The 70,410-nt window shown below is 37.4% G+C and overlaps 7 protein-coding genes, 1 long non-coding RNA gene and 1 other non-coding gene across 11 annotated transcripts; 7 read left to right on the top strand and 2 right to left on the bottom strand.

The window, feature by feature from the left end:
* Positions 1–14,155: 14,155 nt before the first annotated feature.
* On the top strand, positions 14,156–15,056 carry LOC112201087. The gene is made up of 4 exons (XR_002936582.2): positions 14,156–14,221; positions 14,358–14,450; positions 14,554–14,667; positions 14,794–15,056. It is a non-coding gene; the product is annotated as an uncharacterized LOC112201087 (long non-coding RNA).
* Positions 15,057–15,982: 926 nt separating this feature from the next.
* Positions 15,983–17,068, top strand: LOC121052492. The gene is made up of 6 exons (XM_040517676.1): positions 15,983–16,016; positions 16,098–16,262; positions 16,385–16,486; positions 16,573–16,639; positions 16,712–16,810; positions 16,896–17,068. The coding sequence occupies exons 1-6, from the start codon at positions 16,012–16,014 to the stop codon at positions 16,983–16,985; spliced, it is 528 nt and encodes a 175-aa protein (XP_040373610.1). The 5' UTR covers positions 15,983–16,011; the 3' UTR covers positions 16,986–17,068.
* Positions 17,069–25,705: 8,637 nt separating this feature from the next.
* LOC112198354 (major strawberry allergen Fra a 1-3) lies at positions 25,706–26,655 on the top strand. Its single transcript, XM_024339460.2, has 2 exons — positions 25,706–25,984; positions 26,160–26,655. Exons 1-2 carry the CDS (start codon positions 25,801–25,803, stop codon positions 26,447–26,449), a joined length of 474 nt encoding a protein of 157 aa, XP_024195228.1. The 5' UTR covers positions 25,706–25,800; the 3' UTR covers positions 26,450–26,655.
* Positions 26,656–28,109: 1,454 nt separating this feature from the next.
* LOC112199475 (protein SRC2-like) lies at positions 28,110–28,421 on the top strand. Its single transcript, XM_024340492.1, has one exon. It carries the CDS (start codon positions 28,110–28,112, stop codon positions 28,419–28,421), a length of 312 nt encoding a protein of 103 aa, XP_024196260.1.
* Positions 28,422–31,323: 2,902 nt separating this feature from the next.
* LOC112198435 (major allergen Pru av 1) lies at positions 31,324–32,442 on the top strand. Its single transcript, XM_024339560.2, has 2 exons — positions 31,324–31,760; positions 31,936–32,442. The coding sequence occupies exons 1-2, from the start codon at positions 31,577–31,579 to the stop codon at positions 32,223–32,225; spliced, it is 474 nt and encodes a 157-aa protein (XP_024195328.1). The 5' UTR covers positions 31,324–31,576; the 3' UTR covers positions 32,226–32,442.
* A 680-nt stretch (positions 32,443–33,122) lies between these two features.
* LOC112200484 lies at positions 33,123–36,654 on the top strand. 2 transcript variants are annotated; one of them, XM_024341524.2, is made up of 6 exons: positions 33,123–33,600; positions 33,870–34,081; positions 35,159–35,426; positions 35,518–35,603; positions 35,704–35,795; positions 35,880–36,654. In XM_024341524.2, the coding sequence occupies exons 1-6, from the start codon at positions 33,271–33,273 to the stop codon at positions 36,131–36,133; spliced, it is 1,242 nt and encodes a 413-aa protein (XP_024197292.1). In that variant the 5' UTR covers positions 33,123–33,270; the 3' UTR covers positions 36,134–36,654. The 2 variants fall into 2 exon arrangements, with proteins under 2 accessions (XP_024197292.1, XP_024197290.1); XM_024341522.2 differs by having other exon boundaries at positions 33,132–33,600; positions 35,141–35,426.
* Positions 36,655–37,445: 791 nt separating this feature from the next.
* Positions 37,446–37,519, top strand: TRNAT-AGU. Its single transcript has one exon. It is a non-coding gene; the product is annotated as a tRNA-Thr (tRNA).
* Positions 37,520–37,756: 237 nt separating this feature from the next.
* Positions 37,757–40,189, bottom strand: LOC112200848 (protein DEHYDRATION-INDUCED 19 homolog 4). The gene is made up of 5 exons (XM_024341852.2): positions 39,916–40,189; positions 39,693–39,832; positions 38,916–38,993; positions 38,249–38,499; positions 37,757–38,047 (listed from the first exon to the last, which is right to left on the bottom strand). Exons 1-5 carry the CDS (start codon positions 39,980–39,982, stop codon positions 37,942–37,944), a joined length of 642 nt encoding a protein of 213 aa, XP_024197620.1. The 5' UTR covers positions 39,983–40,189; the 3' UTR covers positions 37,757–37,941.
* Positions 40,190–63,460: 23,271 nt separating this feature from the next.
* On the bottom strand, positions 63,461–65,409 carry LOC112199476 (exonuclease DPD1, chloroplastic/mitochondrial). 2 transcript variants are annotated; one of them, XM_040517743.1, is made up of 4 exons: positions 65,303–65,409; positions 64,203–64,660; positions 63,854–64,059; positions 63,461–63,759 (listed from the first exon to the last, which is right to left on the bottom strand). In XM_040517743.1, the coding sequence occupies exons 2-4, from the start codon at positions 64,640–64,642 to the stop codon at positions 63,539–63,541; spliced, it is 867 nt and encodes a 288-aa protein (XP_040373677.1). In that variant the 5' UTR covers positions 64,643–64,660; positions 65,303–65,409; the 3' UTR covers positions 63,461–63,538. The 2 variants fall into 2 exon arrangements, with proteins under 2 accessions (XP_040373677.1, XP_040373676.1); XM_040517742.1 differs by having other exon boundaries at positions 64,170–64,660.
* Between the last annotated feature and the right edge of the window lie 5,001 nt (positions 65,410–70,410).

Raw genomic sequence — 70,410 nt, forward strand, 5'->3', positions numbered from 1 at the left:
TAGAAAGATTGTGGCTTCACATTCAGAATGCGGTGGTTAGTGGTGAACTGGTCATTCTGGAACCTTGTTATTATGGTTAGCTTTTGTCATGTCTAAATCTTAGTTGTATGGGAACCTCAACATTTTCTTTTTGCATGAGTTTCCAAGTTCTGATTCCCAGCCATGTATGCAACAAAATGATCATATAAATAATCGGATTGGCCAAGAAAATTTCAATTTATTTGAGATGATACAATCCTCCAGACATTCCAACCAACCAAACAAGTGGAATGCTAGCAACTTTGTTATTTCAAAATTTGTTATCTCATGAGGAAGTAGCATTACAATTATTATGGTTAGCTTCTGTCATGTCTAGATCATCTTTCAACATTTGCGTTCAATTGTTTTCAATATCTCTGCGTTAATGTTTGATATCCCTCTGGTTAGAAAGGAGGTTATTAGGTGGAATTGGAGGTAGGTTAATTCATAGAAATAAGCATAAGCCATGTGAATAATAGTAATCTCATATTGTGATTTTGTTAATGGTTGCAAATAGTTATAGATGTTTACAATTATGCTTCTATTTTGAACTAATTGTGGATTTCCATGTTCTTGAGATTCTTTATGTAAACTATTTTGAATCGGTATGAAGTCTTACTGTATGATAAGGACTCGTGATAGCAAAAGGCTGATTATTTAGCATTTAGGTCTTAAAATTTTTTATGCATTTTGTGTTTGGAATGGCATGGTTGATATTGGCAGTGGGCTAACGATGAATAGTTTATTTGAAATTTCATGAGGATTTGACTTGATGTTACTTTCTTTTCTATCTTTGTTTCTGAACATATTGGTTGATCTTGTGGCAAAGTTGCAAACAGTCAGAGGAGTTAAAGACAAAGGCTAGAGCAGAGAGATGTGTATCTTTTATCAAACCAGGCAAAGGCAAAAAAAGCCTTTTGTTTGCTGGCCCTAAATGATTATGCTTGTACGTAGTAATGTGACAACTTGTTCAATTGTTTAGAATTGTAGTATTAATACTAGCAGGGAACCTTTTTTTTTTTTTTTTTTTAAATTTTTTTTTTGTTTGAGCTCTGTTGATAATGTTTATTTATGTCTTAATAGTTGTCTGTTATTCTAAATCAGCAAAGAAAGCTTCTTAAAGAGTAAATCTGATTTTTTTCATTGTACTCATAGATCAAACTTTAAACACCTTTCTTTGCCTTGCATCATCAATGTGATTCAGGTGCGGGTTTGGTCAATAAAAAAGGCATCAAAGGATTATTTGTACAAAGTAGAAGTAAGGGGCCATTCCTTGTTGATGCAACTCTAAGTCAGGTTAGTTATCATTTATCTCTCCCTACTTTCTCATTTGCTTTTGCATGGTTTTCATGAATTATGATGAATTCTTGATTTCCAGTATGTTGTTTGTTGTTTGATGTCTTGTCTTCAACAATTCTCTTTTTTTTTTTAAATTTCAGCAATGGATAAATCTTGGATTAACGAAGATGGGGATACTTTAAAGTATGAATTGGGTGTTGAAAACTTCTTGCTTTTTGCTGAAGAGAATGCTAGTAACCCTAATAAAATTCGATGTCCTTGCTCAAAATGTGTAAACTTCGAAGAGAAGTTGATTAAAGTCATAAGGGGACATTTGTATGCTTATGGCTTTAGTTTGAGCTACACAAACTGGATGTGGCATGGAGAACCTACTTTGTCCTCCTATGCTAGTGCACCTAGTCCTTTAGGTATACCTCAAAACCCTCATTTTGGTTCTGAAACCATTGATATGTGTCAAGCAGCCTTTAATGAAGGTGATTATGATGAGGAGTCCTATGAGTTCAATAAATTTGTTGAGGAAGCAGAAAGACCATTATTTGAGGATAGTGAACACACCAAGTTAGATGCATTGGTGCAACTTCACAATTTGAAAGCTAGGTTTGGTATGAGTGATACTTGTTTTTCTGAGTTACTTGACACTGTTGGGTCTTTGCTTCCAAAAGATAATGTACTACCTCAAACCTTATATGAGGCAAAAAAAAACCCTGACCAATTTGGGGCTACAATATGAGAAAATACATGCATGTTCGAACGACTGCATATTGTATAGGAAAGAGTTCTCTGATGAAACCACTTGTCCCAAGTGTGGTGTCTCTCGTTGGAAGTTAAAGAAAGATAAAACTGTTGAAGTGGGGCAAGCAGCCAAGGTGTTGTGATATTTTCCTATAATTCCCAGATTTAAGCGCTTGTTCAAATCTTCTACAATTGCTGAAATGCTTACTTGGCATGATGACAAGCGACCTAAAGATGGATACATGCGCCATCCAGCCGATTCCCCTGCTTGGAAGTTGGTTGATTATAAGTGGCCGGAATTTGCTAGTGAATCAAGAAATCTTAGGTTGGCATTGTCAGCAGATGGTATTAATCCAGATAGCTCTATGAGTAGTAGATATAGTTGTTGGCCCGTCATATTGGTGACTTATAATCTTCCTCCATGGTTATGCATGAAGAGAAAGTTTATGATGTTATCTTTATTAATTTCTGGTCCGAAACAGCCAGGAAATGACATAGATATCTACTTAGAGCCATTGATTGATGACCTAATAACTTTATGGGATGGTGTTAATGATGTGTATGATGCACATACGAAAGGGTACTTCACTCTTAGAGCAGTTTTGTTGTGGACCATTAATGACTTCCCTGAATATGGAAACTTATCAGGGTGCACCACTAAAGGATACAAAGCATGTCCAATATGTGGTGACAAAACTTCTGCCATATATTTGCCCCACAGTAGGAAGATGTCTTATGGCAGCCACCGTAAGTATTTGCCTCGCCATCATCCTTACCGTAGACAGAAGAAAGCATTTAATAATGAGCAAGAATTTGAAGTTGCATCGACACCACAATCCGGAGAGGAAGTGTTCAAAAGAGTTGAGCATATTAATTATGAGTTTGGGAAGGGAAAAAAGAAGAAAAACTTGGCTGGAGATGCTACTTGTCCTTGTTGGAAGAAAAGATCAATTTTTTTTTTGAGTTGGAGTATTGGAAATCTCTTCATGTTCGCCATTGTCTTGATGTAATGCACATTGAGAAAAATATTTGCGAGAGTTTGATTGGTACATTGTTAAACATGCCTTCTAAAACAAAAGATAGTGTTGTTGCTCGCTTAGATATGCTTCAAATGGGTGTTAGACATGATTTGGGTCCGAAAATTGGGGAGAAAAGAACATATTTACCTGCTGCCCTGTATAATTTGTCGAGGGCAGAGAAGATGAAAATGTGCAGTTCTCTATTGTTCATGAAGGTTCCTGATGGTCATTCATCAAATATAAAAAATTTGGTATCCATGGATGATTTGAAGTTATATAGTTTGAAGTCTCACAATTGCCACACGTTGATGCAGCAATTGCTTCCGGTTGGCATTCGTTCCGTGCTTCCCAAACATATTAGAATTTCTATAATGAGGCTATACTTCTTCTTTAATGCTTTGTGCACTAAAGTGGTTGATGTATCAAAGTTGGATAAGCTTCAATCTGATTTGGTGTTGACTTTGTGTGGTTAGAAAAGATATTCCCTTCCTCATTTTTCGATATAATGGTACATCTCACAGTGCACCTAGTTAGAGAAGTCCGATTATGTGGCCCCATATTTTATAGATGGATGTATCCTTTTGAGCGTTTCATGAAAGTATTGAAGGGGTATGTTCGCAATCGGTTTCATCTGAGGGTTGCATAGCTGAGAGTTATCTTGGTGAAGAATCTATTGAGTTTTGCTCAGAGTTTTTACAAGAATGTAGTGCAATTGGAGTTCCTAAGGAACCATGTAAGCTCTCTGGCCCACTTTCTGGTGCGAAATTGAAGTCTTTATCTGAAGAAGAGAGAGACCTAGCACATCTTCATGTGCTGTCCAATAACGCTGAAGTGGATTGATTACACGCATTTTTATACGCGTAATTGTACTCTAAATACTAGAATTGAGCTAATCTTTAAGTCAATTATTATGTAAGTAATCCATTTTTATTTATTTTGTAGAAAATAAGCGGAGTTGCGGAAATGAGAGAAAATTGGACGAAATTAGAGCAATTCAAGACTTTCGACAAAAGGACAAAATTGGGGATAGCTTAATTAAGCAATTATGCTTAATTAAGTTTGATTGGTTAATTAACAAATACATAAGCATGCAGCATGTGAGGAATTATGGGCTGGTTGCCTATGTTTATGTTCAGACCATTAGTTTCTTGACACGTGGCATTCATCTCCTTCTCTTACCAAAGTTATCAGCACACATGGTCTTCATCTAATTAACCACCAACTCTTGACTTTTCTTGCTCTCTCACAAACAGACCGAGACTGCTTATATATTTATACACATTCTCATGGAGAAGAGAACCCTAGAGGGAACAGTAGCAGAACCACAGCCGAACACAGGGGGCAGCCTTTGGGCTACTCTCTTTCCCTTCTTCATTTTCTTTCCTCCTCACCAAAATCCACACCACCTCACCAATTTTCTCTCCTCACCAAGATTTACATCTCCTCACCAAGATCCACCTCACTAAGATTCCATCTTCTCATCAATTCCACAAATTTCAAAGAGGAAGCCCAAGCATCAAGAATTTCATCACCATTATATTTGGGTAAAAGTGGGGAGTCATAAATCAAGGCTAGCCATAATTGCTTTAAAGCAATTTGTGGCTTGTTCTTGTTACTCCTACTTCTCTTCACTTTGTTCCTCTTTAAATTATGTATATTGATGTTTGTTTAATGATGGGCAGTTAGTAGATTTCTTGTTAGGGGTTAGGGTTGTGTCCCTAACCCAAATTTTGTGTAAATGATGTTTAATTTAATGTAATGATGCAATTTTCATATGATGGATGCTTATATCTATTTTTGTTGGGTTAAAATGCATGTCTAGGAGCTTAGTCAACTCTAGGGTGTGTATTTTGAGCATGTCTAGGACAGAGTTAGGGGCTTGACCCCCTCTAATTCCTAAGCTAGAAACCTTCAATTTCGTATTCGAGGGGTTATAAGCATGGTGATTTACACCCGTTGAGTGATTGCGCGGGCGGGTCGCTTAGTAGTCTAATTCCTCGATCTCTACGCCTCTTGATGTGAATTAGTGACCCTTGAACCGGCTCTAATTTATGTCAAGTGAGTTCCTACGACCCTTGAACCGGTGTAGGAATACCACGAAAGGGAATTTCGGTCCTTGAGCCTTGAACCGCCTTGGATACGACTATCGCCAAAATAAAAAATATGCATCTACATTAGATTAGCTTCCGACACATGAGATTTGGTGAAGGATCCTCCCTAGCACCCAACATTCCCATTTATATTGTTTACGTTTTTATTAATTTCTTTGCATTTTTATTATTGCTTTACATTTCATTATTATTTGTTAAGTTAAAATCAACCCCCAAACATTAAACTCTTCCACTCATTTGTGCATATCCACCACTAGGCTCTTAGTTTTGATTAGGCTTTGGTGAAAACCAAAGCCGAGCATTGCTAGGGCTTGGTGCCTTAAATTAGCATTTTTATTTATTTTCTTTTTCTTTTCTTTGTTTGCTAAGTGTCTTTATTTCCGATTATCCAAGGATTGTGGGTTAGCCACTAATCCCCGTGGTACGATAAACTTTGAGCATTATACTTCCCTATCTTGACAATGATACGTACGCTTGCGTAAATGTGTATCAAGTCAATGGCGCCGTTGCCGGGGATTAGGGTTTAATAGCCTTAGTCCCTTGGTGAATCGGTTGTTTAGGTCACATTAGCATATTTTTGTTTCCTTATTAAAAAAAAAAAAAAATTCGGTTGTTTATTTTATTTGCTTACTCTCTAATTTATATTTTCTAATTTTTTGGTTACTAATCTTATTTTTGGAAACTCATAGGTGCTTAATTCTTATCATATTGAGCTATGGATCAATGGAACTATGGATGGGAAGAGCCATGGGGATATGAGCAAGAAAGTCTATATGGTGGAGGCTATCAAGCTTATGAGCCTAGGAAGAAATTCGTTGAAGGACTACTAGCTCAATTGCAAGCCTCCCAATCTCTATTGCAAGCCTCCCAAGCTCGATTGCAAGCTTCTCAAGAGATGCTTATACATTCCAACGAGCAACTTAAGGCTAGTCTTGCACAAGAGCAACCCTTCACCATTTATGAGCATGAATCTTTGTTTGACCAAGTGGAGCCTAATTCAAGAGAAAAAGTATATTATGAGCATCATGAACAAGAGTTGCCTATTCAAGATCGAGATGGTGATGTTCATGAACAAGAAAGTGAGCTTGGTTATGAAAGTTTCAATGCAAGTGGGGTGACAGACTACACTTCAGCGGAATGGGTACAATATTGGAAATCTAAGCTTCCAAATGAAGGTGAGATATTTGAAGATGATTCCGAAGAGGAAGATGTCATGTCTAGTGAGGAGGATGAGGAATTTGAAGTTATACACCATAACCCCTTGTTCATTGAGGAGGATGCGGAGCTTGAAGTCATACACCATAATCCCTTATTTGTTGAGGTTGATATTCCCATGGAGGAAGAAAGTTCTTCAATACTTTGTGATGATGAAGAAATTGAAGAGCCAAGGACTTTCTTGCCTCCTACATCCAAGGAGATCCATCATGAGCTTCCCAAGGTGGAGAGTAGAACATTGAGCACTTATGTTCTTAATGCGAGGATTGGGATCAAGGTACTTTTATCTCCCAATCCACCATTTAGCGGTCAATGTTTCTACAATGAGGTGATGGATTGGAAAGGAAATGGAGCACTTGCACTCACCCTTTCCCATCACTCTCAAGAGCTTCTACCACCTATTTTTCCGATGAGCATCATTTCTACACCACTTGAGAAGGAGAAGGCAAGGTTGGCTCCTAGAAGAAAAATTGAGAAGAGGGGGAAAACTAAGAAGCTACACTTTTGCTCACCAATTGGAGTATTCTTATGTAGTTCTTGGTCTTGTCTCTATGACACATCGATGAGTCCCTTAGTCCCAAACAATTAGGTGGTCGTACTTGAGAAGTATCCACCTTGACAAAGATCATGTTCTATAGACCGGCGTGGGGTCTTTAAAAACAAGCGCTTCTAGGGAGGCAACCCTAGGTGGTTTTGAAATTTCCTGGTTTATTTTGCATCAATAAGGCTATTTGGCCATCTTTTTTGAGGATGAGAGGTGTTCGGAGTTGGAAGTGTGAAGAAAGAATGAATTTGGTAGTGAGCAGTTTCTGTCCAGAAAGTTTAGTGATTTTGGGTGACTATAGCTTCCATTATACATGTTATTTTGAGCTAAAATTTTCTGAAGCTATTCTCCTATATGTCTACTATTATGTATCAAAATTTGAGCCACTTTCAGTCACTAGAACTCAAGTTATTTAGTGGTCAATGCAAGGAGGTCAGAACAGAGACAGCTACTGTAGAGTGACTTTGAGAAGCTACATCCTCTACATATCAAGTTATTTGGAGCTAAAATTTTTCAAAGATGTGTCTTCACATGTCCTCTGTATACAGGAGAAACATTTTTTAATTTGAATATTCTTAGCTTCAGATATAGTATTCCAAGTTACAGAGATCGGAAACAGGGCAACGATATTTGACTCAGATACGAAACTTCAGTGAAATTTTACCTTCAGATAGCTTCATGAATCTACTTTCGTATCCAGTTGGTCTCACCCTCTTTGCAAATCTAGAGCTTCAGATATTACAGTTTTGGTGACTGAGGGTCAGCAGAAAACTTCATGACATATTGGAAAGTTTGACCAGCTTTAATTTTCATTTCTATTGGAGATAGGTGGCTAACTTTATATGGATAGAAAACTCTCTGAGTCTACCTTCCATTTCAAGTGGCCTCACCTGATTATTACTTTCTGAGTATGAGATATGGGCATTTGAATATAGAAAGGTCATTGCTGGAAGTTTTCTGCACTCACTAGTTTGTGTTCACTCGGGGTGGTTAGACTTCTTGCACTTCAACTCTTCAATGGAGGCCATTGTAGGGCTGTTGTGAGGTGTGTTGGATGTGTTCAAGGCTATGATCTTATTGGAGGACCTTGTCCTTATTATTGGGTGGTCTATTTGTGATGCATTGCTCTTTGGACACTATATTTCTCAAATGAGTCGATCTTTCATGAGCACCTAGAGCTAGCTTGGAGCATACGTTAAGGAAGTCAAGGCCTTGTGCCTTGAGGTTGGTGTTTCATATTAGGCTTCTCCGAAGGTAGTGAGCAATGGAGGTGTCTACAAAGGGGGTTTTCCGTAACTTTACTCCGCATTTTAATTTTTATTTTCATGTTAATTTTTGTGCTTTCGCCCGGACTTCACTCTCATGCCTAAATCCAACACGGATTTAGCTTTCGAGCTCACTTTACAACATTGAGGACAATGTTGGTTTTAAGTGTGGGGGTGAGGGCTCGGGCGCCTATGAAAGAAATTTTTTTTTTTTTTTTTTTTTTAGATTAGCTTTTTGTAATTAGAATTTAGTGGGTAATGCCTTTTCCAACCCCAATGACGAGACATGGACTTAGCTTGTTGTGATTGTGGATAGATTGAGGATGATATAGGACTTTGAATTTGTTTTGTAATTGAGTGCTTATGTGATCTATGCTTGACTATATGTGTGCACATAGCCTATGTTAGGTTCGTTCATCATCATTAGAGAAGCATATAGATTATTCGATTAACTTGCATGCCTTATTTGTGAGCTTTTGTGCCTATATCTATAGTGTATGCATCGTTCATTCACTTATTCTTTCATGTGTGTACAATTTCATGACATTGCGGATCTAGAACTTGCTTGAGACCTCTCAAGGCTACTTTTAGCTTGCGACATGATAGAAAGGATGGAGGCATTAGGACTATATACCACCATGGCCAAAGAAGCATGTGCCCAAAGATATTTATCACTAGATTGCCACTTTGAGCCTATGTATATATTTTAGCCTTTTTGTTCATTACCACCACAAATCCTTACCTAGCCTAAACACTTTTATCCTACCCTTCCATGGTAGTTGGTGAAGCGATTTGAGAGAATGACTTTATGTTTGAGTGCTTCAAAAGAAAGAAAAAGTCAAAAGTGTGAGGTTACAAAAGAATAAGTGTGGGGGTGAGTGATTTGTATAGAAAAGAAAGTTATAAAAAAAAAAAAAAATTGTGAAAATAGAAAGAAAGTTCAAGGAAAAGAAAGGTAGGAAAAAAAAAAAAGTTGTGTAAAGAAAAAAAAAAGGTATTACGTAGTTTAGCGTGGGTTGTACATTGGGATTAGAGTGAGTGAGTTAGCATTTGTAAGCAAAGTCTTAAATCTCTACAAGAGAGAGTTGCTTCACCGATTTTCATGGACTTTGTCTTTCCCTATCCTTTATTTCTTATAGCCACTTGCCCTTAACCCCATTACAACCAAATAAAAGACCTTTTAATCTTGAATGTTGTGGGTTACCTAGCGGAGATGAGATCGAAGAGCAAGCATATGGCGACGCGTGTTGTGAAATACATATAGCCCCTAAACACTTGAGCGGTAATATTTAGTGAACCTATGTGAGTTTAGTGGGTTATGTCGGGTCTTCTATGTGCCTATTGAATTATGGTGGATTGATTTGACACAAGGTCAACACATGCATATACTTGAGCATTTCTCACATGTGCATCTTAATTGCCTTACAAATTCATAATTCCTATGTTATGCTTTGTCGACGTCATGATCATTTACATAATTAGTTCTCCGAGGGTTATGGTTGGAAACGCTAATACCGCATTTTACTTATGTTTGAGTTGGTAGATTCTCAGATTATGTTTCATATAGTTTGCTTAGGGACAAGCAAAGTTCAAGTGTGGGGGTGTGATTACACGCATTTTATACGCGTAATTGTACTCTAAATACTAGAATTGAGCTAATCTTTAAGTCAATTATTATGTAAGTAATCCATTTTTATTTATTTTGTAGAAAATAAGCGGAGTTGCGGAAATGAGAGAAAATTGGACGAAATTAGAGCAATTCAAGACTTTCGACAAAAGGACAAAATTGGGGATAGCTTAATTAAGCAATTATGCTTAATTAAGTTTGATTGGTTAATTAACAAATACATAAGCATGCAGCACGTGAGGAATTATGGGCTGGTTGCCTATGTTTATGTTCAGACCATTAGTTTCTTGACACGTGGCATTCATCTCCTTCTCTTACCAAAGTTATCAGCACACGTGGTCTTCATCTAATTAACCACCAACTCTTGACTTTTCTTGCTCTCTCACAAACAGACCGAGACTGCTTATATATTTATACACATTCTCATGGAGAAGAGAACCCTAGAGGGAACAGTAGCAGAACCACAGCCGAACACAGGGGGCAGCCTTTGGGCTGCTCTCTTTCCCTTCTTCATTTTCTTTCCTCCTCACCAAAATCCACACCACCGAACCAATTTTCTCTCCTCACCAAGATTTACATCTCCTCACCAAGATCCATCTCACTAAGATTCTATCTTCTCATCAATTCCACAAATTTCAAAGAGGAAGCCCAAGCATCAAGAATTTCATCACCATTATATTTGAGTAAAAGTGGAAAGTCATAAATCAAGGCTAGCCATAATTGCTTTATAGCAATTTGTGGCTTGTTCTTGTTACTCCTACTTCTCTTCACTTTGTTCCTCTTTAAATTATGTATATTGATGTTTGTTTAATGATGGGCAGTTAGTAGATTTCTTGTTAGGGGTTAGGGTTGTGTCCCTAACCCAAATTTTGTGTAAAAGATGTTTAATTTAATGTAATGATGCAATTTTCATATGATGGATGCTTATATCTATTTTTGTTGGGTTAAAATGCATGTCTAGGAGCTTAGTCAACTCTAGGGTGTGTATTTTGAGCATGTCTAGGACAGAGTTAGGGGCTTGACCCCCTCTAATTCCTAAGCTAGAAACCTTCAATTTCGTATTCGAGGGGTTATAAGCATGGTGATTTACACCCGTTGAGTGATTGCGCGGGCGGGTCGCTTAGTAGTCTAATTCCTCGATCTCTACGCCTCTTGATGTGAATTAGTGACCCTTGAACCGGCTCTAATTCATGTCAAGTGAGTTCCTACGACCCTTGAACCGGCGTAGGAATACCACGAAAGGGAATTTCGGTCCTTGAGCCTTGAACCGCCTTGGATACGACTACCGCCAAAATAAAAAATATGCATCTACATTAGATTAGCTTCCGACACATGAGATTTGGTGAAGGATCCTCCCTAGCACCCAACATTCCCATTTATATTGTTTACATTTTTATTAATTTCTTTGCATTTTTATTATTGCTTTACATTTCATTATTATTTGTTAAGTTAAAATCAACCCCCAAACATTAAACTCTTCCACTCATTTGTGCATATCCACCACTAGGCTCTTAGTTTTGATTAGGCTTTGGTGAAAACCAAAGCCGAGCATTGCTAGGGCTTGGTGCCTTAAATTAGCATTTTTATTTATTTTCTTTTTCTTTTCTTTGTTTGCTAAGTGTCTTTATTTCCGATTATCCAAGGATTGTGGGTTAGCCACTAATCCCCGTGGTACGATAAACTTTGGGCATTATACTTCCCTATCTTGACAATGATACGTACGCTTGCGTAAATGTGTATCAAGTCATGGATCCATATAAGACGTAAGTACTTTCAGCTGTACCAATGTCTCTCACTTTAACATTGAAAATATATGGATGTTTTATGATTCTGTACTTAATTTTTGCTTGTTTGTAGCGCGCACAAGAAGATTGTCGAGCAGCTTTATGTAGGAAAAAGAAGAGTAAAAAGTGGCTATTGGATGAGCATAATCGGACCTTTGCTGAATGGTTTCAATCCAAGGTATTATAGACTTGAAAGATGCCTAATTTTATAAGCGTCGAATGAAATTTTTTGATAATGGTTACATGAAATGGCTATTGTGTATGTAGGTGTCGGCTGAAATTAAAGAAAGGCCTAAGGGTGTTTCACAAACATTGAGGTGGTTGGCTGGAAAACCAAGTTTTACAGTGTTTACTTATGAAGGGTATCGATATAATGGAGTGAAATACTTCACAAAGCAGCGGGACAATGCTAGAGTTGTCCAAAATAGTTGTGTGACTTTAGTGGCAAAGACGATGCAAGTTTCGAGTGCCAAGGATAAAAATCCGGTTGGGAGTGATATGACATTTTATGGGGTTATTGAAGAGATTTGGGAGCTCGATTATCATGACTTCAAAACTCCTTTGTTTTTATGTCGATGGACAGAGAATGAAAAAGGAATTAAACAAGATGAGTTTGGCTTTACACTAGTCAACCTTAATCGGCAGGGCCATAAGAAAGACAAGTTTGCCTCTGTTGGTCAAGTGAAACAAGTTTTTTATGTGGAAGATCCTCTTGATGCCGAGTGGTTAGTTGTACTGACGACCCCAAATAGAGATTATCGTGATTGTTTATATGAAGATGATCTAGGGGACACCTCCATGGAACATCAACCATTTTGTGCGGAAATACCTTTGCCTTGTGATGAAGATGAGAATGAGGCTGATGCAACTTATACGAGAGAGAATGTTCAGGGGTTATGGGTGAACCAGTTCACCGCTCCAAGAGAATAATAGTGACTAGTATTTGTATTGTAATTGGAGTTAAACATATTTTTATTGCTGTTTTATAAGAATTTGGATTCATATAATTAAGTGCATTTATATGTGATAGTTTTTGCTGAAATTCCTTTACTATTTACTGATATAATTAACAATTTATTGTTTTAATCTCTTTTGGTGGGTAATAACGTTCAGATTGTGCTTTGTGAACAGATTGTAGGACAGAATGGTTTCCAAGAAGAGAAAGGCTAATAGTGAGAAAAAATCAAAGAATGAAGCTGATCGAACCACTAGTGAACCTGATATTGATGAGGTGCATGATGGGAAAGGAGAATCTGCATCAGCTGACATGATTACAAGCACTGAATCAAGTAAAATAAGAGGGAAGCGAAGTGTTGTCCAAATGTATAAGGTACTGATCAAGAAAGCGTTGGGGAAAAAATTTAAAGTGGCGTACAATGACACTGGTAATCCAAGTGGATGACAACGGCCCACTCTACAATCATACATAGGAATGCTAGTGCAGAAAATGGTGCCCATTAACATAGAAAGCTGGCCCGAAGTCTACCGTGATGAGAAAGACAAACTTTGCATCGACGTTCAGGTAATGTTTTGTTTTTTGCTTTGATATATGAAAGATATAACAGATTCTGTGGTTGACAAGTGCCACAAATTAGATATAACAGAACAACGGCTCTCAGTGAGATTATGTGCCACATATTAGTTTTTGGACTGCTACATGTTCATTTAATGAAACAAAGATGAAAATTTCTTGCTTTCATATCAATTTTGGTGCTTTCTTGTTTGTATATGTGGGTTTTGACGTGGGTATCTGTTTGTTTTCTTGAATTTGATTCATATTTGTTTAAAGTTGGGGTTTGCTTTGCTTGTGACTTATTACTTGCAAGATATGGTTACTGTCTGACTATGAAAGCAGTTTCTTGACTTCTTCCTTTTCTTTAATAAGGCCCATAACATTACTTTAGATAATAGCATCTGGTTTTGTCTCTCAGTACATCTTCTGATTTGGGAAATTTGTATTTATTCTTTTCCTTTGTCTTAAAATCAGTATACGTGATATGTTTACAGAGAAATACAAGGGAAGGGAATGAAATATTCAATCAAATGGAATTTGATGCTTTAAGCACAAACCCATTTGGGGTTGCAAAATTAACTGCAATATATATGTGTGTTCTGGCTTTCACTTTTGCACGTCTATTAGATATAACAGATATAACAGCTCTCGATGTTCTTCCTTAATAGAGCTACATATTAGATTTTTAACTTGCATTTTTGGTTTCATTTTTTGTATCGCTACTTGCATGCATGCCCAGCTTTATTTCTTGAAATTAAGTATAGAGACTCAGGCAACTATTACTAGATTTGTATTAATATTTTCTTGTGCAATTACTGAACAGCTTAAGTACATTATTATTTTAATCTTTCATCCAATGAAACTCATTTGTTTATACATAGGATACATTCAAAGTGGCCCCTGAAAGTAAGAAAATGGTGCTGGCATCTGCTGGGACTAAATGGAGACAGTTTAAGACCAACTTAACAAATAAACATGTGCTGCCTCACTTGGGAAAGAGGAAGAAATTGAGAAAGCCTCCAACGGGGTATGAATTCGTTGGGTTATTGCCATGGAGAGAATTTGTAAAACAGAGGAGTACAGAACAATGGCTGGTATGATGAGTTTATATATGTATAAGGCTCTTGTTTGTACATTATATATTGGAGTTCCTTTTCTGATTTGAAGTAGTTGACTGTAATAGAAGCTTACTTTCTAGTATAATGATTAATAGACTTTGTTTTTATGTAGAAACTTCATCATGAACAAAGTCAGCGAGTGAAGAAGAGAAAATATCATCACAAATTATCAAGAAAGGGTTATATTGGACTAGAGGAGGAATTGGTAAGTTATAATCTGTTCTTGTCTCTGATTTTTTGCAAATAAAAGAAATTTGTCATGTTTCAATTGTACATTGCATTTACTACTACTTTTCTGGTATGCACAGAGAGAGACTTAGCCTGAAGGAGAGGTAATTGATCGTGCAGTGTTATGGAAGAAAACTCGTGTACCTAAAAATGGGAAGATAGATGAAGAGGTGACACCAATAGCATCAAAAATTGTAAGTAGCACAGAAATTGAAAGTTTTGAATCTATATAGTTATTTCATTCATGTTCATGGCCGGCAACTGAGCATTGCTTTTCTTATGATACTTGTGACACTTGTTATGGATATTGATCGTACTAGGATGAATTGCTAGAGAAGAAGAGTAAGGGTGAGCTAGACATCTCAGGAAGTGATGATGTATTGACTCAAGCACTAGAAACTCCTGAACACCCGGGTAGGGTGAGGGGTGTTGGAGGTTTTGTCAATCCAACCACATACTTTAATCTTCCGAAGCAGAGAAGGGTTACAATTACTAAAGCAGAATTATTGGCCCGTGATAGAGAACGAGATAGGGAGTTGCAAGAGACAAAGAAATTGCTTTATGAACAACAAGCAAAGACAGAAGAGCTATTTAATAAAAGGCTTGCTGAATTAGAAGCACGTTTCTCAGAAAAGGCACCCAATGCAACTCCTATGAATGTCGCTGGTTTTGAAAACAATTAGTTGACACCAATATCAGATAAAGGTAGTTTCCATGATGCAGCAAAAAAGAACTCATTTGATCTTAATGATAATGTGAAAGTAAATTTGGACGACTGCGAGATTGTTCCTCCCCCTACTGATATGGTAACTCTATTATTCCAATTTCCAATCCTAATAATCATGCTTCTTGTTATTGTGTATAATCTATTTATTTTTGCTACTTTGTGCATTTGGTATTTTTTTGTAGGGTGATACATGTGAGTTAGCAGTGGATACCATCAGCAACATAGTTGCTTTTGGTACCGTATTCAATGACGAGGATATGACAAAGACAATACATGGAGTTCCATTGAAGGAGGGATGTCTTAGGGTATCGGTTGATGGTGAGATTCAAGGTGACACACGACTTCCTTTTCCTGTATTAGGTGAGATGGAATTGGTTCGTGAAGCTATTGGAAGTCACATAGCTTGGCCTGAGGAGCTTGTTATTCGGAAACATCCATCAAAGGTATGGACTTATAGTTTAGTGCATAATATATGATTAATTGGAAATATCACTACTAGGATTAAGTATTATAATAGAGAATGCTAAATGATGATGTGATATAATTTATTGTCTAATAGAACAAGAAGAAGAAGAAGTGTCCTATTGTGAAATCATTGTTCGATAAAGCTGAGCTACACCCTTCTGTGCCCAAGCGCTGCAAGTTATTGTACAAACATGCCAAAACTATAATGGAAGAGACTAATGAGTCAATAAGCACAGTGTTAGATGATAAAGTCTTTGGCGTGCAAAAAGAACTCTACATCTTAACTGAGAATGTGACTAATCTCGTAGAAATGAAGTGGATTGGTCAAGGAGTGATAGCAACATACATGGCGTAAGCATCTTGTTACTTAAATCATAAATTTTATTTTTATGTGTCAAGTTTCATAAATTTAATTCAACTATTTTGACACAGGCACCTACATGAAATTATTAGTCAAAGGGATGAGTTGGATACATTCGCTTTTATTGATCCAGCAGCCACATATAAATGTGAAAGACCAGGATTTCATCCCTACTTGGTGGACCGGTTGAAAGAGGGGAAGGCTGACCGTATATTTTGTATGCCATATAATCCGGGGTAAGTAATATATTTGATCATGATGCCTTTTGGTGCTCAGTTGCATATATATATATATATATATATATATATATATATTTGTCTTTGTTGATTGCATCATGTGAGCTACATTAATCATGCAGGGAACATTGGATATTGACAATTATTTGGGAGGATGAAATCTACATTTTGGACCCTTTGCCTAAACCAGTCAATTACCAATCATGGGAGAACATAGTGATAAAGTAAGCAATATTCTGATTTTTTATTTGTATTTTTCTCTAACCAAGTAACAATATGTTGGATAATGACATAGTTTGGTGGTGTGCAGTGCGGTTAAAGCTTTCAATGCTGAAACGGGTAGGGTTAACAAAGTGCCCAAGGTGAAATTACTTCCGGTAAGTAATGATATGTGTGGTTGATTATCAAATTCAATAATGCATTTCTAATTCAATAATCCTAATATATAGGGCGTACCTAAACAACCGGGTGGAGTTAATTGTGGCTATTATGTGATGCGATATATGAAAGATATTATAAATGATGACACTCTTTCATTTTCAACCAAGGTAAATGCATATATTATAGTTTGACAAGCAGTTTGATTTAAATAGCTTCAATGATTATGACTTATGTTGTGTTATACATTTCTAGTGGGCGGCAAAGAGTCGGAACTTATATACCCAAGACCAACTTGATGAGGTGCGCATTGAAGCGGCTGACTACTTGCAGACTTTGCTATAGCTAGATCTTGACAAGCAATATGATTTTGAGTAAGGCTAGATTTTGCTGACCATTTTGTAGTAGATGTAGTAATATTAGGATGAATTGTGAACAAATTATATTGCATGGAGTTGTTGCAGTAGCGGTATCTTCTACACCAGCCTTAAGTAGGTTAGGGTTTATTGTGCAAAACTTTTGAAACTACCTAAAGCTCTAATTTTGGATAGAAATTAATACAATTCCCTAATATTTAAAGTACATTTGAATTTCATGTTATTTGTGGATCAGCTTTCTAGTACCAAATACAGCAGGAAATGGATATGAAAAAAACATCAGTTACTGATGAAGAACTGATTACACGCATTTTTATGCGCGTAATTACATTCTAAGCACTAGAATTAAGCTAATCTCCAAAGTAATTATTATGTAATTAATATATTTTTATTTATATTGTAGTAAATAAGCGGAGTTGTGAATTTCGGGAGAAAACGATGCAAAATTGGAGCAAAATGAAGTTTCCGAGAAATAGACGAAAAGTCAACATTAGTCAACGATGGTCAACGTGTGCGAGGAAGCTGAGTTCGATCATTCCATGGTGATGCATTTGGATGTGTTTTATGGTCAGAAGAAGAAGAAAAGAATAAAAAATAATAAACAAATGAACAAAAGAAAAAAAAAAGTTTGACTAATTAATCATTGGTTTGGCTAATTAATCAAACCATTTGATTAATTAATAATGACCTGATCATCATCACGTGCAGCACCTATTTGATTAGATTGAGCCAATTAATGGCTGACACGTGGCACACTTACAATCCCATTCTTTCTGCTCTTCTGCACAGCCACATATCCCTTTCTCTTCACAATATATATATATACCGAGACCTATTCTCTATTCCTCTGACCCTAGCTACATCAGTGCCGCACCAGAAAACCAAAAACAGAGGCAGCCCCTTTGGGCTGCTCTCTTTTCTCATTCTCTTCTCCTATCCTCTCCTCCTCCCTTTTCATTTTCTTTAGTTTCTTTAGTTTTATTTTGGGAATTTTGAAACACTCACTCAAGGCTTTAAGGGAATCATCATCAAGAGTACCACACCTCTATTTTGGGTAGTTGGGTGAAGAAATTGTTTGGTTCATACTAGCTCATAGCTAGAAGTGACCAAGCTAACTCTCCCCTCTCTTCCTTATTATCTATTCCATAATTTTATTTGCTATTGATGATGTATTTAACTATGGATAGTGAGTAGTTCAATTTTAGGAGTTAGGGTTGTGAACCCCTAACTCATCTTGTATAAATATTGATGCTTTAATTTTAATAAATGCAATTTCCATTGTGTATGCTTTAAATCCGAATTTATTCGTCCTTAGAAGCATGTTTCTAGGCTTTGTCAACCTTTGGAATTATGTTGTGGGCAATTACGATGAATAGATTGATAAATTGACAACTTATTAGTCTTGTGGCATCTAGGATTTAAGTGTGGTGGCCATTAGCTAGCTTAATTGTAGCTAAGCTTGCTTAGGTCTCTATTATCTTGCTCTCTAGGCCTCTAATTTTATATATTGTGGCCTTAACCGGCGTAATGCCCAAATTAGAGAGTTGATTGTGGCCTTAACCGGTATAATCAATACACCGAAAGGATAATTGGTTTAGTAACCTTAACCGGTACTAAATACGGGACTCGACACATATAGGAAATGCATGCATTTGTGAAATTGGCTTCGATATTTGCAAGGGGGTTAGTGTGAATCACCCGACACTCCCATGTTCCCATTAATTTGAAAACCCAAATTTAATTTTTTAGTTCGTTAATTAGTTGTTTAGTTTACTTTTCAGTTGCATTTAATTTAGTTAATTCACAATTCAAAACCCCCTACAAATTTCAACTCATTTGTGCATATCCACCACTAGGCTCTTAGTTTTGATTAGGCTTTGGTGAAAACCAAAGCCGAGCATTACTAAGGCTTGGTGCCTTAGATTAGCCTTTTTATTCACTTTATTTTTATTTTGTTTGCTTAGTGACTTTAGTTCCGACCACCCAAGGATTGTGGGTTAGCCACTAATCCCCGTGGTACGATAATCTTTGGGCTCAATATTTCCCTTACTTGACAACGATTCGTACGCTTACGAAAGTTTATGAGTCAAGTCAAGAACTGTTGTCAGAAAACAGAAATTACATCAGTTTGAAAACAAAAACCGATGTCAGAAAAGAGAAAATACATCAGTTTGGAAACAAAAACCGATGTCAAGAATGCGAAAATACATCAGTTATCAAACAAAAACCGATGTCTAGCATTACTATGAACATTGATATATAAACAAAACCGATGTCTAGTATAAATATAGACATCGAGATATAAACAAAAACCGATGTCTAGATTACTATGGACATCGATATATAAACAAAAACTGATGTCTGGTATAACTATGGACATCGATATATAAACAAAACCGATGTCTAGGATAAATATGGACATCGAGATATAAGCAAAAACCGATGTGTAGAATAACTATGGACATCGATATATAAACAAAACCGATGTCTAGCATAAATATGGACATCAGTTCAAATTATACTACAGAATGTAGATTGAATGTCTAGTGAAATATTATGTACCAAACACACGAAAAGCTTATGAACCACAAGCAAAAATTTATGAGAACCAATGTGTAAAATATTATCAGACATCGTTTCTAAATCAGAAACGATGTTAAAATGGATAATTGTGTTGTTAGACATATATTTCATTAAGCATCTAATGCCAAAATATGAAGGTTTGACAATAACTAAACACACCAAAATGGTGATCACATTAACGTTTTTACATCGGTTCTGGACATTAAACCGATGTCTCGTTGCAAAATGGACATCATTGTGAACCGATGTCTTAGTTTTGGCGATCATTAACATCGCCCACTAAGACATCGGATTATTTTTTTTTAACATCAGTTGTGAACTGATGTCTATTAACTTTATCCTAGTAGTGCGGGTTACCCATGTGTGCATGCTTAATGGCCACACGGGCTCCACGTCACCCAAAGTTTTCCATGTGTATGGAATTCGCCACATGTGCCGGGACGTGTTGAGAATATATACATCCCACATGGGGAAAATGGAACCTTGCCTATGGGTTTATAAGGGTTTGGGCCACTCCATCCATTGTCAATTGATTTTGGATGCGAACCCCAGATTACTTTTTCAATTAACAACTCATATATGTATTCTTCACTATTCATTCTTTATAGTCACACAAGTTGAATGGATAGTTTTTCTCTTTATTTCAATGCGACTTGAGATTTTAGAGATAATTAACTAACAAGGAAGAAAATTATGGAAGTATGCTTAACTGTCTCACCTTAAAGAAAATTAACTAATGAGTGAAACCCTAAACAAATAACTGATTACACGCATTTCTATGCATGTAATTGTATCTAAAGCACTAAAAATAAGTTAATCCTCAAGTCAATTTTTATGTAATTAATCCATTTTTATTTACTTGTAGGAAATAAGCTGAGTTATGGATTTCAGAAGAAGTTGTGCAAAAATGAAGTTAATTAGAGTTATCGACAAAAAGACAAAAAGTCAACAATGGTCAGTGCGTCAATGCAAGCAAATATGTGAAAAACATTGGTTTGAGCTTTGGGAAAGCAACAGAAGAAAAAGAAAATTTAAGCAAAGAAAAAGTTGTATTAATTAATTATTTGATTAATTAATCCTTTTATTAATTAATTAAATGATTAATTAATCAACCTCAGCCAAAATTTCACGTGTGGCAATTAAACCATAATTGCTTAATTAGCTTGAGTCAATTGAAGGCTAGCACGTGCCAGACCATCCTTTATTTCTCCTAGTCCACTCCTATGCTACCACGTGGCAGCCCATTCTATCCTTCCCTCTTCCTGCACGAACAACTAGCCAGCCATAGATATATATATATATATATATATATATATTAATTCCCTTCTCTAACCTGGTGAGAACGATAGAGAGCTACAGCGCCGCACCAAACAGAGGCAGCCCCTTCGGGCTGCTCTCTCTCCTCTCCTCCTTCTCTATTTTCCAGATTTTTGTTAGTTTTATTTTAGAGAATTAAATAATTACTCACCCAAATCTTCAAGGATTCATCAAAGGCTTCTACTTCTACAAGATTCAAGACTTGGGGTAATTGTGGGAGTTGTAATTCAAGACTAATCATGCTAGCTTTTTAGCTATTTGTGATTATTCTTGTTTTCTCCTACACTTCTCTACTCTTTTCCCTTTGAATTTTGTATCTTTGATGTTCATAATTATGGGTTGTGAGTAATTTTCTTGTTAGGGGTTAGGGTTGTGTCCCTAGCCGAAATTTTGTGTAAAAGATGTTTAATTTAATGTAATGATGCAATTTTCATATGATGGATGCTTATATCTATTTCTGTTGGGTTAAAATGCATGTCTTAGAGCCTAGTCAACTCTAGGGTATGTATTTTGAGCATACCTAGGATGGAGTTAGAGGCATGACCCCCTCTAATTCCTAAGCTAGAAACCTTCAATTTCGTATTCGACGGGTTATAAGTATGGTGATTTACACCCGTTGCGTGATTGCATGGGCGGGTCGCTTAGTAGTCTAATTCCTCGATCTCTACGCCTCTTGATGTGAATTAGTGACCCTTGTACCGGCTCTAATTCATGCCAAGTGAGTTCCTACGGCCCTTGAACCGGAGTAGGAATACCATGAAAGGGAATTTCGGTCCTTGAGTCTTGAACCGCCTTGGATACGACTACCGCCAAAATAGGAAATATGCAGCTACATTAGATTAGCTTCTGACACATGAGATTTAGTGAAGGATCCTCCCTAGCACCCGACATTTCCATTTATATTGTTTATGCTTTTATTAATTTCTTTGCATTTTTATTAGTTGATTTACATTTCATTACTTTTTGTTATGTTAAAATCAACTCTCAAACATTGAACTATTCCACTCATTTGTGCATATCCACCACTAGGTTCTTAGTTTTAATTAGGCTTTGGTGAAAATCAAAACCGAGCATTGCTAAGGCTTGGTGCCTTAGATTAGTGTTATTTTATTTTATTTGTTTTATTTCCTTTATTTGCTTAGTGACTTTAGTTCTGACCACCCAAGGATTTTGGATTAGCCACTAATCCCCGTGGTACGATAAACTTTGGATATAATATTTCCCTATCTTGACAACGATACGTACGCTTGCGTAAATGTGTATCAAGTCAATAACCAAAAGTGTATAGTTTGTAAATATGTTAAAACACACGACCAAGAAACATGCTCGATCAAGGCGACCAGGTTCTCAATATCAATCTACACAAATATCCCCACATGCATTTTGAGAAGTCACCGGATAAGAGAAACAAATATGGTCAAAAAAAAAATAACGAAATAGAGTATATACATGAATACAAAAGACATGCATGGTTTAAAATGCAAACCATCATTTTAATTTAGGGACTCATAATGTTACATAGAAAACTTGCAATAATGTTACATAGAAAACTTGCAAAGTAAAAGGGAATACTCATAATCCTTTACTATACTAATTTCGAGACGACAAAGCAATACAACTTTAAGCTTGTAAACCAAGAGTACCTGCAAATGCAAGCCAAGTTCTGTTTTGTTCACACGAGAATGAAAAATAAGCAATTATATATATATATATATATATATATATATATATCTTAATTAACATGGAGATTAGAAATTTTACGTAGGTGTCAAGGTCGGCCAAAAATTGTTCTCAATTGATGACTAAACAGTTCAGGTACGTTCTTAGTATTTCAGTACTAGTATATGAAAAGGAGGTCGAAAAAAATTTGTATAAATTTATTTCAGTCAAAGGAGGCGTTCAGAAAATCAGACATGTACACAAATTAGATCGTGAATAAATATAGTTCTCAGAAGCATGTACGCAAAGTAGATTAGAAATGAGTGTGTGTTGGATCCGAGAAATTCTAGTGTAGTGGTGGGTATCGCATACCCACATTTACAAAAGTGAGAACAAATTTTGTTGTCAAAGTTGTAATTTGAGTCCTACTTTGTGTAATCTTAGTTCTAATAATGGTAATTACACCTCTTACGACATTTTACAAGTTTTTGAACAAATTCGTTGTCAATGTTGTAATCTTAATTCTAATAATGGTAATTATATCTCTTATGACATTTTTGCAAGCTTTTGAACAAATTCGTTGTCAATATTGTAATTTTTGTTTAACTATATGTAAATAGTGTAAATGAATGTGGTAACTTTTGTTCTCAATGTTGTAATTTTGATTCAAATACTTGTAAATTTTTGTTCAAATAGTTGTAAATGAGGGTATCTCATACCCACCAGTACACTAGCTAATTGTCTCGTTGGATCCAAGTAGGATGATCATGAATTGAAGTTGAAGGAACCGATCATTTTTCTACTTTCTACTCATTTTCGTTATCTTGGGAGAAAGGGGATTCAAACTCATGAGTTCATTAATGAAATATAACTGGACTTGACAGAAAACCAATAACAAATGTTGACCGTGGTTGCCATTGTTGAATGACTCGAGCTTTTCAAGTGTTGAACGTATAACGAAGCTTCTAATTAGAATCGATTCCCGTACGTAGTCATTTTGTATGTTTTCTTTCTTCCTTTTCAGCTACTTGTGCTCTGATTAATTGAAAATATAAGGACAGAATATGATTTTCTGGAAAATGGGGATTGCAGTGCACTAATCAATCCTTACTGGGCAACATAAACCAAAATAACAAACTAAACACCAGATTTTGATTACGCAGTGAAAACCTCAAATATGAAATTAAAAACACTGGCGGAGCTCTTACTCTTGAGAACCCAAAATAATGATCATCTTATTCAAAAGGATATGTTCTTGTACAAACTTGAATAGCACTTGCTCGGCTATAAGATTTAGACAAAAGCTAACACAAAGTTTGTCTTCCTTCTAGAACTCCTTCACTTGAATGATCATCAAATCTCGCTCTTCTTTCTTCACCATCTCTCTAGGATCTCAAGAGAGTGTTTATGCATATGAAGACACAATCAATAACACTTATACATGGACCAAGTGTTTGACTCTTTGTGAAGACTCAAGTTCAAACTAACGTGCAAAACTCATGCAAGACTCTATCAAAAATTCTTGCGTCTATCTTCTCCACAGCTAACCGTGTCTTTTTCCTGCTTATATGATAGACCTGCGGCAACTACTCAATCATCCAAAGATTCTACCCTAATTTCTGTTTAATTAGAAAAGAAACTTCCCATATAAGAACTCCAACAAATCTTCAAGAAAATCAATTAGGAATGGACACTTCCTAAAAACCCTAGGACATCAACACTACGATTTTAACAATCAGAAGAATCTTTAAAAAACGTAAATACATAAAATCCAAACCCTACTTTCCAAAAACGGACTCCACATGAAACTGACTGCAGTCTTGGGGATTGCAACATGTATTGCAACACATGTTGCAATCCCATGCATATGCAGATGCATTTACCTGTCATGTGACTCTTCGAGATCAGTATAGGGCGTTGTCATAGCTTTGTATGGGAATTCCAATACGACATGTACAAAATCTGTACCTTCATTAACCCATGACAAAGTACTTCTGTGTACCCAGCTGGTTTCTAACATGTGCGATAATGGTGTGGTCAGCTGCAAATAAAGTAGCTAGCTAGGTGCAAAAAATTTAACTTTACCAAAGAGTAAAGCACTCTAGCTTTTACTATAGGACTATCAAATTATGACTTTATGACACAGTAAGAAGCTAGATTACTTAAGTTTATGAATTATTACATGCATGCATTAATTTCTTGGAATCAAATGGGTAAAGTTCTAAATTTCACAGAAATTTCGAATTAGAATGACTCGACTTCAACGACCTGCATGCATTTCAACATCGGCTGCTATTTGTTTGGCTAGCTCCAAAACTCCCATTTCTAACAAGTCTCATGCTCTTAACCAAATATCCAATAATTCAGGTTCACGTTCTTAACTTTTCATTCATGTCGGTACGCTGCATGTATATATTTTTATCTAGACCAACAAAATTTAGATAATTCTAAGTCCTCTTAATAAAAAAGAAGTGTACTTGCAATTAGACTCCATATTTAATGGACAGAAGCTATATATATTATTGTTTCATAGGATAAAGTTTTCTCTCAACTTGCTTAAATGATTTGTTCATACTGTACATGCATGGGATATTGGAGTAACCCTAGTGGGATCGATAGCCAACAGATAACTAAAGTTTCATCGTCTTTGCTTATACAAATTCAACTGATAAGGATGGTGAATAGTGAAGATGAGAGGTTGATTAGTAATAAAAACAAGGAACTGGAGACTTGTTAATGGGAATGAATAAACTCAAGCTGCTTCTTAAAAGAAGTCTAATTTCTTTGAACCTTGATCTATTGGATTCTATCAAATGGAACCACAGACAGTGATCAATCTGTTAGAAATTTAAAATTGGGAGAGAACATGGTTCATAAAAAAGCACTGGTTAATTGCACATGGATATTGTACCTATTGGGAATCGAAGAAAATAATTACGGTTATAGTCCACCTCGTGAGCTTAATTAATTGAATATTTCTTATATATTCATACCAAGGTGCCTTCCTTGACTAAGTTACAAGATATTCCATGTACAAAAGTAATGGTCACCACGTCACAATCAATTAAACAATTTGGAACTTGTAATATAAATCTTCATCCTCAACCCTATAAATACCCATTGCTACTCCTCACTTCTTCAGAACCCAAAATCTTTCACTTCAACATCATCAATCTTTGTGATCTTCCCCTTCGTTTTCTCATTTTCCAAGTACTTACCTAATCATGGGTGTCTTCAAGTACGAGTCCGAGTTTACCTCTGTCATCCCCCCAGGTAGGTTATTCAAGGCTTTCGTTCTCGATGCTGACAACCTCATCCCTAAGATTGCCCCACAAGCAGTTAAGTCCGCTGAGATCCTTGAAGGAGATGGTGGTGCTGGAACCATCAAGAAGATCACCTTCGGCGAAGGTAACTAGTCTAGCTCACATTTATATTTATCATCATCTTATATTTATATTTATGTGTAAAGCTACGTTGTTCTAATATACATTCGAAATAATGAAGCAACTCCCAAACTTATTTCGAGCCACAACACAGAAAAGATGCATCATATATACTCAACTGAGACTCAAAATCACTGCAGGTAGCACTTACAGCTATGTGAAGCACAGAATTGATAGCATTGACAAGGAGAACTTTGCCTACAGCTACAGTGTGATTGAGGGAGCTCCCGACTCAATTGAGAAAATCTGCTACGAGACTAAGTTGGTGGCATCCGGCAGTGGTACCATCATCAAGAGCACCAGTGAATACCATGTCAAGGGTGATGTTGAGATCAAGGAAGAGCATGTCAAGGCCGGGAAAGAGAAGGCTTCTCACCTCTTCAAGGTCATCGAGAACTACCTCTTGGAGCACCATGATGCCTACAACTAAGTTTGGGTTCTAGATCTGCTGTCATGGGTTTTAAGTCGCTCTCTTGTGACTTCAAATAATGGTGTGGTTTTCATAGTTTTTTTTATGGTTTTGTTTTTGCTTAGTGTCGGCTCAAGAATGTTTGGCTTGCACTTTGAGCTTTGATTCAAGAATAAATGTTGTATTTCTTTTCCATTTGCAATAAACGAAATGAAAATCATGGATTTGATCATATTTGCAAGGTTTTGTCTTTTGTTGTTTTATATGAACAACATTCTTATAACAACATGATGAAACATATTGTAATTGGCTTAAATAGTTAAATATGTACCAATAACTAACCCTCGCTTACAATATATATATTTCATCGCATAACAATAGCTCTCTCTTTGCTGATATGATCATGTTGATGCATGTGAAAGACATGTCTCATAAATATATAAGGTATTGCGTCAAAAAGATGTCTCATAATTATATAACTTTTGAATTTTAGAATTTGTTTTTACTTTTTAGTAAACCGGCCATTTGAAACTTATACCCTAAAATGCACCCACGAGTACTGCTTGAGCAAATTTGAGTTCATAGGGCACTCATTCAAACTTGTTATTGTGATGTGGTGTACTACTTTTCTTGTAGTGCTCTCAACTTACTCATCGTTCATACTATAAATGGGATATTGGTGCAACCCTAGTAGGATCGACAGCCAACAAAGAACTAAATCATTGTTAATTTTGTGGGCTCTGTGATTACCGTCTTTGCTTATAAAATCCAACTGATAAGGATGGTGAATAATGAAGATGAGAGGGTGAATAGAGATGAAAAAACTGGAGACTTGTTAATGGGAATGAATAAACTCAAGCTGCTTTTTAAAAGAGGGAAATTTTACAGTATATGCATTTATCTAATTTTAAGGTTAATTAACTCCACTTATCCAAATACTCTAATAGATTGTCCACTTACCTAATATTTAATATATATTTTTCCCTAATACCCAATTAAGTATTTTTTTATTCCTTTTTATTTATTTTGGGACAATTTTGCCCTCTCCTTCTTTGTCACTTAGAGAGAGTAGTCATCGGATACCTTACCAGACTCCGGTGACTAGTGGCCGGCCGCAGACTCCGGCAACCAGTGACAAGAATCTGGCAATCGGTCATCTGAATCCCGAATCCGGCTACCGGACTGGTGACCGGATTCCCGCGTCCGATTTTATTGCCCCTTAATAATACCCAGTAATCATATTATTGCCCCCCAATAATCATATTATTGCCCATTGCCACCTCCCTCCCCCCCCTAATAACAAGTTTATTGGGGATCAATAATTAGTAAAAAATGAAGATGTTTTTAATTTTGAAAGCTTTTGGAGGTTTATCCAAATAAATAATCTTATTATTGCCCCCCAATAATCTTACTATTGCCCCAATAAATATTTTATTGCCCCCTAGTAATCTTATTATTGCCTCCCAATAATCTTATTATTGCCCAACCAAATCATAATAAAAAAAAACAATCACTACTGGCAAAATTCTCTTCCGTTCTCAGAGTTCACAGTTTACCACAAAAAATAAAATAAAATAAAATTTGACCACCCAGAAAATGATGTGGGTAGCAAAGAGTAAAAAAGAAAATTGGATATGATCTTCAACAATATCCGATTCGATCTTTTCGATCTTCATCATCAATGGATTGCAGGCCTTTGGAAATAACGGTGTTCGGCGCAAATGACATCAAGGACGTGAACATGTTCTCCAAGACGGACATCTACACCGTTGTCTCCGTCTCCGGTAACAGCGTCAGGAAGCAGAAGCTCCGCACCCCTGTCCACAAAGACGTCGGCACCAACCCCAAATGGAACCGCACCCTCAAGTTCACCCTCGACAACTCCGCCCTCGACCACCTCCAAATCAAAATCAAGCTCATATGTGACCGCACCTTCGGCGAGACCAAGATCGGAAAGGTCGTTGTTCCGGTCAAGAACCTCCTGCAAAACTAGAAGAACGACAAGCATGTGACCTATCCGGTCATCACTGCCAAGGGGAGACCCAAAGGCAATGAGATGAGAACGACGACGGCGACGAAGCCGCAGATGATGGAGGCTTAGGGCTCAACAATGGAGTAGCCGGCGGTGATGGTCGAGAAGCCACTAAGGAGGCTGTTGCCAGATCGACTACGGTGGTCTGGGTGAGGAGGCGGATGAGAGAGAGAGAGAGAGAGAGAGAGAGAGAGAGAGAGAGAGGAGTGTAATTTATTAATTAAAATGAGGGCAAAACTGTCAATAAATGTTAAATTGGGTAAATGTGAGTAAAAAACTCTTAGTGGAGTAAGTGGGCAATTTTTAGGCTCAAATTGTGTAAATAGTCAATATCCCTATACACTCATTTATAGATTTGACAACAATTTTGTTGTCATTGTGGTAAATAGAGTTATTTTTTGGTAATTTTAGTTCTATTAGAGGTAATTACTTCACCTACGATATTTTTACAAGTTTATGATCGAACAAACTGTTGTCGATGTGATAACTTGGTTCAATTATATGTGATAGGAGCATAAATGTGACAAATATAGTGTGAAATCCCTTACACTTTTCATAGTTGATTCCTTGTAAAAGTCAGTTTTAACTTTGTTTTCTTTTTAGGTTGTTCGTGAATTGATTCAAGAGAAATAAGAGCTTAAAGGGAGCAGTGGAGCCTTGGATCATGAAGTAATGATGCATAGGACTGAGTTTGATAACCTTTTGGCCAGAAACTAGAAGGGAAGTCCACGGAATTCATTGTGCAAAACAGTTGCTGCAAAGCAGAAAACTGCAGTTTCAGAATCAGCTTTCTGGGAACGGTTTTGAGGAGCAATTCTTGCATCATCCCAGCTGTAACTTTGAAGAAAGGGCCAGCGATCCATGAAGACATGATATCATACTTCAACTATAGCCAAAGAACTGGTCAGAAGCATCAACGAGGCAGTAGGAAACCAAGCGCAAAGTAGGCTTCCCGATAAGGCAGAAACTGTCAGCTTTTCACAAAGCTTTTTGGGAGATCTTTTCCGGCTATTTACTTGGAGTTTTTCCAGAAGGTTGTTGATCAATCTAGAAGATAAGATGTCATAGAGCACGTGGGAGTCAAGAACCATCCAGAAACTTGTCAAGACGAAGTCATTCCTTGTCCAAGAAGGAAGCTTCAGAGTCAGAAATTGAATCCTAGTCAAAACAGGGCATTTTGGCCGAGATTCTTCTTTGGACGGATTTCCAGGGCATTTTTGGAAGGTTATTGCTGCTGCAAATATTAAGGAGAGTCCTAGAATAATTCTACAAGATTACAACAAGATTACCAAGGCTTGAAAATCATTTAATTGTGCACCAATTAAAGGAATCCTCAAGCAACAAGGGAAGGTTTTAAAAGCATTGTTGAAGAAGGAAACTAGGGCTGAACTTCTCCTATATATATTGAGCTTCTGCACACGTTGAAGAGGACCACGCCTTTCACCTTCTCTTCTATCTCTCTTTCTCATTCATCCGCCACCATCTTTTTCTTCTTTTTCTCTATTTGTTTTATTTTGTTTTTAAAACAATGTGTAACTAACTATCTTTTTGTTAGGGGCAAGGTTTGAAGCCCCAATTATGTAGAACATATGTTTGTTTAAATCTATTTTCTTGATCTTTGGTGTGAATTGGTTGTTTATTTCTGCTTGATTGAAAACTTTTATGTGTTTATGTTCTTTGGGTCGACACTTAGGATATATGCATGTAATTGGAGCTAGGTTTAGAAAATAATTCACCTAATCGTCTTGTTTTCTAATCCACAAGTATGCAAGGCTTTGAACAAAAGTTGATGTTTTAAACAACTAGAAGAGCATGCTAGGTAGGCGTTCCACACTAGACTGCAACTCTATAATCAATCGTTTCCATGAGATCTTAATGCTTCAAATGTGTTGACACTATATGTGTTGTTGATAGGATAGTGTTCTATACCTTGATTGCATGTTTGATAGGCTTAGCTATTGTGCGTTCACGTAGACTAAGTAATTAGGGAAACATTAATAAGGGACATGATCTGCTCCGACTTGTTTCTTGGTTGGTTTCTATTCACATCTCAGTAATTGAATCTAGGTTAACTTAATATTGTTCGAAAGTAATTGGTGGTGGATTTCCGAGTCTCTAACATGTTCTCCATCTTATTTTCTCAAAACCTAAAATCAAAATCGTTTTCCTTTTATATTATCTTTTATTTTCGTTAAAAACCAAAAACCCCAAATCTGTTTCAACTTAGGATTGCAACACACCTTTCTATCCCCTTCTGTTTCCTGCCATCTTTTTCTCTCTTTTCTAGTGTTTGACGTTTTGGTTTTTGTTTAGTTTCAGATTTTGTTTATTTGTTTTGTGCTTTAGTTAGTTTAACTTAGTTTGTTTTTCTTTTGTGTGAATTATAAAGTTACCCTCAATCCCCGGCTTGAACGATCCCTGCTTACTCTATATTGCTAACGACTACATCTTGCAGGGTTAAGTTGAGCGTCTATTTTGGGCGTATCAATATGTAAATGTGTAAAACAAATGTAATAACTTTGTTGTCAATGTTGTAAATTTGGTTCAACTAAATTATAATTTTGGTTCAATTAGATGTAAATGAGTGGATGATAAACATCCAAGTACTATAGACAAACCCTTTAAAATAAGTCTAACTTCTTTGAACCTTGATCTACTGGATTCTATCAAATGGAACCACACAGACAGTGATATGTTAGAAATTTAAAATTGGGAGAGAACATGGTCCATCAAAATTAAAGCACTGTTTGGTTGCACATCAGGTGAAATATCCTTATCAAACAATGGGAATCGAAGAAAATAATTAAGGTTATAATCCACCTTGTGAGCTTAATTGGATATTTCTTATTCATACCAAGGTACGTGCCTTCAATTCCTTGACTAAGTTACAAGATATTCCATGTACAAAAGTAATGGAACATGTAATGTATATTTCTTATTCATACCAATTAAACAATTTGGAAATTGTAATGTAAACCTTCATCCTCAACCGGTCAACCCTATAAACACCCATTTGCTACTCCTCACTTCTTCACACCCAAAATCTCCCACTGCAACATCATCAATCTCAGTGATCTTCCCCTTCGTTTTCGCAGTTTCCAAATACTTAATTAATCATGGGTGTCTTCAAGTACGAGTACGAGTTTACCTCTGTCATCCCCCCAGCTAGGTTGTTCAAGGCTTTCGTTCTCGATGCTGACAATTTCATCCCCAAGATTGCCCCACAGGCAGTTAAGTCCTTTGAGATCCTTGAAGGAGATGGTGGTGCTGGAACCATCAAGAAGATCACCTTCGGCGAAGGTAATTAGTCTAGCTCACATTAATATTGATCATCATCTTATATTTATATTTATGTGTAAAACTACGTTGTTCTAATATACATTCGAAATAATGAAGCAACTCCCAAACTTATTTCGAGCCACAACACAGAAAAGATGCATCATATATACTTAACCGAGATTCAAAATCTCTGCAGGTAGCACTTACAGCTATGTGAAGCAAAGAATTGATAGCATGGACAAGGAGAACTTTGCCTACAGCTACAGTCTGATTGAGGGAACTCCCGACTCAATTGAGAAGATCTGCTACGAGACTAAGTTGGTGGCATCCGGCAGTGGTACCATCATCAAGAGCACCAGTGAATACCATGTCAAGGGTGATGTTGAGATCAAGGAAGAGCATATCAAGGCCCGGAAAGAGAAGGCTTCTCACCTCCACAAGGCCACTGAGAACTACCTCTTGGAGCACCATGATGCCTACAACTAAGTTTGGTTGATGGTCTAGATCTGCTGTGATGAGTTTAAGTCGCTCTCTTGTGACTTCTAATAATGGTGTGGTTTTCATAGTTTTTTTTTTATGGTTTTGTTTTTGCTTGGTGTCGGCTCAAGACTGTTTGGCTTGTACTTTATGATTTGATTCGAGATGTGAAAGAGATGTCTCATAATTGTATAACTTATACATTTTATAATTTTGCTTCTGGTAAGCAATTTGGAAATTCATACCCTAAAATGCACTCACGAGTACTGCTTGAGCAAATTTGAGCTCATAGGGTACTCATTCAAACTTGCCAACTTGGCAACCAAAGTGGGGTCTCACATAACGAAGTTGTAATATACCCCTCACTCACAACAACTTTTCTGAATTTGTATTTCACTTTTGTAAACCATTAAACAAATCATGCCATAAATGCACCTATGAGTGCTCAAAGCCCTCAAATTTAACTTCATAACTAATTCAACTTGATATTGTTTATTATACGTGAATTTTTGTTTTTAAAAATGAATCTCACGTATATATCTTGAGAGAGATGTTGTATATAATAGTTATATATGTAAAAATTTGTCTTCTCCAAGTTCTAATCTATTTGTACCAACATTAAACCTCGCACAATTGATTTATACTTTCCAAAATCAAAAAAATCCTAACCAAAACAAAAATTCCAATCAGTAAAAAATGATTGTCCTCACAGTGGGCCGGTTCAAAGCCCACAAGAGCTGAGCCGGGCAGAGCCCACCTCCAAATCCCCGGCCCCCCACCCAATAATTCCCCAGAAGAACGCATCTGAAATATATTCGTAGTGGCTTTGTGCGTCGTCGATTCCAGTGTGAGAAGGCAAGGACATGTAGGTCATTATAAAACACAGGAGGCCACTACGGTAATTTCTCGACCATATATATAGAGACTTCTCTGGAGCAGAACTCACGAACTGTTTCTGGACTCTTCCCTTTCCTCAAACTGGTCTGCTCTCTGTACCCTTTTTGAAGTCTTCCCAACCTTTGTCAAATACCCAGTACGACGCCGTATTTGTCCAATGTCTGGTCACGGCGGAGTTTCGATCGGTCGGGCTCGGGGCGAGAACCGGTTCTACAACCCGCCCCCGATTCGAGAGCGACAACACCAGCAACAGCTTCAGCAGCAGCAGCAGCAGAAGCTTGAACAGGAGAAGCAGCAGCATCAGCATCAGAGGCGGCCGGTGTCGGTGTCGGTGTCGGTGTCGGTGTCGGTGTCGGTGGTCGAGTCCGACGACTGTGCTACGTCGCATAGTTCCGGGTCGGGTCGGGAAGCGCTCAGCGAGGCCGCGAATTTAGATCGGTTCCTTGAGTTCACAACGCCCCTGGCTCGAGCTCATTTTTTGCCCAAGGTAATTGCAAGAAAATCATAAATACTTTTGCAAGAAAAAGAAAAATCCTTGTCTTTGAGGCGCTTTTGGTTTTGGCATTGCCGAGAATGTTGAAGTTTCTGATGCTCGCAACTTAGAAAGGCTCCGAATTGAGCTAATTATATGATAATGGGTTCAGACTCTTAAAAGGGTCATATGCATTGGGTTTCTTATTGCAATTTTAATACACTGGCTTGAATTTTGTAATTGAAGATGCGATTCTTATGGTAGTGTTGTTTTGTGATTGATAGACGAGTAGCAGGGGATGGAGGACTCATGAGCCGGAGTTACATCCCTACTTTGTGCTTGGAGATTTGTGGGAATCTTTCAAGGAGTGGAGTGCGTACGGCGCGGGTGTCCCTCTTTTGTTAAATGGGAGTGACTCTGTCATACAGTACTATGTACCTTACTTGTCTGCCATTCAGCTCTATGTAGACCCATCAAAGCCTCCCACAAGGATAAGGTTAGCAGTACGTTAAATTAGATTCCTTTCCTCCGTCTCTCTCAGTATGTGTGAGTTCTGCTACTTGAGCACTATGGATTTTAATTATGCTCGTAGCCGCTGCGTTCATGCAATGTGCTTGTTTTGGTGCCACTGTTCATACTTTAGTTTGATGTAGTCAGATACATGAGTTTTGAAATAAGTGTCGTCTCTTAGTGACGAGACTACAAATTTTGCAAATGAAGTAGTTATGGTGCTTGTTCTGATACCATGTAGTCTGTGTTCATTTTTTTAAATCTTTTATACGGCTTCCTTGTATATGTCTTGAGGTTATTCAGTTACATCTCTATCAATTGATTAGATTACTTCCCAATTGTAAGGTAGCCTTATAAGCTTGGGAAGGGCGAAGTATATCATGGTAACTCATAATTTTTCTGTAACCAGAAAGTTCATTTCTTCATTTACTATACCCTTTAGTAGTTTAACGTCTGTTATACAATACCCACCCGAATCTTAAATGGAATGCTCAAGTTGACTTAAATACTGCTAGGCTGGTGAGGTTGCAATTCTAGTTAGGGCCTATAAGGATTGGAATTGTATTCCTGTCAAGGTATTTAGGGAACAGTGGCCATTGTAATTTGTAACAGGCAGTAAGAAAAATAACTTGTGAAGATGAATTGTATTCCTGTCAAGGTATTTAGGGATTGTATTCCTGTTAAGGTATTTAGGGAACAGTGACCATTGTAATTTGTAACAGGCAGTAAGAAAAATAACTTGTGAAGATGAATTATGGTGGTGGATTAGGATTGGTCTAGTTGCCATGTGAGGCATCTTATAGGCGGTGGTAACCAAGATCTTGATAGAATACATGGTAGTAGCTTGACAGGTGAGTGGTTTAGATGTTATTTTGGTGTGAAGGTAAAATGTGGGGTTTTGGCAGCTAAATGCAGAAGTTACATGCTAATAGTGAGTATGAACTGTATCTTCTTTGGATAATCAGCTAATAGTGAAACGAATCACGTATTTGTTAGTATACCATTTTTGTTACATAATTTTGCTTTTTTGTGTATCCTCTCACAGGAAGCCTGGTGATGACAGTGATGCAGAGTCATCGAGGGAGACAAGTAGTGATGGCAGCAGTGATTATGGAGCAGAAAGAGGAATCAGTGGTGTTGTTGATGATGCTTGGAGTCGGCAGAATATTGCTGATGTAAATGGCCATGGTTGGAATAGAGTCTTACCAAGAGATAAACCCTTAACTGGTTCCTCAAGTGATGAAAGTGAGATTTGCAATCCTCCAGGTCAGCTTGTATTTCAATATTTGGAGCACGATCAACCGTTTGGCCGTGAACCTTTGGCTGATAAGGCAAGTATTGTCTCAGAACACTTTACCCAATTGAACTTGATTTTTCTTTTTTGAATTTTATTGTAACACAAAGTTCATTCGCATTCAACAGATTCAAGTTCTTGCATCCCAATTTCCAGAGTTGAGGACTTACAGGAGCTCGGACTTATCACCTTCTAGTTGGATCTCTGTAGCATGGTATGCATTTATTTTTGTATTCACTGGTAGTACAAATAAGGGAAGGATGCATATGAGATTACAGATCTAAAGTAGTTGCTGTGTGCATTCTTGAATAAAGGTATCCTATATATCGGATACCTACAGGTCCAACATTACAGAGTCTGGATGCTTGCTTCTTGACCTTTCATTCCCTTTCGACTCCCTTAAAGGGTACATTTTTCTCTCCCAACTGCTATATGTATGCACTTGCTTGTTTTTGAAGTTTCGATATGGTTATAACATTGGTTGGGGCAGGTACAAGCACTGATAGGCTTCGTCCCAGCGGTGCACGACCTAGAGAGGTTCAAAATGCCGACTTCAAACTCTCGTTGCCAACTTTTGGATTGGCTTCCTACAAGTTCAAGGGTTCCTTTTGGAACCCTAATGGAGTTTACGAATCTCAAAAGGCTAATTATCTATTGCGAGCAGCTGAAAACTGGATCAGGCTATTGCAAGTTCATCATCCTGATTTCAACTTCTTTGTGTCACACAATACACCAAGGAGGTGAGGAGAGTTGTATCTCGTCAGCTTGAAGTTATTATCCCAATACATAACACGGGATATAATCTACTTTTAAGGATCGTATTCACCGGCCCGTTTTTCATGTTAGTGGTTGGATAACAGTGTGCGCTCTCCTGTCCTTAAATTATGTAGATTTATGTTACATCAAAGCAGAGTTGAGTGTGATTGTGGCTTTTCTGAAGGCTTGATAGGCTGAGAAAAGATGAAACTATCATTAATAAAGGCCTTTAATTGGGAGTGTGCTTCAGAATGGGCATCATGTATTTTGGATCAGGGATTTTGATGACTGCTCAAACTTTGTTTGCGATTTCACAGCTTAAGATGATATGATCTTTCAGGGACATATCAGTTGCTGTTGACTTTTGTTACTACCATTTAGATGATGAAGAAAATAGTTTGCTAGTTTTTGTATATGTATCTATAGGTGTCTTTACTTCCTTACCTTTATGTATGAATTGACAGATCAATTCAACGTGAAAATCATATGTATATGATATGTTCCTCAGATGAACTGAATTGCATAAATGTCATGATTTGTGTGGTTGCCTTGTGCTGCTAGCCGGCGCATAGAAGGCTCAGAGCTCTGCTTAAGTCAACCAAAAGGTAGTACGGCGCATTCCCTAGATCTCAGAGGCTCTTCCAGGTTGAGGCTCTGTTGCTGTACTGGTCTAGGATTCTAGCCTTATTGACCATTTACTCATCCCGACTCTATTAGTCTATTGCTGTCAAGACTCGTTTCCAGCTCTGATTTAGCTATCTTCCTCTAAATTGCGACATCCCATGAAAGGAAGACGTGCCATTAAGATGGACAGAAAATTTGAGGCATGAGGTGGATGCATTGGGAAACTTAAACCTGCTTTGCTTGATTTTGTATACATCACAACTTTAGGTTTAACCCGAATTGGGAAGCCAGCTTGGTCCTTTTCATTTCCAGCATGGTGGTGTGCATAAATCTAGTCAGGATGTGTTGGCTTTGTAGTAAATTGAACAGATCACTGAATTTACTGCAGCTCTTTCCCCCCACACTGAGCTTTTGGCTTTGTAGTAAATTGAACAGATCACTGAATTTACTGCAGCTCTTTCCCCCCACACTGAGCTTTTTTTAACATCAAGTTTTTTCCGCCACCCAAAAATTCATCCCAATAGTTCACCGGTCTACCATTGACAACAAAGCAAAACTGAACTCCGTACACGAACAATAAGATATCTTCACTGCAGCGTACAAGATGGATATTACGTGCCTCGTACATTTACTTTATTCCGGTTATATCCCACATGGGCAGAATCTTTGTCAGCAAGCTCTCGTAGCTCAGTTGGTTAGAGCACCCGTTTAGTAAGCGGGAGGTCTTGAGTTCGACTCTCAACGAGAGCAATATTTATCTTTATTTACTTAGCTTTTTTTTTTTTTTTTCCCCTCTTTTCTTGGTGACCTGCTATGAACGTCCTATCAAACATCCGGTTAATCCATTATTATACAAGCATAAGTCATCTGAGATTCTGGGTGGAGTCGGTAATAAACTTTTGCATGTTCCATTTGATTTTTAAGTCTCGAAATTACTGGCTTGTTAGTTCTTGGTAAGTTTGTACTTTCTACGAGTAGAAAGAAAGCTAACACCAAAACGATAAGTTGTTATTTCCATTATCCACATAAACTAAGTACAATACAAATACATGGTTGTTCTGTTCTAACTAGTACCAGTTGTTACATAAATAGAACCACCATCTTTTATCCGCGCGACACTACGGCTCTGGGTCCTAATTTAGGATTGGCCATATCTGCTAGACGCTTCTAACTCATAAATCATCAAGAATGGTGGACATCAGCAATCCTTGAACAAACTCACACTTCCGAGCCTTCTCCTCTTGGTCTTTAGTTGATAGAGGTGGCTGTTGAGCAATTCTGTCACCATAGAGTAGCATTAAAAATTTTAGGATACCATATTCGCTATAAAAGATATGCAAAAGTCCTAGTTGAATCATTATCACTAGCTGATCTGATCCCGACCTAAAACCAATGTCTTGAGATATGGATACTGTCATTTTCACTTGGAGAGTTAAGGAACCAAAAAAATAAAAGAAGAAGTCGTGGTAATGCTCATACCTTTCTGAGGACTCCTCTTTTGTGCTTTCCTTCATGAAAGGTGCTTCGACTAAAGGATGGGGTGGTTCACTCACACGTTCATCAGGTGCATTGTATATAAAAGAAGACAACAAAGGATCAGGTTCCGTATTTGAAGAAAATGGGAATGAAGAACCTCCCAGAAGGGCCTGTAGACTTCCTTCTCGCAGCTCTTTCCTTAATATTGAAAATGTCGAATTAGATCCCCTGCGAAATTTCCTTTTGCGCTGAACGTAATGTATAGTCAAGGAATACATCACTTATACTGTAGAATTTAACACTAAAACATGTATAGAATATCAACACACATGGAAGGAAAAGCTACTCCAGTTTGGATGGGAGAAAGTAATCATTGTAAAAGAAAAGAGAATGAGTGACTAATGCCGATCAAGAGTGATGATGATACTCATCACATCATGAGCCCCCATTGAATTAGAACTCTTTACTCAATGATTGTGCTTGAAATTTGGGGAGAAGGCCTTGTTTAGACATGCACGATTCATGTTACATCATGGTTTAGACGCCTTTAACTAACTACACCAAATAAACCACATATAAAAGTTTCTGGTGGTACACTGAGTATTTAAGTTATCACAAACAATGCGAGCACAAGAATAATTAAAACCAAAATTAAAATTCAAAAGGATATCTTTAACAAACTCCCATGTTGTGTGGTAATATGGGTGACAAGATTTGATCCCACCCTCTTTGCACAAACTGGACAGACCTGAAAAAGAGAAAGAAGTGAATATTCAAAACACTAACGATAAGAGGCAGGTTCATAAACAAGTAAAATAAGGATATTCAGGACATTAAAAAAGGTTCATACTCAACAAACAGGTGCCAGATACTTGTCTAGTGTCGAGCATTCCACATAAAAAGTACAACAGAAAATCCACAAATTTCTTCATAAAAATCTAACAAAAAGACCATTCTACTGATGATCAGCTCTCCTGTATCACCATCATCAAACGATTCAAACACATCACCTCACTCCACTAACTTGCAACTGAAACCCACTCGAGCAAACCCAACAAGACATTCACTTCACAGACAGAAAACTCATTCAAAAACCACAGCCAAAACCCAACAAAAACCCGAGCCTTTAGCCACTAGCATGCCTTGACTACCATCAGAAGTTCAGAACAATACAACAACACTTGTACGAAAGGAAAACACGTCCCAAATCACAAACTAATGAAACAAACACTCCAAAGATCCTTCCTTTCTGACCTAAACCGAAACCAAAAACCTAGAGTAACATTCACAGCGAACAAAACACAACTGGAAAACTCAAAAGCACTCGAAAGCTCGCATCTTTACACAATGCTAACAACAAAGCAAGCTAGCCGATTTACGCGCAAAGCTTCAAACTTCAAAATTCTTTAAAAAAAATAATAAAATTGCAAAATGAAAATCAACCTACCCCATTCTTAGCCTCGACGGGATGTTCCTCATCGATGTGACAACAAAGCCCAACGACATCGAAATCCTCCGCGCAAAAGGGGCACAAAAACTCAGCCTTTATCTCATCGTCTCCCTCTATTTCCTCGTGTCCGAACAGATCTGCAATCACCCACAAAAACCCATCAGCACCCAACAAACCCAAATTCAAAAAAAAAACTCCAAAAACCCAAAAAAACACCAACCGGATCGAGATTGGTACCGCCTCGCGTTCGAGGACGAGAACAGATTGCTCCACGAATCAGAGTCCATTCCGATATGGGGGGGGGAATTACAAAAACAGCCTTGAATTCAATTAGGTCAAATTGAAACCCCCAGACAGACACGCACAGAGAGATTGAAGACGACGAAGGAGAGAGGATGAGGGAGAGAGATAAAAAGGCGAGTGTGTGCGAGTGTGAGAGAGAGAGAGAGAGAGAGAGAGAGAGAGAGAGGAAGCGACCAAGAAATTGCGTGTGAGAGAGAGAGAAACCACAGCAGACTCTCTACCCAACTTCCGGAAGGGGTTAGCAACCTTTATACTTACTTTTTTGGCGCAAACGCCCATCGCCTTTTCGAGAATTACCGAATTGCCACTAACTACCTGAGCCATACGATTTTTATTACATATATGCTGGGATTTCATTGGACTGTCGTCGTGCGTGTTCCCTACGTCACTCGCACGTGTGTGATCTTTAAATTTATTATTATTATTTATTTATTTTTGTCAAAAAAAAGTTTCTATTTTTTCGCTTTTTGTACCGGGACGCGGTTTTTGGTTCAAGGCTTTTGACGCGCGTGCGGAGTGAAACTGCAAGCGGAAGATTCACAATTTCACATGTAGCTTGTAGCAGTAAGTAAGTTGTTAGTGATCATGTTTTTACCGGGGTTGGTGGTCCAAGTCGTGGGAATAACATATAGGGCAAGTTTGCCCATTTTTGAGTTCAACAATATGTGTCGAAAGAAAGAGACGAGGATAAATTTGAGTTGTATCTGGGTAATGCTATTGATGTAAGTTAGGGGTTTTCGACTTTCACCTATGAGTTTTTAGAGTCCAGTTGTTTGAATTAGTTTGTAATATAAGATCTAACGTACGGGTGTTATTTTGTTAGGGACTCTTGTAGTTAGGTCGTCTGTAACTTCCAACATTATGAAGGAGTCAGTTCTCTAGCATTGACCCATCACGATTATATGATTTTTCAATCATAGATTTTATTTATTTTTCGACAAAAAAAATAACTATACATTTACCTTTAAAAAATTATAAAATAAATCTATGCAAAAGAAAAAGATGAGCAACAAATCATTAATGTTGAGGAACACATTCATCAACGCGTTAAATTAATTTGGTTACAGTTTAAAAATGTCAATTTTGCTGCTGCACTTATACTACACAGTCTACACCTCTGCACAATGCTCCTTGAAGACAATTAAGCACACTAATCTTAAGGTAAAGCAAAAGAATAATAAACCGGCCACTTAAGCATGGATACGATGGTTTCTAGTCTTGTTGATAATAAATGAGAATGTTGGAGTTGTGTCACTTGATATACATAAAGGACGTGGAGGGCAAGAGTCTCACATTATAAAAGAGACACAACATGAGAAATATAAGTGTGTGAATACTTAGGAGTTAGGAGTGGAGCTAGGTTAACCAACTTGACAGCTCAAGCTAGTCTATAATTTTTTCAATTTTAATGGAAATCAAAAAAAAGAAAAAAAGTTTGCCAAATAAAATCTAAAGTTAACGGCACTTTTTAAAAAATAAAAATTAAAAAAAAAAAAATAAAAAATAAAAAACCCTTAGCCCACCCCACCCTTAAAATAAAGACTTTGAATATGACATAGAAACGTATCCACCACAACACCAACTAAGGAATTCTAATAGTTTACTTATAAACTTCCCAATTATACACTAATAGAGTTCTTCAAAAACAAAAGAAAAAAGAAATATCATATTTGTTCTATTGAAGTGTTCACATGTGAAGGATAATAAAAAGGTAATATATGTTGTTTGAATTTTTATTTAGTTTGAAAATTATAACATATTTTACATGAATTTTTGTCAAAGGATGTGCCTTTTAACGAAGCTCTTTTGCACTCTAAAGTATTTTGGCATAAATGTCTAAGAGAAGTAAAATTCAACTCCACATTTTATAACTCACACTCCATGTTTTATTTTTTAATACTTAACATCAAATATTTATAATTCACACTGCTAAAAGACAAAATTTTCATATACTAAAAAATAAAACACGAAGCGTGGATTGTAAAATTAGAAGTGTGAATTTCACTCCCTTTATTTAAACCTCAAGTAAAGAAGATCTATTCCTTTTTTTTTTTTTTGGGTGAAGAGATCATTTAAGGCAAGCCAATTAGAAATAGAAACATTATTTCTTATGGACAAGACCAGACAAAAGTATAATAAATATATTTCTAGTATTATGCCATTAAGTCATTAATTTAGTCGCAAAACTTAAAAAATATTCTCTCTGACCTAGAGCTCTGCTAGGGTTTAGGAGCATCTCTCCTCCATGACTTGCCATCTCTAATACCTTCTCTGTTGCTTGCCAATGGAGACCATAGCAGGCCTCGATATGCTCTCTCTCTCTCTCTCTCTCTCTAGTTGTTGTCCTCAATGATGGTTCTGGGGTATTTGTTTCGGGTTTGGATCTGCCAAACAGGGATTCTTACCCTCTCGTGGTGATGGATGCAGTTGATGGGGGTGGTGGTGGCCGTGTTCTATGGTGGGGTTGTAGGTTGTCCTAATCGGTCTTTGAAGGGGGTGCTGGTGGATTTGGCATGCTTGGCGTCGACTCGACTCTCGTGATAGCATTAACAGTCTGGTCAGCGCTGCTTTCGATGCTGAGGGTTGGGATAAGGAGTGGTGGGGTTTGTAGGGGGTTTTACTAGAGCCGAGTGATGGTGGTGGCGGTGCTGCAGTGGAGGACGACTAGTCTCAGGTTGGGTTTTTTAGTGGTGATACTATTGCCGGTTGTCATGCCAGATTTGTGGCTGGAATGGACGATGGAGGTGAGGCCGGTGGTAGCTACTTTGCAAGGTCTGTGGTCGTCAGGCATGCTAAGGTTTCCCTAGGTTCTGGTTTTTGGGCCCTTAGTTGGGGCTTGAGCCTTTTTCGGGGTTGGAAGTTGCCTAAAGATAGTAGAGATGTTGGGGATGCAGGTGCAGCATCCTCAACTAGTAATTTTTAAATTTCATTTGGGTCACAAAATCTAGTTTGCTCGGTTGTTACATTTTTTTAACTTACTTCTGAGTTTCTAGGTTTTGTTAGAATAAAGGTGCGTAAACTTCCTTAAAAGGTGGGTGTACCTGGAAGTATGAGATCCTACTTTTTTAGAATACGTTCTTTGTGTCGGCCCCTCAAGGGTATGTCCTTTCTGGTATTGCTTGCTGAATTATAAAATTGGCTGACCTCCTTCGATTAAAAAAAAAAAAGAACTATAATAAATATGAAAATATGATTCGCACCTATACTCCAAAAGAGATTTCTAAGAAAGAGAGAAAAAACTAGCCCTAGAAAGGCCTAAAAATCTAAAGAAACAATTATACACAATAATTAGGCATTCTCGTCGTATTACACCAATAGAAACATTACAGCCCAACTCATAAAGGCCTCAGTAGGATGACATCGCCCGAAGGCAATAGAATAAGGGGAATCAATACTAATCAGATGCCAAAAGTATCCAAATTTGCAGATCTAAACATACCTGTACCATAAAGGGACTCCTCCAACTTCATTGGAGAGACCAAAACCATGAAAAAGCCATAGCTGGCCAACTCAGTTACACAATAAACGACTGCAAAAAAATATTACAATGAAGAATGGTGGTTGAAAAACTAATGCGCTTGCACCCATACTTGCCTAGCTAGGTAAGTGACTTTTCACTTGTTAGAACGTTTTTTGAAATAGTGATCCCACATTGGAAGCAAGTCTTTTGTTAAAGTCAGTTATATGTGTTTACACAATATACATATTACAATGGACTACTTGAAAGGCAAGGCACATTGGGTCAATTTGCCTTGGATGACTTGTAGATATATATCTATTAAAGCCTGGGTCTTGGATTCTTAGAGGCTTAATTAATTTCTAATAAATGATTTTTTTTTTTCCGTTTGTAAATTCTTATAAAGGTAAATGGTTTAAGACAACTCTGATCCATACAGCTGCAATTGTTTGTTCCGTTTAAATTCAAAATGACAGTCACATATGTCTAACTTCCTTGTCTGAACTCTATAAAAGGATGAAAAAGTTCATTGATAGGCACATAAGTTCTCTGACATCTCTTTCTTCTAAAAACTCGAGAGAAACACAAGTGAGGTTCACCAGGTTTCAAGGCCTCTGTGCAACGCCATGAAACAAAGAGATGTATCCTGCACGACAGACGTCTTTTATCAAACCACAGCACATTTATGCAGACAAAATTATGTCTTAGGACATTGCTTTTGCAAGCCTCTCTAAAGAATCAAGTCAGTGAATTCTATTATGCTTTATTGCTTGTTTCATCAATTTATCAGTAAACTTTGATTTCAGTCATATATTAGAATTTAAACATTATTGCACTCGTATATTAGGATTCAAACACTAGTTCACTCAGATATTAGAATTGAAAAATTACTGCAAACAATACTACAATCCTCTTTGGAATTTTATTCATACATTATACTTTGGTCATATATTAACCTAAGACTAAGGATTATCTGGGACTAACAATCCCTTATTTTTCTAACATCCTTTAACGGAGGCAGCCGAGAGAACCTTCACAGGGATCATAGGTAGAGAGAGCTAAGCTAATATCAGGTAATGGGTGGTGAAAGCCATAACTAAGGAGGACAGCCTCTAAATTTGAACAATCTCAACATAAGCTAGCATGAAGGTCTGTTTATTCATCACGAATGGTGCAAATTCACCACGAAAAATGGACAGTTAATGAGCTTTGTAGGTGGAGAAGAATGGAGGAAGAGAGGGATTGATTGATCGGGAGAATGAAGGTGTCGACTGACTCTAAATGGGAAAACGAGGTTTGAAAGTTCTGAACATCCTCTCTCTCTCTCTCTCTCTCTCTCTCTCTCTCTCTCTCTCTCTCTCTCTCTCTCTCTCTCTCTCTCTCTCTCTCTCTCTCTCTCTCTCTCTCTCTCTCTCTCTCTCCACCCATTAGGTTATTGCCTTCTTGCCATCATTCATTTTTAACTATAGTATGTATTTTTTTTTTTACCTTCCACAGTTCCACCATCTCTTCAGCAATTTTTTTAAATTTTGACCCCCAACCTTGCAAGATTAACTCTTGATAGCGTTTTTGATTGAATCAGTCATTAGTCATTATAAATGCAATTTCATAGTTGGTTAACTCATATTTCTTTTTATCCTACAATGTGTAAGTCTAGGCTGGCAAAGTTTGTGGAAACTTAACTAGCTAATGACTGATTTTTATAGCTCCTCTCAATGACCATTTTACCAACCAAACTCCGTTAGTGCTGAGAGGACTAGCCATTTTGTTGTTCGTAAAAATCAAACTTAAGTGACTACAATTGCAGCGAAATCAAGTTATCGACCCTCTATTCCTCAGGGGTTTCATACATTCATTTAGACAATATCTGGATTTTGAATAATAACACCACTTTTCATTATTGTTTTTTCAATAAGGACAAAAAATGGTTAGTAGGGTTTAGTAAAATGTTTGCTGGGGTCAGTACAATTGTGGATGGTCAAGGAAATGTTAATAAAATGTAGAAAAGAACTTGTACTTTTGTCTTTTTATATTTTTATTTTCTTTATCAGTTGTCATATTGTAAGACACATTTTAAGAATGATGGTTGGTGGGACAGAGAAGAGTATTGATTTTGTTATTAAGAAAAATTCATTGTTAGTGCCTGAACTTAGGTGCCAAGATCAACGTGATACCCAGACTCTCAAGTGTACCAATGTGATACCTGAAGTCCCAATTTATTATAAACGTGGTCCCTCCGTCCAAATTTTGTGACTGCTCCGTCTAACTGCTGACGTGTCAAGCACGTGCCCCCAAAAAAGAGCAAAAGGGACATTTAATCCAAATGGAGCCATCCTCGAAATTAAAACCTGATTTCCCCCCATTATGTATCCATTATCTCCTAACCTAATCAAAGACATACCCAAACCCTTCCAAATCAAGATTGGATTTTTTTTTTTAGAAACTGACGAATGAAGGGAATCTATCAACTTTTATAGTTTGATCACCGCAGGACACGGACGAGATTCGCGAATCTCTGACATAGAGGATCATGGAGGAGACGAAGATGTGGGGGATTTTTAGGGAATCTGGACCGCCACCACACAGTAAGTGTTTGAATAACTCTATCTCAAATACTATCGTTTTGTCTCTTTTGTCGTATCTTGTGAATTCACACCTCGTACAACAATTTAAAAATCTGGGTCATCAACGAAGACTTAAAAATTAGTTTCGTGGTGCTTGAATAATAAACAATAGAGAATAAAGGCAATCGATTGTGTGTTGTGGGTTTTCTAATGTTTTCTCTATTGGATTGTAGTTGAACATGGTTGACTTTAAATTAGGGATTTCTAATTTTAAAATCCTCAATCTAGAAATGAGAAAAATAATAGATTTTATGTTGGGTTTCAATATTCAATGTGCAGTTTTTATGGAGTTTTATGTTTAAGTTAGTGGTGATTGAAAGATGGGTATAGGGTTTATGAGAAGTTGACTCTATTTTTCCTTAAATTTCAGTTCCCGATCATTTGTGTACAATGGAGATTTTACATGGAGGTTATTTTGACAAGCAGCTTGATGGGACGAGGAGGTATAAGGTTCCTAGGTTTAACAAGTTGGGGGTAAGATATAATTGGATGGGCTAGATGCTGAGAAGATATCATGGGTAGAGATGAATAACATAGCCCATGCACTAGGGTATAGGGAGTTGCCCATTTCCTACCACTTCAAGCTACCTAGGACATCCCCTAATGAAAGATGGATTCAAATCAGGAATGATGGAGATGTTGTGGACATGGTTAATGTGATTCCATTGAAAAAGAGGCATATTAGTGTTTACATAACTGGTGGTGGAAGAAGGAGGAAAAGGGAGGCTGGATTGGAGTTTGATCTGCCACCATACCCAACTTGGAAAAATCCACTGAACAACCAGACTTCAAGATAGAAGGAGAGGGATTTCTTTGAAGCAAACCTGGTGGCCAATCAGCTTTATAGTGAACCAGATAGAGGGAGGAAGAACCACTTAATGCAGAACCGTTAGAGGAAGAACCCTTAAATTTCATACCAGGCCCAAATGTCATTGACTTGGAAGATGATGAGGATGTTGAAGTTAATGTGGGTGAAGGCAGCAACAACATGGTGGGTGAGGGTGTTAATGTGGATGGTGGGGGAAACTATAAGGATACAAAGTGAGGGAACTTTTGCTGGTTTGTCTGATATAGTGAAGGATATGAACATGGGTTCATAAGCTAGTGAAGGCCAACTTGAGGTGGGGCATTGTGGTAACTCACCTAAGAAGCAAAACCCTAAAAGGGTGAAACATTGTGTTAGAAGGCTCTTTTTTGCCTCTGCCAGGGCTGCTTTGAGAAGCAAACTTGAGGCAATAGAGAGGAGAGAAAAGGAGGAAGCTGAGAAGAAATTGCAAGAGGACTTGGAGAGGGTTGAAAGAGAAGCTACTGAGTTGAGGGAGAGTCAGACTTCTGTGGGTTTGAGTAGGGGAGAGGTTGAGTTGAGGACTGCTGAGATAGCAGAGGGAAGAGAAAGGGAGGCTGCTGAGTTGAGAGCAAGAAAGGAGGCTGAGGTTAGAGAAAGCAGGCTACTGAAAAGAGGGCAGCAGATATATTTGCTGTTAGGCAATAGTTAGCTGTTGAGTTAGAGGCCAGACTAGCTGAAAAGAAACAGAAGGCTGCTGAGAGGAAGGAAAAGGTTAAACTGGGAAAAAATCAAGAGAGTCTACACATGAGAAAGGGAAGAGACCTGCTGAGGAAGGTAAGGGAAAGAAAAGGGGTGGGAAGCCTAGGTACAACAGAAGGAACAAAGGACAGAAGCATTTTGAAGTTGTAGATGAAGATGAAGACAGTGATAAAGGGTCAGACTTTTATGTTGACTCAGATTATGATCTTAATGCTGATGAGTTTGATGATGTGGAGTTTCAAGAAAATGTCTCTGAACCGAGGGTTTTGCCAAAATTTGATGAGATGGGTTTCAGTGGCTACTGCTCAAATGAAGCACATGATTTATATTAGTTGAATAGCTTAAGTGGAAGTGAGACTGATGAAGATGAAGATGGAAATCCAATTCTAAAGAGAGAACTTAAGGGAGTGAAGATCAGATTTGTTGATCTAAAAAATCCTAAGTTTAGATTAGGTCTAGCATTCTCAAATTTAGAGCAATTGAAGGAAGCTGTAAGGGAGTGTGCTATCAAAAATCAACTTGGGATATGGTTTAAAAAAAATTCAAAGAAGAAGATATAGGTGAATTGTCAATGGGACTGCCCATTTAGGTTGCATGCTAACACAACAAAAGGTGAGGGTGAGACCTTGATTATCAAGACTCTGAACAATAAGCATAATTGCAGTCCAGTGGAAATAAGTCATTTTTTTACTTATAGGAGAATAACTCAAGAGGTAGCTGAAGATCTATTGGTGGATGAGAATTGGTCTAGGAAAGGCATCCACAACCATATTGAGAAGAAGTTCAAGTTGGACGTGGGTGTGCAAACAATAACCAAAGCAAAAAGAGCTGCCAAAAGGATGAATGAGGGTCAATATATTGAGCAATACAACAAGCTTGCTGCATATAGGAAAGAGCTGTTGAAAAGCAACCTGGATCCACTGAGGAAATCAAGACTCAAATGGATGGTCCTGTGAGGAGGTTTCATAGGATGTACATATGCTTTGCAGCATGCAAGAAGGGTTGGATGAAGGGTTGCAGGTCTCTTATAGGCTTGGATGGAGCTCACCTAAAGGGGCATCACCCTGGACAACTTTTAATAGCCATTGGCATAAATGCTAACAATGGGATGTTCCTAATTTCCTTTGCCATATCTGAGGTTGAGAACCAGGAGACTTGGACATGGTTCCTTGAATATCTGAAGTGGGATCTCAGAATAAAAAGGGACAGCAGTTACACATTTATGACTGATAAGCAAAAGAGGCTGGGAAATGCCATTGCAGGTTAGTCCCTGTGCATCTAAGTGTTGAGATAACAATTTGCTGTTTATTAATGCACATGAGATATGGAATGCTAACTATTTCTTTATGCATGTTTCAGGTTTATTTCCAAATGCAAAGCACAGGCACTGTGTTAGGCACCTCTACAATAACTTCAAGGCAAAGCATCCAAGAGAGGGGCTTAAACAGGTGGTTTGGAATACTGCCAGATCAAGTATTGTGGTATGGTATAATAGACACATGGAGGAGCTAAGGGTGTTGAGTGAGCAAGCGTGGAGGTGGTTTGGAGACAAGAACCCTGCACAGTGGAGTAGGGCCTATTTCAGAGATGAGTTCAAGTATGACATCATGCTAAACAACTTGTGTGAGTCCTTTAATTCAACCATACTACTTGCTAGGGATAAATCTATTATTACTATGTTGGAGAAGATTAGGATGGACATGATGGTTAGGAATGCAAATAGAAGGGCTGCTTGTGAGAGGTGGAAGGATTTAGTTGGTCCTAGGATTAAAAAGATAATAGACAAGATTGGGCAGAGGGTTACATGATATAGAGCTCATAGAAGTGGGGAATTTATCTTTCAAATTACTGGAAGTGGTGACATGGGCAGTAAGCATGTTGTAGACTTAGGACTCCATACATGCACCTGCAAGAGGTGGCAGCTCAATGGGATACCATGTGTGCGTGCTATATGTGCAATCAGGTTCAATAAGCATAAGGTAGCCCTGTACAGTGATGACTACCTCATGCCTTCATCTTATTTAGAGGCCTACAATCCAATCATATATCCAATTGCATGGGAGGATGATTGGGAGCCAGTTGACTATCCCATTGCACCTTCGCCAGCTTGGTAGGCCTAAGATGAAGAGGGATAAGGAACCAGGAGAGAAGTAAAAGGCCCTATCACTACCTGCTCTTAAAGAGAGTAAACTGCCTAAAACTGGGATCAAGATATCCTGCAAGATCTGTGGCCAGCAAGGACACAATAGATTGGGTTGTCCTGTAACAAAGGCAAAAAACGCAGCTGCAGCAGTGAGTTCATGAACCTCTTATGCATCTTTTAGCTAAAATGCTTATGTATTATCACCCAACTAAGCTAATTGGTTAAAACAGGGAGAAGGAACCTCAAGTGGATCTGGAAGTAAGAAAAGGCAGAGAAACCAAGTTTGTGTTTCTGAACCTCATATGCATCTTTTAGCTGGTTGTGTTGAAACAAATGAATTGTGTTGGTATACATTTTTTGCCAGTTGTGTTGAAACAAATGAATTGAGTTAGTATGCATTTTATGCTAGTTGTGTTGATTTGTCATTTTTTAACACAATGAAGGCCATTATATATGGTTATGTTGTTTTGATAGCAGTTGTTGGTGATTTGTTCACTTCTATGATTCATTTATAGGTTAAAAGAGCCCCTGCCCCTAAGAGGAGCACTAATGTGAAGGATCAAGTCATAATGTGATGCTCCGGAAATTCGTTATTATTTTTCAAGGATTTTTTGGAATTTAATTAGTGGTTATTGGATTTTTTTTTGTGGCTCGTGGGTGGAGCGGAAGTGTTTCGGGCGAATAATTATTCAGGAAGCATCATTTTAGGGGGGGCGCAAGGGTTGACTTTTTATTTGTTAGGTATCTCTGAAAACTTCCCTCACGAAAGTCATAGAGCGCGTCATTACGAGTTCGTGGACATATGACACGCGTCAATCGGAGTTCGTATGAGAAAGTTATGGTCTGCGAAAGTTTTGGATATTTTTGGAAACCACTATAAATAGAAGTTTCCCTTTCGTGAAAGTTACTATTTTCATTTGGGCTTCCATTTTCGGAAACTAGACCTCCGTTCTCTCTCTCTTCAGTCCGCGTGACCCAACCCAAACCCGGTCGGAACTCGCAGCTCGAGCGATCTCTACCGGTGAAAATTTCTAGAACGACTTACCTCCTTGTCTCGCTCTTCCCTGTGGTGGCCTCTACAGGCGATTCTCCTCCACGGCGGCGCTGTAAGGAGACAAAGTTTGAGGTATTAGGACCCGATCGGAATTCCTAACTCCGACGACTGCACGGCTTCAAGTTTTGTTGGTTGAGTTCGTATGAGCCTCCCTGATCGATCTGTGGTGTTTGTTTGAATCGATTCACGTCGGAATCGGATCAACTAAGGGTGAACAGTTCACGGAGGCTTGTGGCGGCGATCTAGGCCGAGTTGGCTTGAACCCCAAGTATTAAAGTTGATCTATTTGGTATTCTTGACATTTTGGACGGTTGGATTAATCTAGTTTTGAGTTTTGGCTGGTGGTAGTTGTGGTGGTTGCACCGCCGATTGTGGCAGCGTTTTGGTGGCCTTCCGGCCATGGAATGGTTAGTTTCTGGTATTATACATCATCTACTCGTCGATACAAGTGTTTCAATATATAATACTCAATTTTTGGAGATCGTATGAATATATTGTGATTTTTACGGTTTCGGACCGTTTGATGCTTCAATCTATGAGGATTTGTGCGTCCGATTGACTTGTGGTTTTGACATGCCTATCGTAGGAGTATTCGGAGACTTTGGGAGGTCTCGGATGTGGTTTCGCCTCCATTGGCACCACTTTTGGGAATTTTTGTTTCAAACGGGGGTTTCGGACTTAAATCGATTGTGAATTGTTACTAAGTTGAAACCGTATATGATTAGGTACTTGACGAAGTATTCTTGGACGGTTGTTTTGTGGTTTAGCTACTTTGTTCTATATTGAAGACGCAACGGGAGTTTCGAGGTGAGTAATCTCATAATGTTCATTTACGAACAGAGTTATTTGGTTAATTGCAACTATAGTTTGTATTAGTGGCATTCCTGAGTGAATGACCACGTGTATCTATATTTACGTGAAATATGTATATTCTTATGGGTTAATGGGTGAATTAAGCAATAGGGATTGATGGGTTTCATCCTATTGTTTGAGGCTTGACTTTTCGGGAAACATTGTTTAGGAATTGGGAATTTCTATTGTTTGAAAAATGTCAAGATTTGGTGTATGTTGCTTAATGTTTTGATCTAACGACCGGGGGTCGGAAGATCTGAGAGTCACAGGTGGTGATGTCTCCTTTTGATTTGATTTAACATTTTGGGTTCAGAGCGACTTGCTTAATGTTTTGATTTGACGACCGTGGAGGTCTGATGATCAGAGGTCACGGGGTGACATCTCCTTTTGAGAGTTAAGTAACTTTTGGTCCTGAGTGACCGCTTTGAAATGTTTTGATCTAACGATCAGGGAGGTCTGAGGATTCGGGGTTGCTGGGAGTGACCTCAAGCATATATATCAGGACTCCATGCCTTTGGCCCGGGTGAGTGGATACAATCAGTTAGAGCTCTAGTCTGTTGCCATTGTACATCATAAGGGGTAGCGGAGAACTATCTGATGCTCATGAGTACGTGTTTTAAAAGGGAGTTTTGGGGATTCTTTCTTTTAAATGTCCGGGGAGGACTTGTGTATCATATTTAATTGTCAGAGTTTCAATTATTATGATTTTGTCATGGGGTGACTTGTGTTGATTTGAGAATGTGTTTTAAAAGGGAGTTTTGGAGATTCTTTCTTTTAAATGTTCAGGGAGGACTTGTGTATCATATTTAATTGTCAGAGTTTCAATTATTATGATTTTGTCACGGGGTGACTTGTGTTGATTTGAGAATGTGTTTTAAAAAGGAGTTTCGGGGATTCTTTCTTTTAAATGTCCGGGGAGGACTTGTGTATCATATTTAATTGTCAGAGTTTCAATTATTATGATTTTGTCACTGGGTGACTTGTGTTGATTTGAGAATGTGTTTTAAAAAGGAGTTTCGGGGATTCTTTCTTTTAAATGTCCGGGGAGGACTTGTGTATCATATTTAATTGTCAGAGTTTCAATTATTATGATTTTGTCACGGGGTGACTTGTGTTGATTTGAGAATGTGTTTTAAAAGGGAGTTTCAGGGATTTTTTTCCTTCAAATGTCCGGGGAGGACTTGTGTATCATATTGAATTGTCAGAGTTTCAATTAATATGGTTTCCGTCATGGGGTGATTTGAGTTGTTTGTTTTGGGAAAAGAATGTGTTGTTTTGGGAAAACAGGGTGTGTGTTCCCTTTTACGAGTTGATGGGTTTCCTCGTTGGGCGAGTTGTGCGTGTGTGGTTTGAGTTACTTATACGGGTTTGCAAAAGCTTACCGGGTTTGTTGTGTAGCAACCCGGTGCACCATTCAAACGGTGTAGGGGTTAATCCTACAGGTTAGGGAAATCGTGGCTGAATCTGAGGTAGCGTGCTAGCAGCTTTACGGTAGGAAGTCAATTTTGTGACCTTACCGTTATTACGACTTCCGCCTGTGGTGAGCTATGAGGAGCATTTACATTTTATTTTATTGTTGACAATTTAATTCGTAAGCTTGTATAATATATAACTCTTTGGAGCGAGTGTATATTGTCATAGTTGGTTCAGGGCATCAATATGTATTTAGTTTAAAGGGAAAAAGTTTCCAGGTATTTTGTATTGATAGCTGAACGATCACCCATGTATAATTATGGGATTATATATTGATTTTTATTTGTGTTAAAAATCAAGGGTGTGATGCATAAGGTCCAAGAAAACGTGGAACAAATTGAAGACCTTAATGGAGAGTACTTATGGTCCCAATGTTGGTGCATCAACTTCCCAATCTACTCACCAACCTCCTACTCAAAGTAGCCAGAATCCTACAGCAAGAAGTACTGCAAGGAAGAGTCAAAGGAATGCAGCAAGAGGTTTTCAAGGAAATGCAACAAAAGGTCCTAACAAAGGTGCATCAGAGCCTGTGCAAACCAACCTGCCTTCCTCTGAATATGATGGATTTTAAACCATTGTTGGTTGTTCTCATCTCCTTAGCTTTTATTTTCCAAGAACTGTTCCCCTTAGGTGTATGTGTTTTGACTCATGGACAAATTATGTGTATTGTTGAATCAGTATTGATGTTCCTTTCTGAGCATCTTTTGCTTATTACAGTAACAAATTATGTGTTTTGCTTACATGCACCTGATTGTTTGCTTATTCATGTTTCATTATTTGTCATTGATAATGTCATTCAATCAAGTTGAAAAGTAGTAAAATCATGTTTAGCAATTGTCCAAATGAAGTCAAGTCAGTTGCCTTTGATAATTGAGATTTTTTGGAGGGAAAATCACAAGGGGAACAATTAAATATGGAGGAGAAACTTGGTGGGCCCAATCAAATTTGGAGGCAATCTAGTCTCGGTCGAACTATGGGGGTATTTCTATCATTGCGTTTATCATTTGGATGACACGTTAGCAATTAGATGGAGCTGTCACAGAATTTGGACGGAGGGACCACATTTATATGAAATTGGGACTTCAGGTATCACATTGGTACACTTGAGAGTCTGGGTATCACATTAGCCTTGGCACCTAACTTCAGGCACTGACTGTGAATTTTTCTCTTTGTTATTTCGATTTGTATTAGGGTAAAATCCTCAAATAGTACCCGAATTATCACGAAATGCACTTTTTGGTACCTATAAATTTTTAGAGAGTCTAGTGGTACCTGTACTATTCCTCTGTTAGCCCTTATAGTACTTCCGTCCATTATTCCGTTAAAAAAGCCTACGTGGCGGCCATGTGAGACTTATGTGAGTAAAATAATAAGGATAAAATGGTCTTTTCATTCATATATAGAATTATGGTATATAGTATATTCAAGGTCTATAATTAAAAAGTAATTTGACACATAAAAAAATAAAAATAATACCCAATCTAGTGAAGACTTCACTATTCTCGGGTTACTTGGGGGTAATTAATTTAAGTATTTTGTTTGTGTTTAGTTAGTTTTTATAAAAATTTAATATATATTCATTTGGTCAACTAATGAGATAATTTTTTCTCAAACAATTAATAGGATTAACCAATGGAAGTAGTAAATAAATGTAGATATTCACTAATTAAATTCAATTCTAGTTTTTTTTTTTTTTTTTTTTACCAAGTTTAATTTAGTTTTATAAAAGATTTGTAAAAAAAAAAATATAAAAAATAGGATTTTTACTATTTTATCCCTACTTTAACAGAATAATTGACGGAAGTACTAAAAAGGCTAACGGAGAGATATTACAGGTACCACTAAACTCCCTGAAAATTTGTAGGTACCAAAAAGTGCATTTCGTGATAGTTTGGGTACCATTTGAGGATTTTACCCTTTGTATTACACTACTACTTGGTTTGTTATACGTATTACTTTGATTTGGTGAATGTTTTGAACTAATGAGATAATGAATTTGATGCAGCTAAAAGCAAGCGCACAATTTAACCCTAAAAATATCATAGTAGTATAAGCAAGTAGGGATCGTTCTATTCCGGGGATTGAGGGTACACCTGTCATTGTCAAACAATTAAACAATTAAAATTAAAACAAAATATAATATTTACAAAGATATAACAAAATATATACATATTTACGAAAAGGGGGGATTTTGTTTTTGGTTTTTCGAAAATAAAACTAAGTTAACAAAACAATTAAAATGCAAAAACATAAAAATACAAATGGAATGAGAGAACAAAGATCAAAACCGAAACTTATGATTAAAATTGATTCAAACCCTAATATTGTTCATCTAAGTCATGAGAAAGGAGTTGATCATGTGAAACATTCGAAAGCAAATGAATTCCCATTTTTTACTTTTCAATGCTAATTAACCTAAGCGAAAGCACCTAGATTAATCCTATCAAACATGCAATCAAACCCTAGAAAGCTAGCCAATCATGTCATGTTTAATGCATTACACATAGAGAAAGGCTATCAACTCAAGTGTACAACTTAGTATGGAAAAGTCCACCTAATTGCAATCCTCGTTAATTAAATTCGATCTTTGTACAAAACCTTTACTACTTTGATTCAAGTTTACACAAAACGAAAAGTCGATTTCATGTTCTTAAACCTAGCACCAATTATATCGAAACCCTAAGTGTTTGCAACCACATAAGATTAAAATACAAAAGTTATCTATAACGCAAATTTAATTAAACAAACCCACATAAGCAACTCTCGAAGAACAATAATATGAATCTGAAAATTCTCAATTAATCATAAAAATTCCAGAAATTAATATTTGTTCAAACACATATGTCAACTAGTTCATAACCAACGAAATTCAAAGCAAAGGTTACAAAGGAGAATCGGATTACACCGTGAGATGGGGATGGTGATGAACGATTGATGTGGTGGTCTCTTGAATCTCGAAAGCAAGCTTCAAGGTTGGAGATGGATGATGGATGCTCACAGCTATGCTTCTTCTCCCTTGGCCTTGCTTGAACTCGTGGAGATGACTAGAGGATGGAGAAACTCGCGGCTATGCTAAGAAGATTTTCTGATTTTTTTTCTAAAGTGTAAATTGTATGGAGAGGAAGGAACCCTTCTCAACGTCAAAGAGGTGGGTATATATAGGAGCACGGCTAGGATTCACAAAGCAATCAGAAATTTCCACATAGCTTCCACCAATAGGAATTCGCCAAGTAAGCTTTGTGATGTGGTCCAACCAATCATAGAATGCCAAGTAAGCCTTGTGATGTGTTCCAACCAATCATAATTCTCTAAAATACCTCCCTAATATTTAATTGCCGAATTTCCTTGAAATTATTCTGATTTTCTTCATGAATTTCAGCCAACATTCCTTTAGGGAATTTAGGGATGAATCTAGACGCATTTTTAGCTTTTCCTTGGTGCACACATATTTTCCTTCCATAAATATCTCCCTTGAATCTCTCTTGGCGTCATCTCCTTGATTATTTCTGATTTTCACGTTGCCAATCACACCAAATTATTCCTCCAACAATATTTCTTTCCATAAAAGTCTCCCAAGAAAATCTCTCCTTGAAATCCTCAATCAATCATCTTTAATTCCCACGTTGTCACCTTGTTTTTCCTTAAGTATTACACGGCAAATTTAATCCCCAAGGAAAATATATTTTCCTTTTTTTAAAAAAAAACTCTTCCTTGATTCTCTCCTTGCCATGTCATCTTCATGAAACTTCTCATTCCATTTATGAACTCAATTCAGCTTATTTATTCCAAAAACCTGAAAATAGAAGCTTTCTAAAATAAGAAATGGAAACTTTCTAAAATTGGAAAATAGAAACTACAAAACGGAAACTTTCTACAATTAGGAACTTTCCCATTCGAAGAACGGAAACTTTCCTAAACAGAGTTTTATTAAGGAAATAACGCGGAAAATATAGGGAAATAACAGTTAAAACGTCGCATTAAAATGGTCCTATCAGAATTGCAATTATGTCTGGTCCAAACTTAAGAACAGTTGTGTATCTAATGAAAACAAACATTCACAAAATCATATATAGAACATCATCATCGAAATATAACCTAGGTTAGTACCAGGGAAATCAGAATTTGGAATATCTTTGCCATGGTAACAACCGTTGGAGATCCCAGAATGCAATTTCTATAAATCATCATCTCTTTCTTTGCATTCCTATTGTTTGCAAACTTGCAGTTAAGCAATTAACTTAAAAGTAAACAGGTTATATAGGAAAAACTAGAGCTAGAGGAAGGCAGAACTCTTTCAAAGATTTTATGTATATATTTTTTTTTGGAAAGAAAATGTCAACTCTATTAATGATAATAAATAAAAATTACAACCGGTAGATGTAAAAGCTACATTCAAATGAAAAATAACTAGAATAATACTAAAAGTAAAAAAAGGTAACCTATTGAGGATACTAAGAGATGCAATAAAGCATTTGATGAAGCACTGATATAATTCGTGTTATGTAAAAAGTTACAAATGGTATGATCAACCGTACTTCCACTTAAAAATTTGCGTCAAATAGAGGGTAATCTTCTATCAATATAACTATTTGTGTGACTGACCTAGCCTATTACACGTAATATAATACTTTGAATAGAGACCAATCTGCTACCTAAGTAGTCGAAAATTCAATTTCAAAGTGTAGCAAAGATAGAGCCTATAATAAGTCTCATGGATCTCAAATGCTAACCCAAATATAGCAGCAGGCTCGCCCCCACTAGTCTTTCCCTAAGAAGCAAGGCTCAACTCGAGCAAACCAAGAGAACCGAGGCCCAGGCCCACCAATGTTCATTTGGGCACCTAGACAGGCCTTAACCTCGATCCAGACCGGCGATCTGCCTTCCCTCGCCAGATAAGATCCATTTCAGCCCCTAACCTCTCTGGGCAACTGCATGCTTGTCAAAAAGTTTTATATATGAATAGGGTGGAATGGATCGAGAAGCATGCAGTTGCACCATAGTTGTATAGAATCTTCCATCTTTCATAAGCAACCAAGTTCTAAAAGTTGTTTTGGCAGCTTGAGTAGGAAGCATTTTGCTAAATGATGCTTTTGTTGGAAACGTTTTTGAAAAGCACATAACTTGTATTAAAACTCTGAAGTACTTCTCTGGAAAGTACTAAAAGGAAGTAAGCACGCAATGGAGAGTAAAGATTTTCCAATGGTTGCAACAATTTCTATAAATCAGATTCCCCCTTAACCCTAATTCCAAATATGCTATTCGTGATTTCATACTTCAGAAGAAAAAAAAATTAATTAATTAAAAAAAAATAACCACTATTAGAATGGTAAAGTTTTTGTTGACGATGCTTGCAAGGAAACCAAAATCAGATTGAGAAGACATTGATCAATTGAAGAGGAGGAGAGAAGAAAACAACGTCTTCAAACGTCGTGCAAATAAGAACAGAAAGAATAAAAAAATTTAAAAGATAAAATCAAGAAAGTAAAAAAAAAAAAATTTATGCTTTGATGATTCATTAGGTGGTTCACCTAACATTACTTCAAAAAGTGTAATTATGAAAGGGTGCGGCTATTGCCACCCTACCATTTTCTTAGTTCACCCTACAAACATTTGAATTATTGAAAGACTATATTACCCAAGTGCAAAATGACTAATAGATACACTAATTTTCTAAAATCTAAATTTGTACAGAAAACTAAATACATAACCAGTTAATTAAATACAAATACTATTTAATTTCTCATTGGATAACATTAATCTTCTTCTTCTCCACCCAAATTTGAATTTATTACTCTTTTTTTTGTCTTTTTGTTCTCTCCTCATGGTTAATTCGTTATTCAATTCACAAAACTATTAGTGTTAACTTCATCAAAATCTTTGCAATATTCTTTATGAACACTGAAAGTAAAAAATTAAAACACGAAGAAAAAAAATCAATCTTTTCTTCATTGCTCATAGTTGTTAATTTACTAATCTTTTGATATAGATTGAAATAGACGAACATTGAAACTGAAAGAAAATGAAAATAAATCAGTTTATGATAATAAAAACTTTAATATATTTTAGTTTTGTTATTGGTATAAATTAAATGATGTTAAAGTAAATGATAATTGGAATTGGTCTACTCATTTCATTCATAACCCCTTTATATAGGGATAGGATTACAACGGAAATATCAATTACATTGATGATACTAAATGCTGATTGAGCTGTGATTTGTAATTGCTTGATTCCCTCTTCGTCTATTTCTTTGACGAAGGCACATAATGTGATTTTCCTTTAACACTCCCCCTTGTGCCAAGTCAAAGACGAAATGGTGCATGAGTTGTTGCCTCACTAAAAACCTTGCCAAGTAACAATAAAAACCCTGTGGGACAAAAATACACCTTGGTCGAAGGAAAAGAGCACAACGCACCTTTTACATTTGAGTATGACATGTGTGTGTTAGACTCCCCCTGACGTCTACACCTCCCCCTGATACTTACATTAATCTAGGGAGCTTGGAAAGTCTTCACATTCCTATGCTTTTCACATGTTTCTCAAATGTGTCCTTAGGCAATGATTTGGTGAACAAATCTGCCACATTCTCCTCAGACCTTACTTGATTCATTTGAATCTTGAGGAGAGTCTATTGTTGCTGATTGTAGGACAACTTTGGCGATATGTGTTTTGTGTTATCACCCTTAATATAACCTAGCTTCATCTATTCGATGCAAGCTGCATTGTGTTCGTAAATGCAAGTAGGCTCTTCAGTGGTAGAACTCAAACCACTAGTCCCTCGAATATGTGCAATGATAGTTCTTAACCATACACACTCAAGAACCGCCTCATGTAGAACAATGATCTCTGAGTGGTTCGAGGAGGTAGCCACAAAAGTTTGCTTGGTTGATCTCCAAGATATCACCGTGTTCCCATTGGTAAATACATAACCAGTTTGGGAACGATATGTGGGTCAGATACGTATCCAGCATCAGCAAAACCGACCAAAATGTCATTTGGCGTTTTAGTGTAGTGAGTGGCGTTTTCGCCATCAACATTTCCTTTAGGGATTGCAGTTCCATCTGCGGTCCCTCTTGTCTCTCTGTAAGGAAAGAACAGTCCCAAGTCAATGGTTCCTTTTAGGTATCGAAAATGTTCTTGATACCATTCCAGTGACTCTGCGTTGGCGCTGAGATAAATCTAGCTAACAAGTTCACTGAGAATGCAATGTCTGGTCGAGTAAATTGGGCTAAGTACAATAATGCGCCTATTGCACTTAGGTAGGGAATTTCAGCTCCCAACACTTGTTCGTCATCTTCCTTTGGACGAAATGGATCTTTCCTTGCATCCAAACTTCGACCGATCATGGGAGTGCTAGCAGGATGTGCTTTGTCCATGTTATATCGCCTGACTTTTGGACATATGCAGACTGGGGATTAATATTCCACAAACTCGATGTTCTAGTTCAAGACCTAGATAGAATCGAGTTTTCCCAAGATCCTTCATCTCAAATTCGGATTTCAAGTAGCTCGCGGTTTCTCTTATTTCATCAAGAATACCTATTATGTTCATATCATCGACATATACTGCTACAATTGCAAATCCGGAACTTGTTTTCTTTATGAATACGCAGGGGCATAATTCATCGTTCTTATATCCCTTCCCAATCAAGTAGTCACTTAGACGGGTATACCACATCCGTCTGGATTGTTTCAATCCGTAAAGTGAGCGTTTCAATTTAATTGCGAACGCACTCTGTGGTTTAGAGTCACTTGACTTGGGTAATGTAAGGCCATTAGGCACTTTTCATATATATCTCTGAATCTAGATCCCCATAGAGATATGCAGTAACCACATCCATGAGCTGCATTTCCATTCCTTCAGAAATTACTAAGCTAACTAAGTAGCGGAACGTTATAACGTCCATTACGGGAGAGTATGTCTCCTCGTAGTCAATTCCAGGACGTTGTGAGAAACCTTACGCCACAAGGCGAGCCTTGTACCTCAGGACTTCATTCTTCTCATTACGCTTTCTGACAAAGACTCATTTATGTCCTACAGGCTTTACACTTGGTGGGGTTAGCACTACCTGACCAAATACCTGTCTCTTTGTCAGAGAATCTAATTCTACCTGGATTGATTCTTTCCATTTAGGCCAATCTGCTCTTTGTTGACATTTTTCAACAGAGCGTGGTTCGATATCATCGTGCTCTATGATTCCTTGAGCAACAGTATATATCATCAATGTGTATGGAAGATCTTTCTATCAACTCATACGTACTCTCGTAATCCTTTGAGATTTCTTTGTTCTCTGAAATCATTTCAAACATCGGAGCGTCCTCCGGTATTGATTCATGGACATAACTATAATCAGAGACAATCTCATGAGAGGGATTCTATACATTGATGATTGGTTTGTGCCTTACCCACCCTCTTCTTCCTTGGGTGAATGTCAATCGAACCAAGTGACCTCCCCCTCTTCCTTGGGGAGCCACGGCCTCAACCACACCTCCACTAAGTGCAGTTGTAGTGCCTCTATCTGCGGCACCATGCCCCTTGTTGGGGACTTCTAACCTTGCAGACACATTTGCAGCTGGTATATGTGATCTCGTCACTTTTATGATATCAGTAAACGCATCAGGCATCGAATCTGCTACGTTCTGAAGATCGATTATTCTTTTCACTTCACTTTCACTTTGTGAAGTGCGGGGATCAAAATGAGACAGAGTGGGGACAAACCATAAACAATAAAATATAAAGCATGTTGAAACATAATTATATAAATAATAAGACATGCCTAAAATTATCTTAACTAAACATGCTTCATAACCAAATATAATAAAACATGAATAATGAAGTATAAAGCATGCTTAAAAATAGACAACATAAATAAAATTCACATGCTTGATTAAAATCATAAAAACAAAATAAAGAAAACATACTTGATTGCGAGAAAATAAAACAATCCTAGAGCACGCGCGTGTTGATGCAGGCGTGCGTAGCGATATTTTTAGACTTGAGAAAAACTAAGCCGCTTCCTTTATCTTTTTAGCAATGGGCCACAGGGCCCTGTTTCCTTTTTTTTTTCCTGGCCTCAGGCCTGCTTTTTTTTTTTTGAATTGGGCCGACTCTTTTCTTTGGGCCGGGTCAGCTCTTTTTTTTTTCCTTTTTTTTTTTTTTTTCCTTTTTTTTTCTTTCGCGTCTTTTTTTTTTCTCTCTCTCTTTTCTTCCTCGCGTTTTTCTGCTGGTTTCTGGTTCTTTACAGATGGTGATTTGCAGGTGCTGGGATCAGTGAAGGTGGGAGCAGGCACCGTTACACTGGGCTGCGAGGGATCGCCGGGGCTGGTTTCGCAGGCGAGCGCTAGGGCTGAGACCGCAAACAAGGTGGGTTTGCTGCGCGGGGATGGGGAGCAGCTGTAACTGGATCGAGGGCCTGGGCGGAGGCTGTTATGAGCGAAGATGCAGGCGCTTATGCGTGAGATGAGCCGCGCGGGGGGTGGACTGGGTGAGGGGCGGCCGGGGCTGTGTTGGAAGCTGCGGCGCGCGGGGAGGGGCGGGGCAGGGCTGCAGGGCTGTCGGATTCTGCAGCGATCTGCGCTGTAGGTGAGGCCGGTTTGGATAGGTGCAGCGATAGAATTTGGTGCAGGTGCGGAGGCCAGGGAGTAGATGAGATTCTGGTGGCAGCGACTGCAGCGATCGGAGGAGGCCGATCTGATTTTTTTTTTAATTTGGGCGGCAGAAAAGAAGAAAAAGTTTTTTTTCTTCTAGAGTTTTTGTTTTCGACGGGAGAAAGAAACGAATTTGAAAATTAGGTTTTTTTTCTTGGCCATTTGCTCTGAGCGTGCTGATAACGTGTTAAAGTAAATGATAATTGGAATTGGTGTACTCATTTCATTCATAATCCCTTTATATAGGGATAGGATTACAACGGAAATATCAATTACATTGATGATACTAAATGCTGATTGAGCTGTGATTTGTAATTGCTTGATTCCCCCTTCGTCTGTTTCTTTGACGAAGGCACATAATGTGATTTTCCTTTAACAAATGAGAGATTTTAGTTAAAAAAAATTCTTTTTAAATTAGATATGTCATATAAAGATATTTTTGGAAAGAGAAATGAGTTAGATAAGTAAATTTAATAATTGAAATTAAAATGTAGGGTGTAATGAGTAAGTAAGATGAACAAAATAAATGATTAGGGTGGCAATAGCCGCACCCTTATGAAATTATCTGAAGAAGGATTCTGGCATCATTAAAAAACACCATTAAAAATACCCTAAATCTCCTCTTATTTTTTAACCAGAAAATAAAATGATTACTCCTGTGAACAACTTATCTACATGAATAAACTACATCCAGTCTTAAAAATTTATAATCATCACATAAATTTTTACATGGCCATAGAAGCTTCAGCTCTTCTTCTCGTTCTTCTTCGAGTTATTCACATCTGAAGCCTTGAAAGTTCTTTGCAAAAGGTCAGTGGAACCAAGCTTCAGGTCGGAAATCATGTTCGCAAGTATAGATGTCAGCAAGTTCACGTCTGTCATGGCCCTATGAGCTGAACCCTCTAAAGGGATCCTATAGAACTCACCAAGTGCCTGAAGTGAGAGCTTTCTAGAAGCCTTTGGTCCTGTCAATGAGGAAATTAATGGAATTGGTTACAACATAAAACAAGTAACAAGCTAGTAATTGTGTTCTCTTTAGCATAGCTCTTAGCCTCTTACCATACAGTTTCATCACTTCTCGTGCCAGAGGGAGGGTGTCGAGAAACAGCAAGTCATGAGGAATATCCAATGAGCAGCGTCTGAATGCCTCAATCAAAAAGGGTACATCGAAACGTCTTGCATTGTGAGCAGCAAGCAAAACTTGCCCTCCAAGCACTTGGCGGCTTTGGATGTATTGGAGAAGGAATGGAATCAATTCCTTCATCCTATATAAACAATAAATTCTAAAAGTTACTGCCCAATGCCTAATATTAACTTTGTGTTACATCAACAGGGATTGAGTAAAAGAAGAGAAAAACTACAAACCGCTACTAACTGCTTAATTGAAGGTGTTGAAAGATATACATACGTTGGGACATCTGTACGTCTCACCATGACAGTCCTTATACCATGGATATCAGAATTTGGAACATCTTGCTCGGGGTTTACTAGGGTCTGGAAACAACTGTTCTTGCCACCTTGAACATCCCGGAATGCGATTTCAATGATTCCTCCTTTCTTTGGGTGAAGTCCAGTGGTTTCAATATCAAAAACCAACACATTAACAGGAGGCGGCTTTACAATTTTGTCGTCCAAAATTATCTTAGCTTGAGCATCAGAGTATTGTATGCTTCTGAAGCAGTTTGCAGATGATTCATGAGTAGTACTACTAGTGGTAAGTACCTTAAAGTTTTGTGCCCAAGTTCTTCCTAAAGATGCTAATCGAATAGATGGTACTAAGTACCTTAACGTTTTGCAAAACTTGGGTACTTGGAAGTTAGAGTAGCACATGGAGCTTGTTCTCATCATTTTCCCTCAGCGCAACAACTGAAAAGAATCATATGTATCAGTTTTCATTTTTTCAAACATACAATACAACTGGAGTAACGAAATCTAATATTGTAACTTGTAGCTATTTCAAAGATTGAAAATTGGGAAATTTTCAGGCAAAAACAAAAAATGAAGCACATGTCAGTAACTCAAATACTACATGCAAATTCAGAAAATAATGATCAAACTAATATGAAGATTGATTTTAGCACTAATTGTGTTCCTTATATGTATCCGCAGGCAACTTGGTGCATGGTTTACGAAATTAAGAGTCAAATAATTCAGTCCTGCTTTTCATTCAAAATATATAGCTAGTACAATGCCACATACGTGATCCCCAAAATTCAACGAATTAATCAATTGTTAGTGTAGGTGTTCAACCATATTCTTCATGTATAGTTGAGACTCTTCATTCATAAGGCACAAGAACAGGTATTCACAACCAGAGCCCACAAAATGTCATTCAAGATATTAAAACAAAAACAAAACCCGTTACCAATCCAATTGAAGACAAGTAACAAATATACAACAGCCAATACAACCCAGCAAAGAAAACAGAACATTCATGGCACCAATAAAAACATAACGCTGCAGAAACAAAGAAGGAAATGTGACGTAAAGCATAAGCTGCACATATACCTGTTCACCGGGTAGAATCAAAAATGATCAACTGCCTATGTGGGATTTATGTATAGGATGATGATCAAAGTGGGAGTAGTGGGAGACTTGTAGTGGGTGATGGAGGTAGTTTTTTCGAACAGAACAGTTGAATATATGAGAAGCAAGTAATAGCGGAATCCAAGCCATGTCAAGCTACTTACTTTAGGGAGCCTTTGACGTTTCCTAGCTAATTCCTATATAGAGCTCATGCAGGACCAGATGTCCAGATAACCAGATTATTAGGAGCTCTGACATTGACCTGACATATTCTTTCTTGGGCTTCAATTATGCCGGCCCATTTCCCTCTTTGGGCCACGTACTTGAGCATCGATCTTAGCCTAGAGGAATAGAGCTGTAGGGCTGAAAATGAATCTTTCTCTGTAGCGCAGGTGCTGCTGCTTAGCTTATAAATGTTACAGCATGCATGTGCAATATTGTTAATCATAGAAATTCTAGTCTGTAGAAATAAAAAGAAAAATAGTGATCCTACCATGTGCACAAGATGTTTTCATAGGAAGCAACGATTTATGTTGCTGTCAATTGGGGCCTCGATCATTTAGTTTTAAGTCATAGTCGATCGGCAATTTATTATCACCACCACCATCATCATCATGGATTTAATTTGTTGATTCGTCCAATCAAATCGGATCACTTAACGATCGCGTAATCTCACTTAATATATCCTCCATCAGTATTTAAGATGATTGATATATGTATCTTGGTCCTTATGATTACTTGGTCATTTTTATGTATTATTCTCTCCTAGCTAGCTAATAGCTACGTACTAATTAACAAGCATGAAGCATGCATATAATATACGTGAGACAGCTGAAGCTCCTTCCTTGGTTTCATCATCGATCGAGACTGTTACCAATTGGCATCAATTGGAAGTTTGGAACATGCATTAATTATAATTCTTCTATCTGGAGTATAGATAGGAAGTGGTCTGATCTGCTAGCTGCCTCCATTTCCTTCAGGTTAGACAACTTCATAACGAAGCTTAGAACTGATGGAAGACTAAGAGTAGAGAACTGGAGATCGTCGATCTTGTCATGTGAGAATGATCGATAATAATAATCCCTTTAATCAATTCTGCAGTTGGCCAAATGTAATTTGACATGGCAAACACATGCATGCATGAGAAAGATTATATCTCAGCTAGCTAAGCGGTATTCCCATCTCTCACATGACTGTAAGTCCATGTTGCCAACTTGAGAAAGATTTTATATATTCTTCCTCCCATTATCTCTCAACACAAACCCTGAAGTAAGCAAATTATAAAGAAATTGACAAATTGATTGTTTCTCTCATTCTCTATTCTAAAGCACGGGGGAGCCCATGAATATTGATCAGTTTCACTCTAAGGTGCGTTTGCATGAGAAAATTATAAAATCCGTAGAAATTTATAAATGGTGGAATCTTTAACTCTATCAATATAAAATTCTATTAATTGCAATTTTTATTGTTTGGTTGCATCTATTTAGGATTTGAAATGTATAATAAATTAAGAAATTTTAAAACAAATAAAAATTGAAAATTGAAAAAAGTCTTGTTTTGAAAATAAAAATTGAATACTGTAAAGAAATTCGTAAATGACACATATTTTGGTAGAAATTGTAGTGAGGAAATTAAATAACGAATTTCTTTGTTTTTTTTTTTTTCCACAGAGAAATTTAAAATTTTCAATATGATAATGCCAAACGATGGAATTGGCTTTTATGAATTATGAAATCCTCACTTTCAATTAAATTTCATCATAAAAAACACACTCTAAGTGATTTGATGATTTTATCCCTACTGAGCTTTGACTGTTTTGCCCCTGACTTCGCAGAGTGAGAGAGCTTTTATTGGACTTGCACAGAGAGGGAGAAGGAGAAGGAGGGAGGGGACGTTGCGCTACCAATCAGAAGAAGAAGAATTGCTAGAGGAAAGTCTAGAGAAAGGAAGGGACTGAGAGATAGAGAACGTGGGGACGGGAAGAGGAAGAGGAAGAAGAATTCGATTCTTGGTTGTTGAGTTTTGATGTGAGGTACAACGAATCTGGGTAGTCGGTTTTGGGTTCGCCGACTGTCTGTGTTTATGGAACAGAAAAACAAGATGCTTAATATACACCGATGCCAAATGCCAATTAAGAGTGATGATTTTTTTCTGTGAGTTCACCAGCCCTCAAACACTTGTTAGAATGGTGACCAGCTACTATATGGTATACTCTTTTGAAGATTTTAGCTTGTGTTGGTAATAATCATGTTTTAGGCTTTTAGAAAAACATTTGCAGGAATTATATGGTAATTTTTGCTTCAATGTATGAACTAGCAGCAAGGCAATTGGAATTTTTTAAGAAATCAAGGCCTAACCCATATTATCTAGCTGATGCTTTATCAATTAATTGCATGCTCAACATGTAACGTTACATGTTCTTTTTTTTTTTTTTTTTATTAGTGAGCAAATAGGAAACATAGTGCAGAGGTATGGAAATCTAAGAATATAGATGGATCAATGAGAGTAAAGTGATGTTGTTAGAGAAAATACTTTTCATTGTTTTGTAACAAATACATGAAAACTTAGTACATCACTGATCATAATAATGTTTGTGTGGAATCCCTTTCTAACTTCAGTTGAATTGAGCATGATGCAGCTCAATTCAAGTTTTTATGACAGTCATCAAATAAACTCCTTTTAGGTAAATTGTCTAAATTCAGTACTCTCCCTTAAGTTGTTCATGTTGGTGTCATTTGTTTCGAAATTGAAAAACCCAATAAAAAATTCATCTTGCTGCATTTATTTCAATTTGATTTGAGTAGTATGTTTAAGGTTTTAAATATCTGCGATATATCCGATATCTCCCCCGATGTCTCCTTTTTTCGACGGACCGATATATTTAGGGGGGTAAATATCTTATCTTTCACCGTTTCTGCGAAATTTCTCCGACATCGTCAAATATCCCCGATATATTAGATATTTACGATATATCCCCGATAAAGTGAAGAAATATCTGTAAAATTTGAGGTAAAAATATGGCTGTTTTTTTTTTTTTTTTTTTTTTCCCTTTGGGGCTTATAGTCTTTGATTGCTGACTAGTGAGCAGTGACTATTGTTTATTTACACTCATTCGGACAAGAGGGGCAGATAGATGCTTATGTTTGTCTCTTTTTATTGATTTTAAATTATGGTGAAGCCCTAGAAAGCTGGTTCATGCCTAATTGCCTAGACAATCTCTATTGGTGATAATACTGATGATAAAAAAGCTCCAATTATTTAAAAGTAGTAATGGATGGTGACCTAATTCCCCAATCCCTAGTTCCCTACTCTTGTTGTCTGGTCCTAGGCTATGGTGATAATACAGATAGTTCTGATGATGGTGGAGAGGGTGGAAGCGGAACAGGTGGTGGAGGTGAAAGACATGACTATGGAGAATCTTCTGTGGATGGAGGATTCCAATTTACATGTGAAGGTAATTTTGATCATACCACCCAAGATGAAGACCACGGAGTGAGAACAGCTGGCCATGGTGCTCAAGAGAAGACCCGATATGGGAGGAGGACAAGAGGTGCAACTGATGATCAAAGTACCCCATCTGATGTTTCTTCAATTGCCTTAAGTTTTGACTCAATCAGTTTAAGCACAGAGCGCAGTGGGATCTCAAATGAATCTCATGAAGGCAACAATCAATTTGGTTATGATGCTTATGGATATAATCAATATGGAGAAGTATATGATCAGTCATCTAATTGGGTTCATCCTTATTATCCCCTTATAGGAGAAACAGTCGGCAGCTCTAAAGAGATCTATAACTATCATGTTCATCACTACAATTCGCACTATATGGGTCATATGTCTTAGTCTGATTATTGCATTTTCGTAGACCAGCGAGCGGCTTTTCAACCGCCTAGAGTCTCTTTTGGATGTAGATGAAGTTGACATTCATATGTATTTATATGTAGTTCTAAATTTCTAATAAATTTACTTTTTTCAAAAATGACATTTTCTTACCCTGTATCCCCGATATATCCCCGATATTTCCGACATCTCCCTTTTTCAAAGTACCGATATATACAACGATACCGATATTTAAAACCTTGGACTACTATGTCTGTTTAAGTCCATGAAACTTCAGTGCATACATTTAAAAAAGTTTAAACAAATGTAGAAGTGCTCATTTGAGTTCTTTGTCTGATTGAAAGTAAAATTTTGTGTATTTAGATCAATTTGCATTTCAGTATTCAGCAGTTATCATATTGTTGGTTCATATGCTTAATCATTCTGCATTTTTATGTTACAGGACAATTGATTGCCTTATTCGAAACAACCAAAATCTAAGGAAATGCTTGAATATTTGACATAGGTGTTTATTCTCACTGAATTCTGCAGCGAGTTCCAAGTTATTAGAAGAAGAGGCAGAGAATAGAAAGGTATAATATTTACATTGAAGCTGCTCATACACACACACACACACACAGATCATATCCAGAGCGGAGCTCCGCTATGAAAATTAACGTGTGAAGTTCGAGTTTTGAGTCATTTTTCAGTCGCATATCTACATCTCGACCGTTCAGTTTTTAGGTACTAGTGTAAAGATCGTCCCTGCAAATTTTCAGCCAAAATGATAATCGTTAAGGTATTGATAATTGCCTTAAAGCTAGTACGGTTCTAGTTGACAGATTTAGTTCGTCCATTGGTTTAAGTGAGTTAGATACCTTAACGATCATAAATTTGGCTGAAAATTTGCATGGACGATCATCAATTTGGCTAAAAACTGAACGGTCGAGATATGGATATGTGACCGAAAAGTGACCAAAAACTCGAACTTCACACGCTAATTTCAAAGTGGAGCTCCTCTCTGGATAGGATCTGTGTGTGTGTGTGTGTGTGTGTGTGTGTATCACGAAATGTTGGTTTGGTACGATGTTCTCAGATGGAGTAACCAATGGATCAATTTAGCTGGATTTAGGTTTGATCAGGTCAATATAGTGTGCCCTTTTCTTCAATAGGTTTCTCAGTTTTGCTTGGACCACCATAGTAAACTCTAGCATCTGAGAAAACGAACTACATTGAACTGGAACATGTAAGCTTTGTTGGATGTGTCCTAT

This window comes from Rosa chinensis, chromosome 4 (assembly GCF_002994745.2).
Source record: "Rosa chinensis cultivar Old Blush chromosome 4, RchiOBHm-V2, whole genome shotgun sequence".
NCBI lineage: Eukaryota > Viridiplantae > Streptophyta > Magnoliopsida > Rosales > Rosaceae > Rosa > Rosa chinensis.

What these genes read in the sequence shown, in the direction of transcription:
- LOC112200848 (XM_024341852.2), bottom strand. Translation starts at nt 39,982, where the DNA reads ATGGACTCTGATTCGTGGAGCAATCTGTTCTCGTCCTCGAACGCGAGG. An exon ending in GCGGTACCAATCTCGATCCG is followed by an intron (nt 39,833 to 39,915) that starts GTTGGTGTTTTT and finishes GGGTGATTGCAG; the next exon opens with ATCTGTTCGGACACGAGGAA. An exon ending in AAAGAGGAGTCCTCAGAAAG is followed by an intron (nt 38,048 to 38,248) that starts GTATGAGCATTA and finishes CTATGGTGACAG; the next exon opens with AATTGCTCAACAGCCACCTC.
- LOC121052492 (XM_040517676.1), top strand. An exon ending in TGTATGCCATATAATCCGGG is followed by an intron (nt 16,263 to 16,384) that starts GTAAGTAATATA and finishes TTAATCATGCAG; the next exon opens with GGAACATTGGATATTGACAA. An exon ending in TGGGAGAACATAGTGATAAA is followed by an intron (nt 16,487 to 16,572) that starts GTAAGCAATATT and finishes GGTGGTGTGCAG; the next exon opens with TGCGGTTAAAGCTTTCAATG.
- LOC112198354 (XM_024339460.2), top strand. Translation starts at nt 25,801, where the DNA reads ATGGGTGTCTTCAAGTACGAGTCCGAGTTTACCTCTGTCATCCCCCCA. An exon ending in GAAGATCACCTTCGGCGAAG is followed by an intron (nt 25,985 to 26,159) that starts GTAACTAGTCTA and finishes AAATCACTGCAG; the next exon opens with GTAGCACTTACAGCTATGTG.
- LOC112199476 (XM_040517742.1), bottom strand. Translation starts at nt 64,642, where the DNA reads ATGATGAGAACAAGCTCCATGTGCTACTCTAACTTCCAAGTACCCAAG. An exon ending in TCAACACCTTCAATTAAGCA is followed by an intron (nt 64,060 to 64,169) that starts GTTAGTAGCGGT and finishes TTGTTTATATAG; the next exon opens with GATGAAGGAATTGATTCCAT. An exon ending in AGAAGTGATGAAACTGTATG is followed by an intron (nt 63,760 to 63,853) that starts GTAAGAGGCTAA and finishes CCTCATTGACAG; the next exon opens with GACCAAAGGCTTCTAGAAAG.
- LOC112198435 (XM_024339560.2), top strand. Translation starts at nt 31,577, where the DNA reads ATGGGTGTCTTCAAGTACGAGTACGAGTTTACCTCTGTCATCCCCCCA. An exon ending in GAAGATCACCTTCGGCGAAG is followed by an intron (nt 31,761 to 31,935) that starts GTAATTAGTCTA and finishes AAATCTCTGCAG; the next exon opens with GTAGCACTTACAGCTATGTG.
- LOC112199475 (XM_024340492.1), top strand. Translation starts at nt 28,110, where the DNA reads ATGGATTGCAGGCCTTTGGAAATAACGGTGTTCGGCGCAAATGACATC.
- LOC112200484 (XM_024341522.2), top strand. Translation starts at nt 33,271, where the DNA reads ATGTCTGGTCACGGCGGAGTTTCGATCGGTCGGGCTCGGGGCGAGAAC. An exon ending in GAGCTCATTTTTTGCCCAAG is followed by an intron (nt 33,601 to 33,869) that starts GTAATTGCAAGA and finishes TGTGATTGATAG; the next exon opens with ACGAGTAGCAGGGGATGGAG. An exon ending in CCTTTCGACTCCCTTAAAGG is followed by an intron (nt 35,796 to 35,879) that starts GTACATTTTTCT and finishes TGGTTGGGGCAG; the next exon opens with GTACAAGCACTGATAGGCTT.